Below are 70,067 nucleotides of genomic sequence, written 5' to 3' on the forward strand. Positions count from 1 at the left end.
ACAGAGCCTCAGAGGTGGGCTTGTTCAGAAAGGCTTTTCTTCAACAAGTGGCACTGGTGAACAATTTGTGGTCACATTGTCCAGGACAGTCCTGGAAGCCCTGGAAGTTGCTTGCTGAAATACTCAGCACCAAGAAATTAACAATACAGAGTGCAATACACATACTCCAACCACATGGCTCTGTCCCATCAGCTTCTCCGTGATTGCATGTGACATGGTTGGGGATTTCTGCTCTTTGGGCATTTCTTTCCTCTTCAGGTTCATTGGATTGAGGCAGTGACCTTTTCAAAGAAGGGGGACAAGCTCTCAGAACTGCCCTGACTCCATCCCTGTACAGCACTGAGAACTCACAGCAAGGAGATATCACTGCTGGGTGAGTCCAAGAGAGGCAAGAAAGGAACGTTGCACCAAGAGTGAGGAGCACAGGAATGTGTCCAAGTTGTAGTTCTCTCTGTTAATTAGCATTTGTTTTCTCTCTCTGGGCTCACAGACCCCTGCAGAGAAGAAAACAGAGGGATCTCCTGGACAGAGCCTCAGCAGTGGGGCATCTTCAGTCAAGTGAGCTCCAGACACCAAGGGACATTTGTGGCCTTGGCTCCAGGGAGCAGGAAAGAACTGTACAGCCCTCAAGATTCCTACCAATCCAGAGCTTTCAAGAGAAGCCAACTCCTTTGGGAGAGATACCATCAACACATGGTAAACCAAAATCAGGGGACAATTCCTAGCACAGGAATATTTCCACCATCCTGCAGAACAAAGGTGTGATGGTGTTCACAGGGGTCTTAGGATGAGGGAAGAGATGAGGATCTGACTCCATGGTTCAGCAGGCTTGATTTATTATTTTGTGATATATAATTTATTAAAACTACACTAAAAGAATAGAAGAAAGGTTTTCATCAGAAGGCTTGCTAAGAATAGAAGAGGAAGGAATGATAACAAAGGCTTCTGGCCTGGACTCTCTGTCTGAGCCAGCTGGGCTGTGATTGGCCATTAATTACCAACATCCAACATGGGCCAATCCAAGATCCACCTGTTGCATTCCACAGCAGCAGATAATCATTGTTTACATTTTGTTCCTGAGGCTTCTCAGCTTCTCAGGAGAAAAAATCCTAAGGAAAAGAGTTTTCATAAAAGATATCTGGGACACAAAGGTGCTGAGACATTTTCTTCTGGATGTGCTGCAGCAGATAACTTGCTTTGCTGTACACTGTGTCTGCAGGGCTGGATCCGTGCCCACACAGGAACTGAGAGAGAACAGCTGCTTTGGAATCTCTTCCAGCTGGGACCAGCCCTGTCTCACAGGGCTTTGGGCAGAGTTTGAGCTTCCCATCCCCAACATGCCCAGGTGCCCAAGAGCAGCTTGGTCTTGACACCAGCAGGGGGCTATTTACAAATCACAAATGGGACAGAGCTGCTGTGGAACTGCCCTGAGCTGTTTTATTTTCCAGCATCATTCTCATTACATGCATATGACAATGGGAAGATCCCAGCAGCTCACATCCCAGGCAGCAGACCAAGAACTTAATGTTACAACTTCCTTTATAAGTTTCTTGACCAATCACACAAAGCAAAAGCACATTGACAGTAGTTCTATCCAACCACTATAAGCACACGTACCTTTGGTTAAAACAATGCTTGCTTATTTTGAATACAATACCTGCTTGTAAGCCTTAAAGCACAATGCACAGAGCTCCATTATTAAGCCTTAACCCTCCTAATCTCTTGCTAGATAAACTTTTCTGTAGCTTAGAGAGTTATTCTAGACAAGCCTTAATACACAGACCGTTGTTCTATTTGTCCTTGCTTTTCTACTTTTTAAATAATTGTTCTGCTGACCTATCTCATGGCAGCTGCTTAGCTCTAATCACAGTTCTACTGTATCTGAGGCTTGTCTTTTGCAGCTTTCCCAAAACCCTCTAATTTTTTAGATTCCTACAATTCCCCCTCTCTTTTCGCCTAAAAAGAAACCTTCATAATTGTGTCATTTATTACTTGCGTTTCATAGCCTTACTAGAATATTTCTGCTTATTACCTACTTAAAGCATTTTCTTGCTTGCATTAAAGCAGGGGCAGGGAGAGCAGGGACACCAGGGCAGTTTGCAGCCTTAACACAGCCCAGTGGGTACTTACAGTGAAAGATGTCAGTCTTTCTCTGGACAAAAGACGAGGTGTCGAGGTCTTCTTTGGGAATGCAGAACCCATTTTGAAGGCAGGATCTCCCAGATGAGTGACAATGCCTCAACAAAACTGGAAGAAGCAACCATGGAACTCTGAAAATCCAGAACCCAATTCATGGCAGATTCAAGGCATATACTGGTGCTAAAACTTTTCTATGATTTGAAAGTAGCTAAGTGCTTGTTTGGTCTAAGTAGCTAGTATGTTAGGCCTCTAGTTGGACTTTATTTGAACTGTAGGGGTGCCTTGTGCAATTCAAAGATGGATCATACTGAAACCTGGAGCTAAAAATCTGAACATTAAGAATAGTTAGAACAGACAAAGCTGCAGTTTAAATATTACTTTAAAATAGCTAGAGTGGATATCCTCTTCTTTTGGCTAAAGCACCCCTGCTCTCTCAGCTGCTCCTCACAGGACTTGGGAGAGACTGGAATGTTATGGCTAATGGCTTAAAAATTGTTAGAAAGGACTTTCTGCCCATTGGGACAAAACTGTATAAAGAGGCTGTGACCACCCAAGCCCACCCTTCCCTGAAAATGCCTCTGGACTGGAACTTGGCACTGTGAGTTAAGCTGCCGAAGGGAACTTGAGACAAGACAAAGGTGACACTATTGTCCCAGTAGCTCAGGGCTGGGGAGAAGTAAACAAGGCTGCAGAGAAAAACCTATCCACAACAAAGCCAAACCCAGCAGCTGTCCTGAAAATCAGCTCTGTCTGCCTTCAAGGTGGGCAAGTCATAGCCACAGACTCGTCTGCTGAGGCCAGGTTTGCACACAAACCTCCCATCCAAGACCTCCACAGTGCCCCCAGACCCATTCCTGAGGCCTTGCACCAGACGACTGCAGGGCACGCAAAGTAACACAACAGATCTGAAAATCCAGAAGCCAATGGATGGCAGACTCAAAGGACAGACAGATGCTAAAGATTTTCTATTATTTGAAAGTAGCAATAGACAGAGTCCAACTTGCCCCACCCCAGGGAGGCACCAGGGAGGTCCCACCTTGCCCAAATCTGCATGAATCCATTGGAGTCTTACGTTTTGCAAGACCTCACCACAGAGAAGACCAGAAGAGGATTTTATGGTATGCCAATGGGATCAATGGAATGGTGATGTTTTTCACTTCATCTGTCTCTGTCACTCTCCTTCTTCCCCTTCTTCCCAACCCCCCATCCCCATCCCCCCCCCCCCTTCTTTTTTTTTTCCTTTCTCTCTCTCTTCCTCCTATTTACTGTTAAATAAAATCCAGACTATTGATTTTGGCATATGGTCTCAATTGCACCTCAATTCACAGGCCTCTCCCTAATAATTGTAATAACCAGATGATAACAACCCACTGAAACTTGATGAAACTTGAACAGACCTCATTCTCCTTTAAGCAGTTTAAACAACCACTAGACAGGAAAAAAAAATATAGACCAGTACATTTAGAAAATGTTGCATTCCTTCAGTGCAAAAAAAAAAAAAGCACAATCAGGAGAGCATATATTGTTCATCCACTCAGCTGTGCATTGTGGTGGTGTTCCCAGGGGTCTTAGGATGAGAGAAGAGATGAGGATCTGACTCTTGATTTATTATTTTATGATATATATTGTATTAAAATTATACTAAAAGAATAGAAGAAAGGATTTCATCAGAAGGCTAGCTAAGAATAGAAAAAGAAAGAATGAATAACAAAAGCTTGTGTCTCAGACAGAGAGTCCAAGCCAGCTGACTGTGAGTGGCCATTAATTAGAAACAAGCAGATAAGACCAATCACAGATGCACCTGTTGCATTCCACAGCAGCAGATAACCACTGTTTACATTTTGTTCCTGAGGTCTCTCAGCTTCTCAGGAGAGAAAACCCAAAGGAAAGGTTTTTTCATAAAACATGTCAGTGACAGTGCAGACCACTGAACTGCTGCACCAGAAGACGGGCATTATCCCATCCTGTATTTCCCTTTGGCATTCTCTCTCAGAGTGCAAATGAGACAAAACCAAAAAGTTCATCTTGAGTCAATCTTTACCTCCAAAGGAAATTCAGGAACTTTCTGCAGAGGCCAATGCTCTGCACGCTCAGGAACTTTGCAGAGGCCAATGCTCCGCGAACAATTCCCCTGGCGAATCGCCCAGTGAAGCCGCCTGCAGGAGCCCAGGCTGCGCACAAGCAGCCAGGGCCGCGTTCTCAGGCAACTGAGGCCACGCCGCTGTCACAGACGCTGCCACCGCCTTCGTGGTTTCCAGGCAGCCGCGGAACCCGGCAGCCGCCACCCTTTCCCGGATCCTGCCCCTCCCGGCCCCGCACGCCCCCCAAGATGCTGCCGGGGCTCGGGGGCTTTGTCTGCCTGGGCTGGGGCTCGGCCTCCCCTGCGGGACAAGGTGAGGGGGGGTCCCCGGGGGTCGTGTCCCCCCGGGAGCGTGTGTGAGTCCCCCATGTCCCCCCCAAGCCGGGGTCACCCCCTTTTCTCTGCCCAGAGCTCCTGAGCCAGCTCCTGCTGCCCCCTGGGAGGGGCTTTGGGGAGCCCCCCGGGGACCCCCTTGAATGCCCATTCCTGGGCACTGGGACCCTTCGCATCTCCTTCCCCAGCTGCAGGACCCCCTGCACCCCCTTATCCTGCCCCGACACCCCCTGCACCCCCTTTCACGGGTATCCTCCTCTCCCAGCCCCTGGATCCCCCGTTTCCATGAGCCCGGGGACCCCCGGACCCCATTCCCGGCCTGCCCGGGGCACCTCAGCCCCAGGCCTTCCTTTGCCCGGCGAGCGGTGACGTCACTGCAGACTCGGGCCGCCATTGGCGAGCAGCAAAGAGCGGCGCCAATGGCGGGGCCGGAGGCGGCTCAGGGGCCGTGAAGAGCCTTGAGCTGTGAGGGGCCCTGAGGGGCCATGAAGGGCCGTGAGGTGTCACTCTTGCGCCCAGAATGACACAGGAACAGGCAGGAGGCAGCATTGCAGAAAGACTAAAAGAAGGTTTAATTCAAGAGAACTGTGCGGTTTTTATAGAGTCATACGATATATTCTGTTTGATTGGCTCGTTAACAAAAACATTCTTTAGACACCGTCCTTGAGAAGAAGAGAAAGAGGAAGTAGAAGAACACCACCTGCAGATTGTTTATACTGAAGTTCTCACATTCTTACAACTTGCTAATAATTCTCACCAGCTGCTGTGAGAAACACTTGCTGTTTCTCTCTCTGTGCCATGGCATCCACAGTGAGGGGCTGTGAGGGCTCTTGGGCAACTGTGAGGGAGCCATGAGGGGCCTGTGAGGGACCATGGGGAACTGTGTGGTGTTATCTTTTCATACTAAAAACTACGTGTACACTATTGACAATAACTTCTCAATACTTATCACCTATGTTAGACAGTGAGTTTTTACTCTAATCCAAAAATGCCAACATCACTTAAAAGATGAAGGGAGGGAGGGAGGGAGGGAGGGAGGAAGGGAGGAAGGGAGGGAGGGAGGGAGGGAGGGAGGAAGGAAGGAAGGAAGGAAGGAAGGAAGGAAGGAAGGAAGGAAGGAAGGAAGGAAGGAAGGAAGGAAGGAAGGAAGGAAGGAAGGAAGGAAGGAAGGAAGGAAGGGTGATAAATGAATTCACTGGATTCAAGGATCATACAATTATAAATTTATTATTATTATTATTATGCAAGCAAGAATAAGCAAAGTTCAGCACTGGGCGGCCGGGAGTCTCCGCTCCTCTAGGCTCGCACCGTTCCTATCCCCAAAGTCCACCTTTTATTGCCTTTTTCTCCCGGTCCAGGGATGACATGGTCTGTCTTTTGCACTTGCTCGTTCAGTTGCTAGGGGGTCTTTTTCTGCCTTCTGGTGGTCGTGGGATGAAGGCTCCAAGTCTTCCTCTTTTAACCGCTGAATGAACTTTTCCTTCTAAGGCATACCTATACAGTGGAATTTTCAGAACACTATACGATTCCTGCAAGCCTAAGCAATTCTTGTGAGTTTAGGGATTGTTATTACAGCTCTCCTCTGTGACCTCTTAGGTGAACTTTTCTTTACCATGGAATTCCCAAAGCACTATACGATTCCTGCAAGCCAAGCAACCATATGTGAACCATATGTGGCTATACATTTAAAATCAAGTGGTTTTAGCTATTTAGTTATTGCTTTGATATTGTATAATTATTTAGCTATTGATTAAATTAATGAACAAACGTATTGCTACTTATTACACCAAGGTCTCAGCTCAAATGCTGTGTTTAATTCTAAGCTTTGCTGACAAGACCAAAGGTCTGAGATTTCCCTGCATTTGGGTTTCCAACAACACTGATGCTCTTAGTTGCAGAGTGCCTGGGATCCGTCTTGCCAGTCAGCTCTGGCAGGAGGAAGGCGGCTGCCAGGGGGCTGGTTGTGGCCTCTGACAGCCCCATTGCTCAGGGCTTGCCAGCGCCCCAGCCCCTCAGGCCCTGCCCCAGCCTGGCCAAGCTGCCCGGCAGCAGCGCCACAGCCCCACAGCAGCTCCAGAGCAGCCCCATCCAGAGGCACCCGGGAGCCCTCAGCAAGGCAGGCAGCAGCACACGGGCGGGAGGACACGGATGGCGCTTCCTGCCTGGCACAGGGCTTGTGGCCATCTCCAGGCACTGCTCTGGCAGGAATCCCCGCAGTTCTGGCCCCTGCCCAGCCGCTCTGTGGGCAGCACAAAGGCTTCAGCAGAACCACCAAAGGCCAAGGGGCTTCTGGCCATCTTCCCTGCAGCACTGCACGCCGGGGCAGCTGGCTGAGCACAAGCACCCTTTTCCCTCTCCTCCCCTATGCCCTGTGGACCCTGGGCAGCAAAAGAAAGATCTTGGGAGTCTGTGTATTACAACATAGTCTATATTTACATTGTAAAGGAAAAGGAAAAAAAAGAAAAGAAGATTCTTGAAAAAAAAGAAAATTCCTCCTGACTCAAGTGGCCCCAGCAAAAAGAGCTTCTGGGATCAGCTCTCCTCAGAGCTCCGGCAGGGCAGGCAGCCGAGCCGTGAGAGACGAGGCCGTGTCTTCCACGCCCTGCGCAGGTGATTTCGGAGCCACTGGAAGCTGGAGATGGGAGCCCGCTCTCCTGCCTTGAGGATGCACAGTGTTTGAATTGCCAGGCTTCCGACGGCGAGGCTGATGTCATTTGTTTTGTCTTCAAGGGCTGCAAGAGAGAGGAACAGCGGCATGGTCAGAAGCTGGAGTTGCAGGGAGCCGAGGAGAGCTGCCTGCCAGGGGCATCGCAGCTGGGTTTTGCCATGGCCAGGAGGGAGCAGGGAGCAAGGGGATCAGCCCGAAGCTGCTGGCCAAGAATGGCCCACGAGGCCCTGAAATCTCAGGGTGCTCTGCCCCAAGGAGCAGAGCCCTACGCAGCCGGGGCAGGGCTTGCAGCTGTCCCCGGCAGCCCCCGCTGTCAGCCCGCTGGCCTCACTCACCAGTGCAGATCAGCTGCAGCTCTTGCTGCTGCCCCCTCAGGCACCGCCCGGCCATGCCTGTGAACACAGAGCCTGTCAGGGCGCCAGCGGCACAGCTCCCTGCCGGCGGCGCTGCCGGCGCTGTGGCCACACGGGCTGCTGGCCCGGCAGGGCTCAGCCCGGGCCCTTGCCGCACGCTGCCGCTCCAGGGCGCGGCTGCCAGAGGGCGGCAGCAGCAATGCCCAGGCCGGGCGGGGCTCCACGGCGCCGGGCCCGGCCGGCGCTGCCGGGGCAGCAGGCGGGGCTGGGGCCGAGCTGCGGCGGGCCGGGCCGGGGAGGGAGCCCGGGCTCGTGGCTCACCCATGAACCTGATGGCCGCCTCTCGCAGGGGCTCCTGTGGGCTCCGCAGGTAGCGCAGGGCCCGGCGCAGGTGCTCGGCCGCTCTGCTCCTGTCCTCTGCCAGCTGCAGAGAGCGGCAGGAGGGAAGGGTTGGCGCGGGCTCCGCCCCTGGGCCGGGCGCTGCCTGCGCCCGGCCCCGGCCTCCCCTGGCCGCACAGGCCTGGGGCGCGGCCAGCAGCCGCTGGCCAAGGGCTCCCGAGGGCAGGGGGCAGAGGGCCGGCTGCTGCCCGGGGAGCTGTGGTCCCGCCCCGCAGCCCCGCCGAGCCGGGGCTCCATGGGCACCCGGCTGGGGCCCACGGGAGCCTGGAGAAGAGCTCGCACGGCCTCTGGCCGCAGCAGCGGGCGGGGCACAGCTGCTCGGCCCCGCACACTGAGCTACGCCCTCAGGGGCCTTCTCCAGGCTGAGCCTGTGGCTTCCAGGCCGTCCTTACCAGGCACTTGCTGAACTTCCACAGTTTCTGCTCCTTCAGCAGCTTTTTGAGATCCCTCCTCTTCATGAACTTGACTGCATAAAGCAGTGTTTCCCGAGAGGCCTGGAGAGCAGCAGAGACGTGGAGATGGCCCCACAGCCCAGGGCACGGGACCCGCCTCCCCGTGCCATGGCCTGCAGGAGGCTGCGGTCCAGCAGGCGCAGGGCAGGAGGCAGCCCAGCCCCCTGCCAGGGGGACAGCAGCAGCCCACGAGTCCTCACCTCTGCCACACGCTGATTCTCATCATTGCAGTGGAAGAAGAGTGGAAGCAGGCTCTGTTGCACAGGGCTTTCCAAAGGTTTTTCTCTCTCTTCCAAATACTCCATCATGTCTCGGAAGAGTTTGATGGAGAGCAGCTGTACCTGGCTATTATCCTGTATGAAAAAAAAGGAAAAAATACCTCAGCATTGGCTCCTCCAGGGCCCCCTGGGCACAGGGCTGGAAATGCACAGGGCACACAGTTTCCAAGCAGCAGCCAGTGGCTGTAGCTGGGGGCACAGAGCCTTACGTGGTCAAAGAGTGGCAGGAGCGCCTCAGCCAGCTGCAGGGCAATGGGGGTTGCCATCAGAATGTGTTTGTGCAGGAGTATAAAGCTGAGTGTGATGAGTGTCATCCCAGCTATCTCTGCATCATTGTCCCCCAGTAGGTCCATGAGGCTTTCGGTCAAGCTCCACATTCGTTCGGCCTGTGCAGAACACAAGTCTGTGAAAGGCCAGCCTGCTGCTGCAGGGCCCAGAGGCCAAAGGCCTGTCCCGAAGCACTGGGGCAGCTGAAGTGGGAGGCAGGAGAGCTGGGAGCAGCTGCCCCAGCGCCCCAAGCCCAGGCAAGGCCAAGCCACTACGTTCTCAGCACAGCTTCAGCCACCGCCCCCTTCTCACCATTGAGGGATCATCAATGAGCTCGAGAAGGGCCCTGAGCGCCAGGCGACGCCTCTCCCTGCACTCGCTCTGCAGGTACCGTGAAGAGACCTTCACAACACTGTCACCACATTCACTCGGGCCCAGGCACTCGAGGACCTGAAAGGCACAGGGCAGTGACAGGGAGCCGGCCGGCAGGAGCCCGGAGCCGCACAGGGCTGGGCCCAGGCAGCAGCAGCAGCAGCAGCAGCAGCAGCAGCAGCAGCAGCAGCAGCAGCAGCAGCAGAGGGCGCGGGCACCGTCCCAGGTGGCTGCGGCGACGAGAGGGCAGAGAGCTGGGAGGCAGCTCAGCCAGGTAGCGCTGGACACCCGGCTCACCTCCACAAGGAATGCCAGGGCGGGCAGATCCCAGTGTGGCTCCTGTGTGCTGAGCAGCCAGAGGAGGTGGAGTGCAATACTGGAACACAACCGAAGACAAGCATGGCGCATCTCCCTAGGAGGGCGAAAAAGGGACCAGGAAGCTGAGGAAATCTCTCCAAGGACAGGCTCACAGAGCCTGGTGGTCTTTCACCACCGTCCTGCAAAGGGCCCTGGGCCCTTAAGGAGGTGTCTCCTGCTGCGCTCTCTCTCCTCCAAACCTTTTCCAGTCTGCTTGGCCGTCCCTCAGTGTGTCCTTAGGCATCCCTCAGTGTGTCCCAGGGCCTCGGGGTATGTGTGGGACAGCTCGGGCACAAAGCACAAATGCCGGGAGCAATGGGGACAAGGGGAGTCTCACCTGGCCAGCAGACCCATGGCATAGTGGCGGGTGTCAGCACAGAGCAGCGTGTCCCAGCCACGTTTGCGTTCCACTGACACTACCACATCCTTGTACTGCTTTTGGCAGAGCAGGCACTTCAGGGTCTGCACTGCAAACCTGTGTGCACAGCAAAGGCCAGGTCACGCTGGCAGCACTGGCTCCTTGGCAGGCCACGTGGCAGGGACAGGAGGAGTGGGATGGAGCACCTGTTGGGGCTGATGGCAAGGCCGTGCTCTTCCAAGCATTCCTTCCAAAAGGTTTGCACCTCCTCTGGCATCTCCTCTGTGCTGAAGAACACTTGGAAGAGCAGATGCACAAATAGGCGGGGGAAATACGGCCTCACCACACGTGGGACAGGGGGCTCCTGGAGGATCTTCCACATCACCACGGTTGCCTGCAAAGAACAAAGCCCCCCGAGACAGCGCTCAGTGCCCAGGCGTCCGTGTGGCAGGGCCCGAGCGTGGCAGGGAGAGGCCCGGAGAGAGGCAGGGGGAGCACGGGGCCTGCTGGGCCTGAAGCTGCCCCTGGGCCAGGTTTCAGGCCAGCGCCTGAGGCAGGCAGATGCAGTGGGGGAAGGAGGATGGAGAGCTCTGGAGAGGCGGCCTTGGGGCCAGCAAAGGCCACTTGCAGAAACTCACAGCCAGGCCAAAGACACCCGTTTGGTCCCCATCGGAGGTGCACGTGCTGTACTCTGGCCAGCTCCCCAGCACATCCAGGAGGATCAGCTGCACTGGCTCTGCAGTCCTGGACGAGCACATGATGGTCTTCCACATGGCCGTGGCAGCTCTGCGGGGTCAGAGCTCTGTCTCAGGGGGGTCTCAGACACAGCACCGGGGGGAGCTGAGCTGGCTGCCAGTTCTGCCTCTGCCCACTGGCCCTGGCCAGCAGCAGCCAGGCAGCCCAGGCCTGTGGGGACAGAGCCCTGAGGGGCAGGGAGGGAGCATGGCAGCAGGCTCAGGGGCCGACGTGCCAGGGCTGGGAAAGGCAGCAGCCAGAGGGCCCTGGAAGTCTCTGTTGCTCAGACACCTGCGGCAGGCTGTACAGGGTGATGGGCTGGGGAGGCCTGAGCCCTCTGGGCAGGTGGGCCCCATACCTGTCACAGGACGGGGCCACACGCAGGAGCGTCACGACTGTGTCACCCGGGTGTGCTTTGGTGAGTTTCAGCAGGGCCTTGTCCAGCCTGTGCTCGGCAGAATCGTTGGCCAGGAGCCACTGGTGGATGAACCTCACCATGGCGGGCACCTGGAGAAGGCACGGGGAGACTTGGAAAGCTGCCAGAGGGAGCAATGTCCCCAGGGTCCCCAGAGAAGTACTTCCCTTCCCAGCGCACTGCCATGACCTCAAAGGCTCCCAGGGACCAGCAGGCGTGGCTGGGAAAGCCACGTGACTCATGGGGGAATGGAAGCCTGGCCCCAGGCTGCTTACTTGTTCTGGCCTGGCAACACCCTTCTCCAGGAGCAAATCCAGCAGGGCGGCACTGGTCTCATGATGGAGGAGCTCTGAGTGAGCTCTGGGCCCAGTGCCCATGGTGCTGGTCTCTTCCTGCTGAATGCTCCGGATGAAGTCGCAAACAAACTGTAGGAGAAGGGCAGGAAGCCGGGGATGTGTCATGGAGTGCTGCACACACGGTGCTGGGCTGAGCAGGGACAGCAGGCCCAGCCCAGCTGGGGGTGGCTGCAGGTACCTGCGCTGTTCTGCGGAAGAGGCCACGGCTGGATTCCTGCTCTTGTGTGCGCTCCAGGGCTGCATCTGGCAAAGAGCGAGCGCAGCCAGAGCTGAGGGGCTGCGGGAGAGGCCGGAGAACACAGCCCAGCCCTGCGCCCCCCAGGCTGGGAGAGCCCCGGGATGCCCCAGGGGATGGAGCACGGCCACTGCGGGGTGTCTGCCTGGGCCCTCTTCCGTCCTGTCCGTGGGCATTTCCCCAGGGGATTGCATGGGATGGGATGGGATGGGATGGGATGGCATGGGATGGGATGGGATGGGATGGGATGGGATGGGATGGGATGGGATGGGATGGCATGGCATGGCATGGCATGGGATGGGATGGGTGGGATGGCATGGGATGGCATGGGATGGGATGGGATGGGATGGCATGGCATGGCATGGGATGGCATGGGATGGCATGGGATGGCATGGCATGGGATGGCATGGGATGGCATGGGATGGCATGGGATGGGTGGGATGGCATGGGATGGGATGGGATGGGATGGGATGGGATGGGATGGGATGGGATGGCATGGCATGGGATGGCATGGCATGGGATGGCATGGGATGGCATGGGATGGCATGGGATGGGTGGGATGGGATGGGATGGGATGGGATGGGATGGGATGGGATGGGATGGGTGGGATGGGTGGGATGGGATGGGATGGGATGGCATTACATGGGGTCAAGCTGTCTGCAGGCTCCAGCCCTGCAGCCCAGCTCTGCCACTCACCCTCCTGGGGTGGATGGAATGGCACCACCTCCTCAGTCTCCTGTGCTGGGGCAGCTCCAGGGCCTTCTTCCTCCTCCTCCTCCTCCAGCCAGGCCATCTTGGGCACTCTCGGGGGTCTCTGCTCCATGTCTCTGACTGGAGCGACTTGCAGGAGAGGTGCCCTGGGAAAGCTCTGGGGCACCAAGTCCCACGCTCTGCCCTTGAGGGCAGCAGCTGCAGAATAGAAGCCTCGCAAGGCCACGGGTCACCGAGTCCTGTGCTCTGGCCTCGAGCTCAGCTGCAGGAACAAGGCTGCGGAAAAGCTCGGGCTCAGACGGGAACGAGCGTGCTGTGTGGGGGCTCCTCACGGCACCACTCTGTCCCGTTGTGCCCCGTTGCATGCTCCCAGCTCCCGGGCAAGCTTCTATTTCCCACGTGTCACAAAGGGCCCTTGGACACCGGGTTCCGTTCCATGGCACGGTGACCGTGCTGCAGCGTGCCAGCCAGGGCCCTTGCACACACTGCCGCCTGCCCTGGGGCCGCCCCCAGCCCAGCCAAAGTGGCCCAGGCTGGAAGGAATGCCTGGCCCCAGGTGTCTAAGGCAGCCCCACAGGATCTTTAGGAAGGGCTCAGAGCATCAGTTAACGCCACCCAGCTGTGCAGGCTCTCAGTCCTATCCCCATATCTTTCCCTGAGAGCATTTGAATTTCTAAATTAGAATCCTTTGAGGGCTGGGGATTTACATTTTCCCTTTCAGAGAAGGCTTCTGCCTTCCTTAGCAGACACCTCTCTCTTCAAACCAAGACAATTGTTCATTATCTTGCAGATGCGCAGTTGCTGGGCATCCCCCTTTTACACCAGGCACCTAGAGAACCATTCCCAGCAACTGGGAAAATCCTAGCTGCTCCATTCACCCATAGATGAGGTCTCCAAATTTGCCCCAAAAGTGGCTCCAGCTTTTATAGGCCAAAAAGAGCAAGTCCAAGTTACTTGATGATATTTTTAGCCCAGAAAGCCCTGCTGCTGATGGCACACGTCACAATCAGCAGGGGACACAGCTAGGCCAAAGCCCAGACCTCTGCTGGGAGCCTTTCTCCTCAAACACCCTTCAAACAAGCCTCCATGCAAGTCAGTTGGGAAAGTTTCTTCAAAGGAGACATTGCTGGCACATAACTACACAGGGTTATGGGAAAGATTCTAAAGCAGCCGCTCTGGAGTCAAAGAGCCAGCACTAAGAGTCCCTCTCATCTATTTGTAGCTAAATCACACTTTGGGCGAGTTGAAGGAGTTTGGAAGGAGCTAGAGAGCGGACCTCTGAATTTTTTAGATGATGCCATTGCTTTTTCTTCTCTTCTACATAGACAGGAAGGGTGAGTTTGGCTCCCATCTGCACCGCACGGCTCACAGGGCAGCAAGACTTGTAGTTCCAAGAGCTTTGAAGGATTTCTTGGCCAAGAAGACACGGCCAACAAGGATATTTCTGTTTTGGAGCCAATCCTTCAAGATTTCCTCTTAGGGACTCATGCTCTCGGGGTCTCTAGCTGCTCAGAGTGACCCCGAGATAAGTTAGAAAGTCTCTTTTCCCAGCCCGGCAGTGGAAGAAGGAGTCAGAGCTCTTCATTTCTCGGTCTCAAGGTTGTTTCTTGGGTCTTATCTATAAAATTCTTTCTCCTGTCCTGCTGAGGTCTGCTCAGCAAGACAGTCTAAGGCACTCTGCCTCCTCCAGGGCGGTGTTATCTTCTTCTACTGAAAACAACTCCCTGTACAATATTTACAATGACTTTCCAATACCTATCATCTACGTTAGACAGTGAGCTTCTACTCTAAAGCAATCGAAAAGTGCCAACATCACAGCAGAAGACGGAGGCCAAGAAGAAGAAGGAGAAAGGCTGGACATGCCCAGATTCCTCCATCTTGCCCCCTGAAGCCCCATTCTAAAAACCCCCCAAATCTATTTTTCCACTCTGTGCTAAATTCACTATCATTTTGTGGCTTGTCATTCTTCATACCTGGTTGGGAATTGTTTTTTCCAAGGGCTAAATCCAAGGCACTGGGGTCTTGGGCTCTGTGCCAAGGTCTCTGAGCCCTCTGACAGGGTCTCGAGTCCTGCAGGGCAGCCCAAGGAATTTCCTGGGTTCCCACATCTTGCTACAGTGGAAGCTTCCTTAGCCAATCATGCCATGACACAACAAACCTACAGCACTGCATCCCAAACTTCTCGTTTACCATTGGAACTACTTTGATTTTTCCTAGACCTTGAACTCCAAAACTCTAAACTTTCCTCCACTTCAACCTTCCTCCCCATGTCTCTGCTATAAACTAGAAATCCGCATTCTCGCTTCTAGCAGCTAAGTTTGGAAGCCTTTTCCAAGGTCTCAGCTCAAATGCTGTGTTAAATTCTAAGCTTTGCTGACAAGACCAAAGGTCGGAGATTTCCCTGCATTTGGGTTTCCACCAACATAGATGCTGCTAGTTGCAGAGTGCCCGGGATCCGTCTTGCCAGTCAACTCTGGCAGGAAGAATGGCCTGTGCGCAATTCTGACAGAGAATGGGGATTGACTGTGGACTATCGTGCCTTGAATGAAGCGACTCCACCACTGAGCGCGGCTGGGCCGGACATGCTGGAACTCCAGTACGAGCTGGAGCCCAAGGCAGCAAAGTGGTACGCCACTGTTGGCATTGCTAACGCGTTTCTCTCCATTCCTCTGGCAGCAGAATGCAGGCCTCAGTTTGCTTTCACCTGGAGGGGCGTGCAGTACACCTGGAACCGACTGCCCCAGGGGTGGAAGCACAGCCCCACCATGTGCATGGACCGATCCAGGCTGCACTGGAAAAGGGTGAGGCTCCAGAATATCTGCAGTACATGGATGACATCATTGTGTGGGGAAACATAGCAATGGAAGTATTTGAGAAAGGAGAGAAGATCATCCAGTTCTGCTGGAATCTGATTTCGCCATCAAGGAGAACAAAGTCAAGGGACCTGCCCGAGAGATCCAGTGCCTGGAAGTAAAGGGGCAAGATGGACGGCGTCAGATTCCCACTGAGGTCATTAACAAGATCACCGTTATGTCTCCACCAACCAGCAAGAAGAAACACCAGGTTTCCTAGGTGCCACAGTTTTTGGAGAATCCACATTCCCAAGTACAGCCAGAATGTGAGCCCTTTCTACCTGGTCATCTGCAAAAAGACGATTTCCACTGGGGCCCTGAGCAGCAACAAGCCTTTGTCCAGATCAAGCAGGAGATCGCTCATGCAGTGGCCCTTGGCTCAGTCAGGACAGGAGCAGAGGTGAAGAACGTGCTCTACTCTGCAGCTGGGTACAATGGCTTGTCCTAGAGCCTTTGGCAGAAGGTGCCTGGGGAGACTCGGGGCCGACCACTGGGATTCTGGAGCCGAAGGTACAGAGGGTCCAAAGCCAACTCCACTCCCACAGAGAAGGAAATCTTGGCCACCTATGAAGGAGTCCAGGCTGCCTCGGAGGTGGTTGGTACTGAAGCACAACTCCTCCTGGCAGCCCGGTGCTGGGGTGGATGTTCAAAGCAAAGGTTCCCTCTACGCACCATTCCACCAGTGCTACATGGAGCAAGTGGATTGCCCTCATCACACAGCGCACCTGTACTGGAAACCTGAATGGCCCTGGGATTCTGGAAATAATTACAAACTGGCTGGAAGGTGAGAACCTTGGTTTTGCTGATGAAGGGGAACAAGAAGTGACACGAGCTGAAGAAGCTCCACCATACAACCAACTGCCAGCAGAAGATACACGATAAGCTCTTTTCACTGATGGTTCTTGCCGCATTGTGGGAATAAAACTTAAGTGGAAAGCAGCCGTATGGAGCCCCACAGGACAGGTTGCAGAGGCCACTGAAGGAGAAGGTGGATCAAGCCAACTTGTTGAACTCAAAGCTGTTCAACTGGCCCTGGACATTGCTGAGAGAGAGAAGCTGCCAAAGCTCTACCTTTACACTGATCCATGGATGGTAGCCAATGCTCTGTGGGGATGGCTGGAGAGGTGGAAAGAGGCTAACTGGCAGCGCAGAGGAAAACCAATCTGGGCTACTGATGAGTGGAAAGACATTGCTACCAGGGTAGAGAAGCTACCTGTGAAAGTCCACCATGTAGATGCCCATGTCCCCAAGAGTCGGGCTAATAAAGAACACCAAAACAATGAGCAGGTATATCAGGCAGCAAAGACAGAGGCGTCAAAGATAGACTTAGATTGGCAACATAAAGGAGAGTTGTTCCTAGCTCAATGGGCCCATGATGCCTCAGGCCATCAGGGCAGAGATGCCACCTGTAAGTGGGCACGAGCCCCAGGGGTGGATTTAACCATGGACAGTATTTCTCAGGTTATCCATGACTGTGAGACGTGTGCTGCCATCAAGCAGGCCCAGCGGGTGAAGCCCCTGTGGTATGGTGGGCTGTGGTCCAAGTACAAGTATGGGCAGGCCTGGCAGATTGACTACATCCCACTGGCCCAAACACGCCAGGGCAAGCGCTACGTGCCCACAATGGTGGAAGCCACCACTGGATGGTTGGAAACCCACCCCGTGCCTCATGCTATGGCCCGGAACACCATGCTGGGCCTTGAAAAGCAAGTCCTGTTGAGACATGGTAGCCCTGAGAAAATTGAGTCAGACAATGGGACTCATTTCAAGAAGAGCCTTATCAACACCTGGGCCAGGGAACATGGCATTGAGTGGGTGTACCACATCCCCTACCATGCACCAGCTGCAGGCAAAGTGGAGAGGTACAACGGACTGTTAAAAACCACATTGAAAGCATGAGGTGGGGGATCGTTCAAAAACTGGGAGCAGCATCTGGCAAAAGCCACCTGGTTAGTTAACACCTGAAGCTCCACTAACCAAGTGGGCCCTGCCCAATCTGAGCCTTTGCATAGAGTAGATGGAGACAAAGTCCCAGTGGTGCATGTCAGAGGTTTGTTAGGGAAGACAGTTTGGATTAATTCTGCCTCGAATACAGACAAACTCATTTGTGGGGTTGTTTTTGCTCAAGGACCAGGTTGCACATGGTGGATAATGCAAAAAGATGGAAGAACACGATGTGTACCTCAGGGAGATCTGATTGTTGGGTGAGACCTATGTGTAAATATTACTGTTTACTGAATGCGATTACCATTGTCTGTGTATAGCTGTATATTGGATGTATAATGTATGTGTTTGTAGAGTTAGAATTTAAATTAGTTTTAGTAGTAAGCAGACGATATGGGGATAAGGGGTGGAATGTCCTGGGTTGACTATATGATGCTTTAAACCCCAGTCGTGTGTACCAAGGGACGCACTGAATTTTGTGCGCAAAAAATGCGGTGCTTGAAAGAGAGGATCGGTGTCTGCATGCTGAGGGCAGCACTTGTATTTTTGAAATGAGCCCAGTTACCCATGCACTATCACAGGTGTGTTATGTGGGAAGGGGCTGTGCCTGTGTGAGATCTGCTTGCACAACTATTCCAATAGAGTCTTTTAATGAAACTACTAATGGTACTAACTGCTCTATTTGTAATTTCACAACCAAAAGTGGATGCCACTTCAGCTGCACCACACAAGAACTTCTCTACAGATGCTGCAGAATGCACATGATGGGTATCACCAAGCGCCCAAATTCCAAACTGGACGGGACGCTAACGTTCTAAAGCAAATGCCGTACCAGCCTAATATAGAATGGCTAGTGGCAGGAGTCCAAAATGCATCTCACAGAGCCTGATGAACACTCAAATCCGGTATCAAAGTTGTTACCGAAATCATCACCAAAATAGAGAAAGAAAGAGAACATCATGAGTCAGATGGCTTCTTGTGATGGACAAATCTGGAACCACCAACAGCTCCTCAGATTTTTAGCTTCCTCAGCAAACCAGTTCTAATTTTAAAAAAATTGACCCTCCTCTTAAGCATCATAAACCTATGGATGTGGTAGAAAATTAAAACAGCAGCAGAACAGTACATATGTACTGTGGACTGTCCAGAGGATCTTGCAAAAGAATTTGCATCAGGATAAAGAGAAGGGGAGAATGAAACAAGGCCTTTGTTTGACATAAGCACAAGCAATTCCCATAAGTAAACAAGTACTTAGCACAGACCTACATAAGCACTTAGCACCAGTTAGCATAAGAAAAACCTGGCGGGCCTAACTTGACAGGAGAGGGACTTGACAAAAAGCTTTAGACACATTCTACCAGAAGAACTAAGGGCAAGTGTAAAATGAGCCCTGTGCAGGGAAGCCATGAGGAAGAAGTGCTGCTTTAGGGCATGGAGGCCGCTCCTGGCCAGCGCCTGGACATTAGCTTCAAGTACAGGAATCTGACAGAATGTATTTCTAACCCCCTGCCTATCGAATCACCTCAGCAGAGTCAAGATGGATGGTATTTTTGAGATACATTTCTGACATCATCCCACTGAAATTTACATGTGGCAGAGCAGCATTTTAGCAGCTGCAGATCCCTGCCCTCCTGCCAGCTCAATAAAAGGGCTTTTGGCGGACAATGCATTTGTCTGTGGATTTCTTTGAATGAGGGAGGCCCCTCAGGACTGCTGTTGGCCACCCCCTGTGTGGATCTGCAAAAGCTTCAAATCAGCTGCCTCAGCTTCCAGGGCCTCTCTTGGCCAGCATCCTGACGTGGGTGCAGGGCTGCTGCCAGGCACTGCTGGGACCCAGCGGGACAGGACCGGCTGTCTCATGTCCACGGAGCAGCCCTGACACAGCCAGGGCCATCCCGAAAGCAGACAAACGCTCCCGGCTCAGCAGAGAGGAGCAAGGAGCACTGGGCTGCGCTCAGGGTATCTCAGCATGGGGCTCCAGTGGGAAGGGCAGGCAGGCCTCCCACATTCAGGGCATCCCCTGCATCAAAAGGACGGGCATTTTGTCCTTTTCATCCCTCCAGCCCAGAACCAGGCCTGACATCTCCTCCTCTGGAGTGGAATTTTTCCAGTTACGAGGTCATCTCACGCTTGGCCAGTGCGTGAGATGAGGCTGCAGTGACCTGTGATACCACCTCCATGCCAACCACAGCTCCATTGTATATTGTTCCTCTTTCACAGGTTCACTTCCCATCGATTGACCAGTCCATTGTTTCCCTTAAGGGTTAAATTCCCACCAGTTAAACCATATGGTTTCCTTCATTCTCTGCTCTGCATTCTCTTGTTGACGTGGACAACAGGGGACCAAATATGGCAGGGCCTTAGACACAACTTTGGTCCCTGACACACACAGGCTCCTTGTCCCACTGCTGGCCTTCAGTGTGCTCAGCAAGATGTGGAACTGCACGGTGCTGTGGAACTGCACCTTCAGCACAGGGACCTTTCCAGCCTGACCTGCCCCCATTCCTCTGGGTCTGTGCACAAAACACGGCGTGGCAGAGAACGGCAGCAGAGGCCTGTGTGTCCCAGGGCCCCAGATTTGCTTCAGCTCCACAGGGATGCAGGCAAAGTGAAGAAGCCAAACTGTTTATTAATGGAAGGCAAAAAAAAGGGATGATATGGGAGGGAAAAAGGGAATGGGCAGGCAGGGTCTGAGAGCTTGAGAAATGGAGCTATCAAAAGGAAGAGTGGAAGGAAAACATAGGAATAGGCATGGTCTGAGGGCTGGTGAGATGACGCTGTCCAAAGGGAGAGAGGGTGGAGGGGCAAAAGTGGATGGACAGTGTCTGAGGGCTGGAGCGAGGGAGCTATCTACAGGCAGGGAGAGGGCTGAAGCCACGCAAGCTTCCCACAGGCTCAGCCGTACCAATCATCAACTATGTCTAGAGCTCCAGGGGCAATGGGAGATGGTGTCCTCTTCAGTGTCTCCTGGTGCTGTTCTTGGGACACCGGCTCACTGGATCCAGAAAAGGACCCTATTTCTTCAGGTCTTAGGCCTAATTTAGCATGACTTTCAATGTTAGAGCAGGATGGGCTGGCATTGTTCTTTGGGGATTCTAGGCCTGGAACTGAGGGAAAGAGAGCCATGGTCAGAGCCTGGATCTGCAGTGACCTGAGGAAAGCATCCAGCCAGGGCCACCCCACCCAACTCTTGCCATGGCCGAGAGAGCGAGAGAGAGGTGTTGCCAACAGGATCAGCAGCAAGCTGTAGGCCAGGAATTCCGCCCGTGTCCCTGAAATCTCTGTGTGCTCTGCCCACACCACCTCTTGTCAACACATGGAAGGAAGCCCACTGCAGCCGGGACAGGGAGTGCAGCTCCCTGCTCAGGCATTGCAGCTGGCTGGCCCAGGCCGCTGCCCTCACTCACCCTGACTGAGATCCTGGAGATCTTGCTGCTGCTCCCTCATCCTGGGAAACCCGGACATCTCTGAGAACAAAGAATTCATCTTGGCACCAGCGGCACAGCTCCCTGCCGGCGGCGTTGCCGGCGCTGTGGCCACACGGGCTGCTGGCCCGGCAGGGCTCAGCCCGGCCCTTGCCGCACGCTGCCGCCCCAGGGCACGGCTGCCAGAGGGCGGCAGCAGCAATGCCCAGGCCAGGCGGGGCTCCACGGCGCCGGGCCCGGCTGGCGCTGCCGGGGCAGCAGGCAGGGCTGGGGCCGAGCTGCGGCGGGCCGGGCCGGGGAGGGAGCCCGGGCTCGTGGCTCACCCATGAACCTGATGGCCGCCTCTCGCAGGGGCTCCTGTGGGCTCCGCAGGTAGCGCAGGGCCCGGCGCAGGTGCTCGGCCGCTCTGCTCCTGTCCTCTGCCAGCTGCAGAGAGCGGCAGGAGGGAAGGGTTGGCGCGGGCTCAGCCCCTGGGCCGGGCGCTGCCTGCGCCCAGCCCCGGCCTCCCCTGGCCGCACAGGCCTGAGGCGCGGCCAGCAGCCGCTGGCCAAGGGCTCCCGAGGGCAGAGGGCAGAGGGCCGGCTGCTGCCCGGGGAGCCGCGGTGCCGGCCCGCAGCCCCGCCGGGCCGGGGCTCCATGGGCACCCGGCTCGGGCTCACGGGAGCCTGGAGAAGAGCCCCCGTGGCCTCTGGCTGCAGCAGCGGGCAGGCCCCGCACCTGAGCACTGCCCTCAGGGGCCTTCTCCGGGCTGAGCCTGGGCCTTCCAGGCCCTCCTTACCAGGCACTCATCGACCCTCAAGGGTGGCTGCTTCTTCAACAGCTGTACGAGCTTCCTCCTCTTCAGGAACTCAGCCACACGAATCAGCGTTTCCCGAGAGGCCTGCAGAGCAGCAGAGACCCAGAGATGGCCCCACAACCCAGGGCACAGGACCCACATCCCTGTGCCAAGGCCTGGAGGAGGCGTCAGCCCGTGAGGCACCAGGGCAGGAGGCAGCTAAGCCCCTGACAGAGATCCACCAGCATCACAGGAAACCTCACCTTTGCCACGTCCCAGTTCTTATCATGACAGTAAATTAGGAGTGCATACAGGCTCTTGCTCACAATTGTCCTCAGGGTCTTTTTTCCCTCATCCACTACCAATTCTATCACCTTGCTGAAGAGTTGAATGGAGAGCACCTGCACATGGCTGTTGTCCTAGAGGAAACAAAAGACCTACATCAATTGCTCCAGTCCCAGCTGGTCAAAGGCCTGAAAATCCAGAGGGCACAAAGTTTCTGGGAAACACCTGATGCCTGTGGCTCAGGATGCAGAAGCTTACGTGGCCAAAGAGCAGCAGCAGTGCCTCAGCCAGCTTTGGGGCAGTGGTGCTGGATACCAGGATGCCTTTGTGCTGGAGCACATTCGTGAACACAGAGAGGGTCATGCTGACCACCTCTCCTTCTGCATCATCCAGCAGCTCCAGAAGGCTTGGAGACAGACAGCACATTCTCCTGGCCTGTGTGGAACACAAGGCTGTGCTGGGAAGCCAGGGACAGCTGCACCACCAACACCAGCCTGGCACTGCAAGGCCACCCTGCTGCTGCAGGGCCCACAGGCCAAAGGCCTGAGGCAAAGCACTGGGGCAGGTGAGGCAGGAGAGCTGGGAGCAGCTGCCTCAGCTCCTGAAGCCCTGCCAGCCCAAGGGGCTGCTTTCCACAGTGCAGCTTCAGCTGCTGCCCCCTTCTCACCATCAAGAGATCCTTGCTGAGCACCACGAGGCCTCTGAGTGCCAGGCGATGCCTTTCCCTGGACTTGCTGTGCAGGAACCTCAACAAGACCTTCAGGACACTGCCACCACATTTCCTCAAGTCCAGGCACTCGAGGACCTGCAAGGCACAGGGCAGTGACAGGGGAGCCGGCCAGCAGGAGCCCGGAACCGCACAGGGCTGGGCCCAGGCAGCAGCACAGGGCACGGGCACTGTCCCAGGCAGCTGTGGCTGTGAGAGGGCAGAGAGCTGGGAGGCAGCGCTGGCCTTGAGGCTCACCTCCATGAAGAATGCCAGGAAGGGGAAATCCCAGTATGGGTCCTGAGTGCTGAGCTGCCCGAGCAAGTGGAGTGCGATGCGAGAGCAAAAAGGGACCAAGGTACGGCGCATCTCCCTGGCAGGGGGAAAAAGGCACCAAGACCCTGAGGTGGCGAGGCAAACCTCTCCTAGGTTTGCTGGGACTCACAGAGGTCTGGTTTTTCCCCAGCATCCCTGGAGGGCATGTGGGTGCTCTGGGAGGTGGCCCCTTCTGGGCACCCTCCTCTCCCAGCCTTTTCCAGTCTCCTTGGCCGTCCCTCAGTGACGAGGCTCTCTGGCCCATGACCACAGGGACTGAGCGGGGCACAGGGCACAAATGCCGGGGGCAATGGGGACAAGGGGGTCTCACCTGGCCAGCAGACCCATGGCATAGTGCTGGGTGTGAGCACACAGCAGCGTGTCCCAGCCACACTTGCGCTCCATAGACATCACCTCTTTGTCACAGCGCAGTAGGTAGAGCAGAGCCTTCATTGCCTGCACTGCAAACCTGTGTGCAGAGCAAAGCCCAGGTCACACTGGGAGCACTGGCCCTGGCCACAAGGGCATGGGAAGGCCAGGAGGACTGGGACCTGTTAAGCTTGCTGGGAAGGCGGTGCTCCTGCTGGCATGCTCTCCAGAAGGTATCGACTTCCTCTGGTGGCATCTGCTGTGTGGTGATGGCAACATGGAAGAGCAGAGCCACAAACAGAGGGTAGAAAGAATGAATCGTTGCCTCATGGTACTGAGGCACCTGGACCATCACCCAGATCACCAGAGTTGCCTGCAAAAGAAGCAGCCCAAGACAGGACTCAGTGCCGAGGTGTCCGTGGGGCAGGGCCCTAGGGCAGATGCAGGAGGAGCAGTGGGCCTGGTGCCCCCTGAGCCTGCCCCTAGCCCAGGGTTCAGCCCAGCGCCTGAGGCATGGAGAGGATGGAGAGCTGCTGGGGAGGTGACCGAGGGGCAAGCAGAGCCCAGTTCCAGAAACTCACAGCCAGGGCAAAAACGTCCCTGTCGTCCCCATCAGAGGTGCGTCTGCTGTGCAGTGGCCAATCTGCCATCACGCAGAGCAGTGTTGGCAGCACTTTCTCCACTGCTGGTCCCGATGACCCTATGGTTCTCCACATCATTGCAGCAGCTCTGTGGGATCAGAGCTCTGTGTCAGGGGCATCTCAGTCCCAGTACCATGCCCTGTGCAGCTGTGGGGGCCCAGGTGACAGAGCCCCGGCGCCCTGAGGGGCAGGGAGGGAGCATTGGCAGCAGGCTCGGGAAACAGAGGGGCCCCAGGGTCCTGGACCTCTCTGCCTGTCTGGCAGAGCCCATAGCACAGGCTGTGCAGGGCCGTGGGCCCCAAAGGCTGGTGAGCCCTGAGCTGTGCAGGCACGTGGGCCCCGTACCTGTCACACGTTGGGGCACAGCGCAGGAGGGTCAGCACCACGTCAGCAGGGTGTTTTTCAGCCAGCCTCACAATGTCGCTTTTCAGCCTGGCAACCACAGTGCCATGGGACACCAGCCTCTGGTGGATGCTCCTTACAATGGCTGGCACCTGGAGGAGGCATGGGGAAGACTTGAAGCACTGTCCAAGGCAGCAACTTGCCCAGCTTCCCCCAAGAAGTGCTTCCCTTCCGGTCACACTGTGCTGGACTCAAAGGCTGAGGCGGCCCAGGGACCATGGCTTGAGGGGACACAATCCTGACAGGCCTCCAGGCCTGGCCCCAGTCTGCTTACCTGCTGCTGAGGAGAAATAGCACTCTCCTTGAAAAAATCCTCAGTGGGAGCATGAATCCCAGTGGGAGCTGGCCTGGTGCCAGTGTTTGTGATGCCCTGAGTCATTCTGGTGTCAGTGTTTCTGATGGCCATGTTCCCAGTCATTGCCATGTGAACAGCCTTCACCCTTTGATAATTCATTGCATTATTTCCTGAGTGTGCTGTCCATTCTGGGCCGGCATGAGGCTTTGCCTGGAACTGGCTCGGCCTGGAGTCAGGCTCAGCTCTGCCCTCAGCTGCTGAGGTGCCGGTCTCTCTGCGCTGAATGCGCAGGAATTTCCAGAACCTCTGCAGGAGAACAAAGGACAAGGAAGGCAGGGACGTTGCATGGCATGCTCCAAGCATGGTGCTCGGCTGAGCAGGGACAGCAGGCCCAGCCCAGCTGGGGGTGGCTGCAGGTACCTTCAGGGTTTTGCGGAAGCGGCCAGGGCTGGGTTCCTGCTCTTGTGTCTTGTCCAGGGCTGCATCTGGCAAAGAGTGAGCGCAGCCAGAGCTGAGGTTGCGGGAGAGGCCAGAGAACACAGCCCAGCCCTGCGCTCCCCAGGCAGGGAGAGCCCTGGGATGGCCCAGGGGATGGAGCGCGGCCACTGCGGGGTGTCTGCCCAAGCCCCTGTTCCATCCTGTCCATGGGTATGTCCCCAGGGATGGGATGGGATGGGATGGGGCCAAGCTGGCTGTAGCCATCAGCCCTGTGGCCCAGCTATGCTACTCACAGTCCTTCAGTGTCTGGATCTGCTCTGGATCTTCAGGCTGTTGTGCTTGGGCAGCTCCAGGGTCATTCTTTTTTTTCCCCCTGAACACTTTGAAAGGGCTGAGAAATCTGTCCGCCATTCCACCACCCGGCCTTGACGGCACCTTCTAGAAAGATGCCTCAGGATATCACCAAGTCAACAATTGCAGTTGTGCCTTCAAGGCACCTGTGACAGGGAAGCCTCAGGAAGGCTGCAGGACAAGAAGTCCTGCACTTTGGTCTTTAGGGCTCCTGCCACAATGACAGGAGACTCCTCATTAACAATTTAGGTGACCAGATCCCACAGTCTGGACTTGATGGCACTGACACTGAATGGGAGATGCCTTGGAAAAGTTCTGAGTCACCAAGTCCCGCAGTCTGGCCTCGCCGTCAGCTGCAGTAACAACGCCTTGGAAAAGCTCTGGGTGGGACACGAACGAGCGTGCTGTGTGGGGGCTCCTCACAGCACTGCTCTGTCCTGTCCCGTCACGTGCTCCGAGCACGCGGGCAAGCTTCTATTTCCCACGTGTCACAAAGGGCCCTTGGACACCGGGTTCCGTTCCATGTCACGGTGACCGTGCTGCAGCGTGTCACAAAGCGCCCTTGCACACACTGCCACCTGCCCTGGGGCCACCCCCAGCCCAGCCAAAGTGGCCCAGGCTGGAAGGAATGCCTGGCCCCAGGTGTCTAAGGCAGCCCCACAGGATCTTTAGGAAGGGCTCAGAGCATCAGCAAACGCTGCCCTGCTCTGCGGGCTCAGGGCAGCAGAAGGAGCCCCCAGGGCTGCCGACGCAGCCGCGCTGGGAAGGGCACGGGGCCTTCCAGGGAAGCTGGCACGGCCTCCTTGGCACACGTCCTGGCCCGTGGCCATCCTAAACCCGCAGGTGACATGCACAAGGAACGTGTGGGCCCGGGCACGAATGCTGCTCTGAGCCCTGGGGCCCAGGCAGCGCTGACAGCAGCAGCTGTGGCAGAGTCCCCGCCCAAGCAGAGCTGCCACCCCCCGAGCCCTGGCAGCGCTGGTGCCCGTCTCCTGCCCCAGAGACCTGTGCCCCCCGGGGGCTTCTGTGCTACAGGGAGCCAAAGCCCACCTGCACTGGGGGCTGATGGCCAGAGCACCTGGAGCAACTGCTGCCAACACTTGGTCTCTGTCCAAAGCTCTTACTCCGTGCTGGAATTATTTTCTCATTGAAGTCATTTGCCGCAGGACAAAAACATATCTACCTTGAAAACACAGAAGAATCTGGCATTACAGAATCCTCGCTTCAGGAAAGCTTTACCTCTCATTGCTCAACTCGCTCGAGTAGTTCAAAAAACCTGCACACTTCCCAAATTAATTGAGATGCCCTAAAAACATTGTGAGAAACAAGGCTCACTTTTAAAATTTCAAAGGTTTATTAAACCATAACAAAAATACAACAAAGAGCGATTAAGGAAAAATTACAAGACTGCGAGTCTCCATCAAAAGCCACGTGCTCATCTACAAAATGGATGCTCTGCCTTTTATACCCTTAGCCCCTCTCAAAGTTTGGTCAGTCAACTCTTTCCCTGCTATCCAATGGTGGAAGTCACTTTCTTACACCTTGACTGGAGGTCAGGTGTTGCCATGCTCTGCCTCCTGGTACCAAGCTCTTCCTCCCCTAAACGCGCCACTAGTGAAAGCAATAAGGCGGGAAGGGAAAGAGTACTATGGAGAGAACATGCAAAAATAACATAACTGTACAGCTATAAAAATTCTCTTACCGTACACATAATATTCATCTCTTAATTGTGAGAGCCAACTATCTCCTCATTCATTTATAACAACGTGAAAGGTTTTCAAGGTTGCTTCCAACTCAAAGCAGTAACTCATTTGCCTTAATGTCAACCACTGAGAGTTACTTTAGAAAACGTAACACAGAAGCAAAAAAAATGGCCATCCATTGGTTTGCAAATTTTTTTCTGTGAAGGGATGATAATACCATAATTCTAAAGGAATAAAAGCCCTCATGGAATGAAAGTCCAGTCAGTGTTACAAAAGGAAACTGAACAAATGAGTAGATTCCAAAAAGGTCAGTCCTCCCCCGGTAGAGATAACTTAGTGGCCAATAAAGTACAGCTCTGCCTTCTTGTTCCCTGCGGGAGAATCACGAACTGGGGGCCACGTTTGGACACTTTGGCAGGACAGGGACTGGCTGTGGTATAAGGTGTGTAATAAAGAGAGTGAGAAAAAGGAGGAAAGAAAATCCAGGAAATGCAGATTGTTGGTGGAAGATTAGGATTTTCTTTGAAGGATTTTGTTTGGTTCACTGGAAAGACGAATGGCTTTGAGCTGCAGAAAATGAGTACCCACTGGCACTATCAGGGAGGACTAGAGGAAGGGCAGAATATGTCCCTGGATGAACTGCTTAGAAAGAGACAGCAAGTGTATGTAAAAAGGGATGCTGAAAAGGAGAAAGCAAGGACAAAGGTGATGGCAGAATTTTTACAGCCCCCGAGGGCCCCAGGACCCAAGTGGTTCCCCATAATAGAAGGGACAGGGTCTGCTACAAGGAAGTGGCAGAAGCATTCCCTCCTCAGCAGGGGAGAGCCAACCCAAACAGCAGCTGGGAAAGAATCAGTGTGCTATCTGCTGGGCAGAGGGACACTGGGAGTGGGAATGTTCACAAAAACAGCTGGACCCTCAGGAGGAGGAAGTCCAGGGGATAATGGAGATGGATTATTAGATGTGTCAGGGGCTCCCATTGTAGCAGGGACACACCACACCAGAGCCCTTGTTAACTTTTAAAGTGGGTTCAGATGGAGAGGAGGTGTGTTTCCTAGTAAAGACAGGGGCCTCTCCATCCACCTCAAATTTTCTCCCTAAGGTGGGAGAATTGTCAAAAATATCTTCAATTATTCAAGGGGTTGTGGGAATTGTAGTTTATTCAGTAGGCTTGGAAGTTTGAAAGCATCTTTCTCTGAAGGAATTGTGGATATTGTGGTCGATGGGTTTAGGGATTTAATTCCTTTGTCAATGTGGGGTTTTGTGCAGAGCTGACAAGCTCCTGTTTGGAGGGGACCCATGCCCCTGTGCTTTTTGTGTTTTGTTGTTAAAAGCCAGAATTGGCAGGTTTCAGTCCTGAAACCAATTCTGCAACTCCACCAGTCTGTGGTTTGTTGTGGAGAACTAGAATTGGCAGTTTTAGTCCTGAGGCCAATTCTGTAGCGGCTGCCTTGTGGAGATGGTGTTGTCCCTATGCAAGCCTAGGTATTTATCATGCAGCTTCCTCTGTGGGGGCTATAGGAAAACTTCAGGGGAAAATATTTTGTTATTCTTCCTCGGTTAATTTAGTAGTCGCCTCCCTACACCTGGGGTGGACTTGATGAAAAAAAAAAAAAAAAAGGATAAGGGGAAATTGGCTACTGAAAAGATGATTGGTTGTTAAAAAAGTGATTGGTTGTTAAGAAAGGCTCTAGGCAGTGGCATTGCTTGCTGCAGAACTTGATCATGTCCAAAAGGCAAGTCAGTGGAATAAAAGGAGCAAGCTGCTAAGGTGAACTGCTCCAGGGTGAGAAGCAAAAGCCTGCTAAAACCCTGAAATAAAAGCAACTCAGATGCTTAATTCACGGACTGCAGCTCTTGCAAAACATTTTAAAAGTAGTCTCACTCCCTCCGCTGAACAATCTATTGGAGGAAACCCCACTGAACACCTGTGGGAAACAACAAAAGGTGGAGGAGGGTGGGGAAGAACACACGCTCATTCCTCTCCCCACTCCAGGCACGTTAACGTTACAAAAGCTAAACCTATAATAAATAACCCTGCATTTACTGCCAACTCTGAACCTGGAGATGTCTCGTTCACTGATACTTCAGCCAAAAACATTGATGGTAAAAGTATAGAGCTGTTACACCCCAGGTTGCAGCTTAGCTTATTGAGTTTCTTATCAGTTGACCGGAGTGTTTTGTTACTTTTGACGTGTAGGGGTCATGCCAGGTCTGGATGGTTTTGTTTAAGCCTCAGCTGGCACTGGGAACACTGTGTGGGCACTGGGCACTGAGAATACTGTTCCACATCTTTCAGGGCAATTGCCAGCCTCAGGTTTGTGCTGCAAAAAACAATTTCCATTGTGCCCTATTTCACAATGTAACCATTGATCAAATTGTGTGCTGTGGATGAATTTTTATCTTTCTGACTTTTGTCAGCTGCTCCACTTGATCATTCTATGATATTTGTAAAATCTGATAGTCCGCATGGGTTTTAACCAATCCTATATGGATTTGTTAGGACTGAGTTTGTAAAAACAACCATTCAAATCCTCCCTTTGCCAAACCTCTTTTCCATTCACTTGCCAATGAACATTTCCACTGACAAAATCACCGTGTGGCACCGACTGGGCCAGGGCTCCATGGGCACCCGGCTCGGGCCCACAGGAGCCTGGAGCAGAGCCCGCGTGGCCCAGGGAATAGAACGGCTTGGGTAGGGGCACAGCTTTTTATTGAGTGTAAGAAATGTTTCAGTCTGCTAAAACTTCAGGAATTGCAAGTTCAGTTTCTAAGGCTGCCTTCTCAGAATAGTTTACATTAGAAAGCTTACATTACTCTTTAGTATCATATATCCTTAAAGGAGACCAAAAAAAAAAAATAATCTGTGCAGAATGACTGAGGAATGACTGTTATTTTCTTAAGCTAATGTACAGTACCCAGTGCAAAGGGCTGCAAGTGTTGAAGGTCAGGATATTGCCAATACCTAGACATTAATAACTCATGTTAATATTAAGACTACAAGACAGCCATGTCTACCCCCAGCTACTACTTACAAGAGAGTGACATGTTTTTATAGGGGCAGGTGGGAGAGCACGATTGGGATTTCCTCGCTAACAAATTTTCAATCCAAAGTACTAAGACAAATTCAAGAGCCAGAAGCACATAGTCACATAAAAAATAGAGAGATACAATTAGGAGCAGCCACAGTCTTAATCTGCCATGAGGTATCTACTGCAGGCCCTAAATTCCAGTCAGGAAACTTATGTGAGTTGTGTTTTATATGATGGTTTCACTTCCTCATCTCGTACAGCAATAGAATTGTGTGCATTGTAACTTCCCAAGAGCAAAGAGAGTGCTCATAATGGTCTTTCTCAGCAGGAAATGTGGGCACGTATTTAAGAAAAAACTGATGTGAATGTGTAACAGACTATATCTATAGAGATGAAGTACCTACAGTTTGCAATTCCAGAAGAAAAAAAATTAAACACATCAGGAAAAATAAAAAGCAAGTCTAAAAGCAGAGTGCCTTTGAACTAAAAGCAACTATTAACTTACTTTTTCTATACAAGGCTTGACACCAGTCATGATAGATTCACCAAAAACTTTTCCATCTTTGCTTAAGGCTTTCCGGGCTTGAAGCTTAGACTGATATCGAATATGCATCCAGTTTCCTGTGTTGGACATCTGAATGAGATCAAGTGGAAATTGTGAAATGTAGTTTTTTAAATGCTTAATTCACAATGTTTTCTGACATAAGTGTCAAACTAAGACATACCACATGCTTGAATATGTTTCCATACTGAGCAAACTGTAGTAGAATATAGGAAGCTGATGCTTGAGGAAATCTGAAAGACAGAAAAAAGTACTCATAAAATTGAGTGGTTTAAGAATTCAGGTGCTAAGATACAACCCTATGAAGCATTTACAGAAATGCAGAAGAGAGCACTGTAATATCAGAAGCAGTGACTTGAGAAATACCACCTTCTAGGCACTTTAGCACACACCCCAACAGCAGAATGGTGCCTTTCTAACTAGAAAAAATCATGTGTAGCTCAATTTAAGATGGCTAACTGAAATGTATGTGTTTGCTTGCTTTAACCATAGCTGTACTTGCAGCACATACCAATGCCAGACAACATCAATGCCCCCAAGTATTTTTCTCGTATGCTCTAAAGACTTCCCCCAGGTTTTTCCAATACTTTGGAAATCAACTTACCCAAATACAGTTACCCATGTGTCATCAAGTTGATCTTCTGAAGGAAGGGAATCACCTTGAATATCAAAAGGATCCAGCTGAGCAGGAGATAGAGTAGTCTTCTTAGGCTGCCCAATACTTGCAGGGCTGAACATGCTTGAAGAAGCTCTTAAATTGAAATGATATTGCTGAACAGATTTCTTTTGCAAGGCAGAGGTTTATTAGAAAAGAATAAATTCAGTGTCAAGCATTTCACTTGGATGTGGAAGAGTTTGATGGGGATTTACTCACAGACAGAACAAGGAAGTCAATCCTAACTTCACATCTGCAAACACACTAGGAAGTTTTTAGGACTAGCAACCTAGTGTTCTCTTCGACTTCAAAACACCAATAGCTTAATACAGTTGCCAAATAGGAACAGGCCAACACAATAAAGCTTAGCAAGAAGCCACCAGTTGAAACACAAGATATCAAACCTTGTGAAGATGGAAGGCAATCCATCAATCTCAGCTTCTTCACTCAATTACAACCACCTCTGTGCTCAGTTCAACACCACATTTGGAACAGGGAACAAGAAAAGCTGCTTGAAACTCAGTCTCAGAAGAAATAATTATTTCCTACTCATAGCCACACACCTTTTGAAAAGCTAACAAATACACCACCTCTTCATAAACTAGCAAGGAACTGATGTAGCTTGAACAGGGATGATTTTTCTGTATTAAAGAAAGCAGTAAGAAAAGAGAACAGAAATTTTGACAGGACATCTACCTGCTCCTGGAGTTGATGGCAGAATTCCAGTGGATGGGCTCTGTGATAAAGTAAAGCTGGCCTGTATTAATATACAGAAAGTAACAAATTATTCTTATAGGTATACTGCTCAGATCAAGTGATTTAAACATTCAGGTAATAATATTAATTCTTTGCCTTAAGTTATTCTTAACTTTTTAGAGAACAGATATTTGCATGTATATTTAACCAAAGATTACCAAGAGCTATTAATGAAAAGTTATTTGACAGCATATTTGACATATGCTTGGTGAAACAAAGTAGCTTTAAGTATCAATAATCAAAACCTTCTTAGAATAGTTCAATGCACTACTGCTGCACTGTAATAATTCATACATTCATATGCATCCTGATGGGAAGGATATTAGTATCCTAATTTTATCAGCGTTTTCACTGCCTAAAGGGTTCAGAAATCATGGGAACATAACCTTCCCTTCTGTGGAGACTATTACTAGACTTACTTTCCTGCTCAACTATTTAGTGCATAGAAGGAAAGAATACTTTGAGTTTTAGATGGTAGCACTTGTTTTGGTTTTTTTTTTTTTAACATACGATTTCAACACTCAAAACAATTTTAGTCTACTTTAAGCCTGAATTATGGCATTTCTTAGATTCAAGACCAAACAGCCTGGAGATACCTGTAGACCTAGCAACATAGGTTCTCTGTCGCAGACATCTTTCATGAAAAATCCTTTCTTAGGATTTTTCCTTGTGAGAAGCTGCAGTTTCAGCAACCAAAAGTAAACAATGGTTATCTGCTGCTGTGGAATGCAACAGGTAGACCTGGATTGGTCTCCTGTGGATGTTTGGATTTACTGACCACTCATGGCAGAGCTGGCTCTTGCTCTCTGGCTGAGACACAGATCTTTGTTATTCATTCTTGTCTATTCTTAGCTTAGCTAGCTTCTGAAAAAACCTTTTCCTTTCTATTTTCTTTTTAGTATAGTCTTAATGTAACATATATCATAAAATAATAAATCAAGCCTTCTGATCATGGAGTCAACATTCTCATCTCTTCTTCATCCTGAAAACCCTTGTGAACGCGGTCACATGGAGTTGCTGGGACGCGGGAGCGCGACCGTCCCAGCGGCCGCAGCGCTGTCAGGCAGTGCCTGCACGCTGGGCGCGCTTCCGGCGGCTCTGGTCTCCCCAGAAGCGGGGAATCAGGCAGCCCCTGCCTCAGACCCAGTCAGAAACCCAACCAAGTGAGACCAGAGGCAGGGGCCCCTTCCCGTCCCTCTGGGGCACGGCTGCAAAACAGGCACTGTGTCTTCCTGCGCCTGTGTCTGGGCTGTGCTGAGCCCAGAGCCGGCCAGCTTGTGCTCTGCTGTGCCAAGAGCGTTCTGGGCAGGCAGGCAGGAAAAAGTGCTGCGTGCACAGTGGGGAAGGGGCTGACGAGAGCCTCCCGTGGGAACCGGGCTCCGCTCCCTGGCTGGGAACAGCCTGGTTTTGCTGCCGTGAGTGCAGGCAGGAGTTCAGGCACTTGAACAGGCAGCGGACACCTCTTGTTTCTAGGGAGCCTGGGGCTGCGCGCCACAAGGGACATGAGGAAACAGACTCGGGAGAAGGAAGATGAGCTTGATCTGCAGTGCCTGTGCTACAAGGTGCAGAAGTAATTCAGCCTTGCCAGGGTTTCCTAAGTGTGTGTTGGTGTTGGCCGGGAAATGGACATATTTGGGGAAATGGAGACATTTGGGGAAATGCCTTTGGAAGAGAGGGGCTTGCTTCTCAAGCAAAGTGCTTCCCCAGGAGCCCCCAGTGAGGTAGGTGCAGCTGTCTCCCTTTGGCTCCCTGCCCCCCTTTCATCCTTGAGGCCCCTTGCACTTGGCAGAGGGGCATGGGAAGGGAGAAGGCTGTGAGGAGCAGCTTTGGCATCTGCCTGGGTCTGCAGAGAGCAAGCCAAGCACCAGTGGCGGCAGGGTGTGTTCCCCCCTCTGTGCACAGGACAGAGAGGGATCATCTCTGTCCAGCCGAGAGCCTCAAATGCCTCTCAGAGAGCTGTGAATTCAAAGGCCTTTATGCACACATTGATGCCATCTTCCCTATCTGCTGTCTTTGAACTCTTGGCAAGAGGCGTTTGCCTCTTGCTTGCTGGAAGCTGCTCTGCTCCAGGGTCGGCACCGAGCTGGGCTGTGCGGGCACCGTGGAGAGTCCTTCCCCGAGCACTTGGCGGGTCGTGGTGTGTCCAGGGCTGTGTTAGACACTCGGGGCAATGGATTCCTTCCAAGCGGGGGCAGCTAGGGTGGGGAGGGGGTGGCCCTGGGGCACGTGGCAGCGTGTCCCTTTGTGACACGGTGCAGCGGGGTGACCATGGAACCGAAAGGGACAGCGTGTCTGAGCAGCCCTTTGTGACACGTGCTGACATAGGGGCTGGCACGGGGCAGCCACGCCACAGTGCTCGGTGCACGCGACGGGACAGGAGGTGACAGAGCAGTGCTGTGAGGTGTCCCCACACAGCCGGCTTGTTGGTTGCTGACCCGGAGCTCTTCCGAGGCATTCCTCCTGTGGCTGGCCTCACAGCCAGACCTCGGGATTCGGTGACTTGGAGCTCTTCTGAGTCATCTCCCATCCCTGCGGCCGGTGCCCTCGTGGCCAGGCCGTGGGACTTGGTGACCTCCATCGTTCACCAGGTGTCTCCTGTCATTGTGACAGGAGACCTCGAGTGCAGGACTTGCTGTCCTGTAGCCTTCCTGAGGCTCCTCTGTTGCAGGTGCCCGCAAGGCACAACTGCAGCATTCGCTGACTCTGGCCTTGGCCGAGGCATTTGAAAGTGCCCTTGAGGTCAGAGAGCGGGATGGCGGGCAGAGTGCTCAGCCTGTTCAAGGGGCTGCGGGGCAAGAAAAGCAAAGGCCCTGCAGCTGCCCCAGTGCAGCAGCCTGCAGAGCCGGAGCAGTTGCAGCCGCTGCAGGACGGTGAGTGGCAGAGCCGGGCCGCAGGGCCGGTGCCTGCAGCCGGCCTGGCCCCATCCCATTCCATGCCATGCCATGCCATGCCATGCCATGCCATGCCATGCCATGCCATCCCATCCCATCCCATCCCTGTCCTGTCCTGTCCATGGATAGGACAGAAGCTGGGCTGGAGCACCTGGCAGCCGTGCTCCATCCCCCGGGACATCCTGAGGCTCTCCCTGCCTGGGCGGTGCAGGGCTGGGCTGTGTTCTCTGGCCTCTCCCGCAGCCCCTCAGCTCTGGCTGCGCTTGCTCTTTGCCAGATGCAGCCAAGGACCCGACAGAGGAACAGGAAGCCGCCCGTGGCCGCTTCGGCAGAACGGCGCAGGTACCTGCAGCCATCCCCACCTGGGCTGGGCCTGCTGGCACTGCTCAGCCAAGCAGCAGGCTTGGAGCGCTCCATGGATTCTCCCTCCCTTGCTGCCCTTCTCCTGCGGACCCTCTGTGAATTCATCACGTGCCTTTGGCAGGAAGAGACCGCCGGTGCGGGCACGGGCATCTTGGAGAACCTTCCGTTCCTCGATGCCGAGACCGGTGCTGCCATGCTGGATTTGCTTGTGGAGAAGGGTGTCTCCAATCCAGCGCGAGTAAGCAGCCTGGGGCAAGGGCTCATTGGCCCCAGCAGTGGTGCGGCGCCTCGAGCCGGGTCTGCCGGCCTCCCTCGGCCTTTGAGGCCCGGCCCGATGCGTTTGGAAGGGGAGCACTTCTCAGGGGAAGTTGCTGCTCTGGCACCTCTTCCAGTCTGCCCGTGCCTTCTGCAGGTGCCCGCCATGGTGAGGTCCATCCACCAGTGGCTCACGGCCAATGAGGCTGCTGGGCACAGGCTGGACAAGGCCCTTCTGGAGCTGACCGAGGAATACCCCAGTGACGTGCTGATCACCCTCTTGCGCTGGGCCCCATCGTGTGACAGGTGGGGCAGCCCCACGTGCCTTGAGGGCTTGGGCTTCACCGGCCCGTCAGCCTGTAGAGCCTGTCCCTGCTGACTGCCAGACAGGCAGGGAGTTGCAGGATCCTCTGGCTCCTCTGTTTTCCAGTGCTGCCATGGCAGCTCCTGAGCCTGGTGCCATGCTCCCTCCCTGCCCCTCGGGGCCCCTGTACCCACGTGGGCTGGCTGGCCGCTGCCGGCCAGGGGCAGTGGGCAGAGGCAGGGCTCAGGGCCAGCGCGGGCCCCTGCAGCTGCCCAGGCCACGGCGCTGTGGCCAAGACAGCCCTGACACAGAGCTCTGACCCCACAGAGCTGCCGCCACCATGTGGGCAACCATCATGTCCTCGAGCAGGACTGCGGAGCCGGCGCTGCAGCTACTCCTCGATGTGCTGAGCGCCTGGCCAGTGAGCAGCGTGTCCACCTCTGATGGGGACGACGCAGGAGTCTTTGCCCTGGCTGTGAGTTTCTGGAGCTGGCCTTTGCCAGCCCCTAGGCCACCACTCCAGCAGCCAGCTCTCTGTCCTCCCGCCAGCTGCATCCTTCTGCCTCAGAGACCGTGCTGAATCCTGCCTTAGGGGCAGGCTTCAGGGGCACCAGGCCGGCTGTTTTCCCCCCTTGTCTCTCCCAGCCTCTCCCTCGCATGCTCGGGCCCTGCCACGTGCATGTCTTGGCCACTGAGCCTTGTCTCTGGCTCTTTTATTTCTTGCAGGCAACCGTGGCGCTGTGGAGAGTCTTCAATCTGGCCTGGCGCTCGCCTGTCGTGCTGGAGTATTTCCCCAGTCTCTTTCTGAGTCTGCTCTTCCAAGCGTACATCAGCATGCAGGAGATGCCAGAAGAGGTTGAGACCTTCTGGAAGGGATGCCAGGAGCAACACGGCCTCTCCGCCAAGCCCAACAGGTGCTCCATGCCAGTCCTCCCAGCCTCCCCATGCCTCCCATGCCCCCAGGGCAGGAGCCGGGGCTCCCAGCGTGACCTGGCCTTTGCTTTGCACACAGCTTTGCCCTGCAGACCCTGAAGGCCCTGCTCTGCCAAATGCGCTATGAGCACGCGGTGCTGTCCATGGAACGCAAGCGCGCCTGGGACACGCTGCTCTGTGCCGACACCCACCACTGCGCAGTGGGTCTGCTGGCCAGGTGAGACCTCGTTCTCCCCACCGCCCCTCTCCTTTGTGCCCGCAACGCCCCACACAGTCCCCGTGGTCATGGGCGGCAGGGCCTTGTCACCGAGGGAGGGATGAGCAGACTGGAAAAGGCTGGCACAGTAGGGTGCCTGGGAATGGCCGCCTCCCAAAGCCCCCGGGGTGCTCGGCAGGAGACCAGAGCTCTGCCAGTCAGAGCTCTGCCAGTCAGCCCTGGGAGAGCTTTGCCCGCCCGGCCCAGGAGCAATGGTGCCTTTTTCTCCCTGCCAGGGAGATGCACCATGTCTCCATCATCTGGTGTTGCGACATGGCATCCCACCTCTTTGACCTGCTCAGCCAAGGCATTTCAGACTGGGAACTGCCCGCCCTGGCCTTCCTGGTGGAGGTGAGCCCCGTGGCCAACGCTGCCTGGCTGAGCTGCCTCCCAGCCCTCTGCCCTCTCGTAGCCGCAGCTGCCTGGGACGCTGCACCAAGCCCTTTGCTGCTGCCTTGGCTCGGCCCTGTGCCCTTCTGAGCTCCTGCCAGCTGGGCACCTCTGTGCCTGCTCTGTGCCTTTCAGGTCCTGGACTGCCTGGACTTGAGCCAATGTGGTGAAAAAGTCCTGGAGATCTTGACAAGGCACCTGCAGAGCGAGTCCAGGCAGATGCGTCGCGTGGCGCTGCGAGGCCTCGTGGGGCTCACCTCGATGGTGAGAAGGAGGCAGCAGCTGAAGCTGTGCTGCCAGCGTGGGGCTGGGGCAAGCAGCCCCTTGGGCTTAGCTGGGCTTTGGCAGCTGTGCCAGCTGCTCCCAGCTCTCCAGGGTCGCTGTTCAGCTGCCTGAGTGCTTCGGGACAGGCCTTCGGCCTCTGAGCCCTGCAGCAGCAGCAGCATGGGGTTGCCCAGCCTTGTTTTGCACACAGGTTCCAAGCATGTACAGCCTGACTGAAAGCCTTGGGAAGCTACTGTGGGATAGAGATGAAGACATCGTTGAGATGAGCCTCGTTGTGCTCAGCTTCCTGCCGCTGCAAAAAGACCTGGCAATAGCCAGCCCCATGGCCCTGCAGCTGGCTGAGGCGCTCTGGCACCTCTTTGACAATGTGAGGCTCTGTGCCCCCAGCCACGGGCACTCGGGTGGCGCCTTGGGCCTGGGAACAAGGGGGCCTGGAGCAGCTGATGTGGAGGGCTTTTGCTTCCTTTCCAACAGGACAAGAGCCTTGTGCGGCTGCTCTCCATTGGCCTCTTCCAAGACGTGATCACGCTGGTAGTGGCAAAGGGAGAAAAGGCCCTGAAGAAGCACGTGAGCCAGAGCCTGCTCCCACTCTTCTTCCAGTGCCACGATGAGAACGGGCGTGTGGCACAGGTGAGGCCTCCTGGGTGTCCCCATGGGAGGGGGCTCAGCTGTCTCCCCAGCCCCTGGCACCTGAGGGGCTCCAGCCTCCTCCTGGCCTTGGCACAGAGATGCGGGTCCTGTGCCCTGGGCTGCGGTGCCATCTCTGGGTCTCTGCTGCTCTGCAGGCCTCTCGGGAAACACTGCTTTCTGCAGTTAGGTTCCTGAAGAGGAAGGACCTCAAGCAGCTGCTGAAGACGGATCAGATGTGGAGATTTGCCGAGTGCTTGGTAAGGACAGGCTGGAATGCCCAGCCCGATGCCTGGAGAAGCCGCCTGCCCCGGTGCCTGCGGCTGCTGGCCGGGCCTCAGGGCTCCGTGGGCGGGGGGCGAGCAGTGCCGGCCGTAAGGGGCGCCCGGCCCAGGGGCAGGGCCCGCATCAACCCTTTCCCTCCGTGCCCTGCCGCTCTCTGCAGCTGGCAGAGGACAGGAGCCGAGCGGCCGAGCACCTGCGCCAGGCCCTGCCGTACCTGCGGAGCGCACAGGAGCCCCTGCGAGAGGCGGCCGTCAGGTTCATGGGTGAGCCCCAAGCCCGGCTCCCGCCCCGCCCCGCGCCGCCGCAGCTCGGCCCCAGCCCCGCCTGCTGTCCCGGCAGCAGGATCCGGGCGCGGGCAAGTGCAGCCCCCGCTGGCCTGGGCATTGCTGCTGCCGCCCTCTGGCAGCCGTGCCCTCGGGCGGCAGCGTGCGCCAGGGGCCCGGGCTGAGCCCTGCCGGGCCAGCAGGGCCTGTGGCCTCAGGGCTGGCAGCGGCCGTGTGCGGCAGCTGTGGCTCTGAAGGCAGGACACGCTCTGTGTTCGCCAGGGATGGCCGGGCGCTACCTGACAGGGCAGCAGCCGGAGTTCCGCATCATCTGCAGGGGTGAGTGAGGCCCGCGGGCTCTCGCTGGGGGCTGCCGCTGGCACCTGCGTTCCCTGGCCCGCCCGCCCACGGCTCCGCTCCCTGCGCGCCCCAAGGGCAGCGTGGCCACAGCACAGACACCTTGCAGGGGCCTGCGGGACATTCCTGGCCAGCAGCTGCCAGCTCGTCCTTCTTGTCTCCTGCTTCCTCCAGGCTGCCTCCTCCAGGCTGTGGCATGGATGAGGCTGGAGGCTCTCCCCAGCTGTGCGCAGATCCAGCCTCTGACTGTGCCTCTGTTTCTCTCTCTGCAGCCCTTCAGGACATGACGGATGACTCCAGCCCAGCCATCTCATGCCTGGCGCTTCAAGCTCTGTACATCCTTTTAGCTGTACAGAGCGTTCCCTCCTGCCGACTGCAGAAGATGCGAGACCAACTGCGCCGCCTCTGGCAGTCGCGGCCTTTCCTGTGTGGCCGCGGCTGAGTGTCCTGCCGCGGCGCTGCGGAGAACTGATCCGGGAGGCTGCGTCTGCTGGGGCCACCTGAGCCTGCAGGGAACACCTCTCCTCTGCCAGCACTTCCTTTCCCTTCACCCACTAGAGGAACATTAAATTGCTGTTGTTGGATAGCTGGCTGTCCAGGAGCTTTCTCTCGGTGCAGAGTGTCTTCAGGCCAACCGGGAAGAGGGCAAAAAGGCTGCTTGCTCTCAGCCACTTGCCCAAGCGTGCGCTGTGGAAGGGAAAGTGGCCAAACAGCCCTTGGCCTTTGGTGGTAAGGCTGAATGACTTTAGGTCCTTTCAGGACAGGCACTCCAGCTCTAGCCCGTGTTCCCCCATGTGAGTTTCCAGGTGCAGGTTCAGAGGTGCAGCCCCAGGCCCTCCACAAACACAAGCTGCCCGCTGTCTCCTCACCTGCCTCAACTCCTACCTGCGCTCATGGCATCTAAACCAGGCTGTTCTCAGCCAGGGACCAGAGCCCTCTTCCTGCAGGATGCTCTTGCCAGCACCTTCCAGGTCTCTCTGCTGTGCACGCAGAGCTTTTCATGCCCGCTCCCAACAGGCTTTGGAATGCAGAGCACAGCTTGGCTGGCTCTTCCACCAGCACAGCCCAAACGCAGGCGGAAGAAGAAGCTGCAGGGGCTGTTTTGCGGCCATGTCCAAGAGAGACTGGAAGGATGCCCTCCCTCTGCTCTCCCTTGGTTGGCTTTCTGGCTGGCTCTGAGCCCGGGGCTGCCGTTCCTCACTTGTGGGGAGCAGAAGCACAGGCGGGATCCCGGCACTGCCTGGCAGCGCTGCGGGCACCGGCACGGCCGCGCGTCCGAGTCTCGGGCACCGTGCTGCTGCTTCATTTGCCCTCAGGCACAGCCAGAGCTCCCTGCTAAGCCCGGATGCTCTCTGCTGCTGCCCTCTTCCTCATCCTGTGCAGGGATGGAGCGCTGCTGTGCTTTCAGGAAGCTATTCTTGAAAGCTTCCAGCATTCCAAGCTCCTTTGCCCTCCGTGGATGCTTGCCATGGAAGCCCTCTCAGCTGGGTTCAGAGCATACTCAGGTTGGCTCTTCCAAAATTCAGGGGCTCCAAGGTGCTCAGCAAGATGTGGAACTGCACAGTGCTGTGGAACTGCACCTTCAGCACAGGGACCTTTCCAGCCTGACCTGCCCCAGTTCCTCTGGGCACAAAACACAGCGTGGCAGAGAACGGCAGCAGGGGCCTGTGTGTCCCAGGGCCCCGGATTTGCTTCAGCTCCACAGAGATGAAGGCAAAGTGAAAAAGCCAAACGGTTTATTAATGAAAAGCAAAGCAAAGGGATGAGCTGGGAGGTAAGAAAAGGGTATGGGCAGGGTATGAGGGCTGGAAGGAGGGAGCTGTCAACAGGCAGGGTGACGGCACGAGCTACGGGAGCTTCTCACAGGCTCAGCTGTGCCAGGCATCAGCTGTGCCTGGAGCTCCAGTGGCACTGGGAGATGGTTTGCTCTTCAGTGTCTCCTGGTGCTGTTCTTGGGAAACTGCTTCACCGGATCCTGAAGAGGCACCTAATTCTTCAGCTCTTCTGGCAAATCGGCTGTGAATATCCAGGTTACAGTGGGATGGACTAGTGTCTTTCCTTGGGACTTAAATGGCTGGAACAGAGAGGAAGAGAGCCACAGTCAGCACCCACAACTGCAGGAATCCTAGGAGAACGCTCCTGCCACTGTGTGCTGCTTTGTGCATCACGGACATGATGTTTTGGGAGAGGCTGCTGGCAGGTTCCTCCGTGTCCGATAGGAAACCAATCAAGGGTTGGTTTTGGGAACTGATAATCAGGAAAGCTGTACATGAAAGCCTCTGTGAAAAACACGTTACAAACAAAATAAACTTGGGAACTTTCTCTTTTCCCTTCTGGCCGACAAAGAGGTAACACAGCTGACCCAGCCTAGGCCTGGCTGAGGTCAGTGAAGAAGTCAAGTCCCAGATGGGAGGGATGAGGAGATGCCTTTAGTTTTAGGCTGAAATCCTCTTGTAAACATAGGGAGAAGGACACTTTTTTTCCCTATAAGACATGAAGGTATGATTCTAGGACAAGTTTGAACAGAGATGGAGAGAAGAGTGATGAAGATCCTGTGCCCCCAGGAACAGAAGAAGATCTCTCTTGCTAGAGATGGAAGATGATTTTAGAGATAGATAAAGAGAACCTTTGCCTTTGAACAGCTCATCTTTAGAACAGTACCCCAAGAGTTGACACGGCGCAGAAACACAGCTGCGGAAAAGCTTGTGGAAAATGGGAGCGATTTCAGAATTGCAGATTTCCCTGCAGTGTGGCTGCTGTTGATGGAAATTGAGAGCCACGAGAGAACTGCTTTCTTGTGGAAAATCTCCATAACATTAACAAGAGGGACATTTCTCCTTAAGTGAGCAGAAGAGAGACTATTCTAGAGGTAGTAAAGTGACTCAAAATTTTGGTTTTGTCCCTTTACATTGTCAGTGGGAAAGAAAAAGTTGTAGGGGGAGGAGAAATGTTCTGAAGGTTTTGTTCTGATTCTTATTACTCCTTCTTTCAGTTACTGTTAATAAATTTTTCTTCATACCCTTTTAAAGTTTGGAGCCTGCTTTGCCTTTCTCCTAATCCTATCTCACACAGAAAATGATGAACTACATTCTACTGGATGAACTGGTGATTAACCAGCACGGAACTTACCACACTAATTGGAACATTGGCCAGGAAATCATCAATTAGTGAACCAAAACCACTACATAGGGGTGTCCCACTCAGCTCTTGCATCGGCCAGAAGAGAGGGGGGGGCAAACGGGATCAGCTGCAAGACGCTGGCCACGAATCCCCCGGACCAGTGTCCCTGAAATCGCTCGCTGTGCTCTGCCCAGGCCACCCCTCATGCACCCAGGGAGCGAAGGCAATGCAGCTCTCCCGGGCAGGCCCCGCTGTCAGCCCGGTGTCCGCACTCACCCTGACTGTGGGCCCGGAGCTCTTCCCTCTTCCCCCTGCGGCACCGCCCGGCGCTGCCTGTGAACACAGAGCCTGTCACGGCCCCAGCGGCACAGCCGGCGCTGCCGGCGGCGCTGCCGGGGCAGCAGGCGGGGCTGGGGCCGAGCTGCGGCGGGCCGGGCCGGGGAGGGAGCCCGGGCCCGGGGCTCACCGATGATCCTGACGGCCGCCTCCCGTACGGACTCCTGTGGGCTATCCAGGAACCGCAGGGCCCACTGCATGTGCTGGGCCGCTCGGCTCCTGTCCTCTGCCAGCTGCAGAGAGCGGCAGGAGGGAAGGGTTGGCGCGGGCTCAGCCCCTGGGCCGGGCGCTGCCTGCGCCCAGCCCCGGCCTCCCGTGGCCGCACAGGCCTGAGGCGCGGCCAGCAGCCGCTGGCCAAGGGCTCCCGAGGGCAGGGGGCAGAGGGCCGGCTGCTGCCCGGGGAGCCGCGGTGCCGGCCCGCAGCCCTGCTGGGCCGGGGCTCCATGGGCACCCGGCTGGGGCCCACGGGAGCCTGGAGAAGAGCCCCCGCGGCCTCTGGCCGCAGCAGCGGGCAGGGGCACAGCTGCCCGGCCCCGCACACTGAGCGCCGCCCTCAGGGGCCTTCTCCAGGCTGAGGCTGGGGCTTGCAGGCCCTCCTTACCAGGCACTCATCAATTTTCAACGGCTGCTCCGTCTTCAGCACCCTCTGGAGATCCGTCTTCTCCAAGAACCTGGCCGCACAATGCAGCGTTTCCCGAGAGGCCTGGAGAGCAGCAGAGACCCAGAGATGGCCCCACAGCCCAGGGCACCGGAATCACATCCCTGTGCCAAGGCCTGGAGGAGGCTGCAGTCCATGAGGTGCCAGGGCAGGAGGCAGCCAAGCCCCCTGCCAGGGATCCAGCAGCATCACAGAAAACCTCACCTCTGCCACGTGTTGGTTCTCCTCATGGCAGTGCAAGAAGAGGGGGAGCAGGCTCTGGTTCACAATTGTCTTCAAGGGCTTTTTTCCCTCATCCACTACCAACTCCATCATCTTGCGGAAGAGGTAAATGGAGAGCGCCTGCACTTGGCTGTTGTCCTGGAGGAAAGGAGGAGGAAAATACTTAAGCATCAAACATCCTGTACTCCTGGGCAAACAGCTGAAAATCCAGAGAGCACAAAATTTCTGGTCAGCAGCAAGTGCCTATGGCTGGGGACACAGAGCCTTACATTGTCAAAGAGTGGCAGGAGCGCCTCAGCCAGCTTTGGGGCAGAAGTGCTAGATATCAGGAGATGTTTTTTCTGGAGCATCTTCTTGAACAGAGAGAGGGACATGCTGACCACCTCTCCATCTGCATCACCCAGAAGCTTCAGAAGGCTTCGAGACACGCTGCGTAGAGGTTTGGCCTGTGTGGAACACAAGGCTGTGCTGGGAAGCCATGGACGGCTGCACTGCCACCACCACCCTGGCACTGCAAGGCCACCGTGCTGCTGCAGGGCCCACAGGCCAAAGGCCTGAGCCAAAGCCCTGGGGCAGGTGAGGCAGGAGAGCTGGGAGCAGCTGCCTCAGCTCCTGAAGCCCTGCCAGCCCAAGGGGCTGCTTTCCCCAGCGCAGCTTCAGCCGCTGCCCCCTTCTCACCATCGAGGGATCCTTGCTGAGCACCACGAGGCCTCTGAGTGCCAGGCGACGCCTCTCCCTGCACTTGCTCTGCAGGCAACTTGACATGATCTTCACGACAGTGAGAGCACATTTCCTCAAGTCCAGGCACTCGAGGACCTGCAAGGCACAGGGCAGTGACAGGGGAGCCGGCCAGCAGGAGCTCAGAAGCGCACAGGGCTGGGCCCAGGCAGCAGCAGCAGCAGCAGCACAGGGCACGGGCACCGTCCCAGGCAGCTGTGGCTGTGAGAGGGCAGAGAGCTGGGAGGCAGCTCAGCCAGGCAGCGCTGGCCTTGAGGCTCACCTCCACAAGGAATGCCAGCAAGGGCAGATCCCACCTTGGCTTGTCACTGCTGAGCAGCAGGAGAAGGCGATATGCAACATGGGAACACAGGGGGGTCAAGGCATAACGCATCTCCCTGGCAGGGGAAAAAAGGCACCAAGACTCTGAGGTGGGGGGGCAAACCTCTCCCAGGACTGACTCACAGAGGTCTGGTCTTTCCCCAGCATCCCTGGAGGGCATGTGGGTGCTCTGGGAGGTGGCCCCTTCTGGGCACCCTCCTCTCCCAGCCTTTTCCAGTCTCCTTGGCCGTCCCTCAGTGACGAGGCTCTCTGGCCCATGACCACAGGGACTGAGCGGGGCACAGGGCACAAATGCCGGGGGCAATGGGGACAAGGGGGTCTCACCTGGCCAGCAGACCCATGGCATAGTGCTGGGTGTGAGCACACAGCAGCGTGTCCCAGCCACACTTGCGCTCCATAGACATCACCTCTTTGTCACAGCGCAGTAGGTAGAGCAGAGCCTTCATTGCCTGCACTGCAAACCTGTGTGCAGAGCAAAGCCCAGGTCACACTGGGAGCACTGGCCCTGGCCACAAGGGCATGGGAAGGCCAGGAGGACTGGGACCTGTTAAGCTTGCTGGGAAGGCGGTGCTCCTGCTGGCATGCTCTCCAGAAGGTATCGACTTCCTCTGGTGGCATCTGCTGTGTGGTGATGGCAACATGGAAGAGCAGAGCCACAAACAGAGGGTAGAAAGAATGAATCGTTGCCTCATGGTACTGAGGCACCTGGACCATCACCCAGATCACCAGAGTTGCCTGCAAAAGAAGCAGCCCAAGACAGGACTCAGTGCCGAGGTGTCCATGGGGCAGGGCCCAAGGGCAGATGCAGGAGGAGCAGCGGGCCTGGTGCCCCCTGAGCCTGCCCCTAGCCCAGGGTTCAGCCCAGCGCCTGAGGCATGGAGAGGATGGAGAGCTGCTGGGGAGGTGACCGAGGGGCAAGCAGAGGCCAGTTCCAGAAACTCACAGCCAGGGCAGAAACATTTGTGTCATCCCCATCAGAGGTGCATGCGCTGTGCAGTGGCCAATCCTCCATTACCCGGACCAGTGTTGGCAGCACTTTCTCCACTGTTACTCGTGATGAGCCAATGGCTCTCCATATCATTGTAGCAGCTCTGTGGGATCAGAGCTCTGTGTCAGGGGCATCTCAGTCCCAGTACCATGCCCTGTGCAGCTGTGGGGGCCCAGGTGACAGAGCCCCGGTGCCCTGAGGGGCAGGGAGGGAGCATTGGCAGCAGGCTCGGGAAACAGAGGGGCCCCAGGGTCCTGGACCTCTCTGCCTGTCTGGCAGAGCCCATAGCACAGGCTGTGCAGGGCCATGGGCCCCAAAGGCTGGTGAGCCCTGAGCTGTGCAGGCACGTGGGCCCCGTACCTGTCACACGTTGGGGCACAGCGCAGGAGGCTCAGCACCACGTCCGCAGGGTGTTCTTCAGCCAGCCTCACAATGTCACTTTGCAGCCTGGCATCCACAGTGACATGGGACACCAGCCTCTGGTGGATGCTCCTTACAATGGCTGGCACCTGGAGGAGGCATGGGGGAGATTTTGAGTGCTGTCCAAGGCAGCAACTTGCCCAGCTTCCCCCAAGAAGTGCTCGCCTTCCCAGCCCACTGGGATGGGGCTGAGGGGGCCCAGCGGACATGGCTTGAGGGGCCACGTGATCCTGAGAGGCCTTCAGCCCTGGCCCCAGGCTGCTGCAGAGAATAAAAACCCTTCTGGAAAAACTCCAGAGTGGCTCCAGGACTCACAGTGAGCGTGGGCATGGCCTCAGTCTCTGGGATGCCCTGGCTGATGGTGTTGCTGGTGGCCATGGCCTCCGTCAGGGCCATGTCAGCCTCCTCCCAGCCCTTGTTGGTTTCCCAGTCAGAGCTGGCAGCCAGGTCAGAGGACGCTGTGCTGGAAGCAGCCTCTGCCCGCAGCTCGCTGGGCCTGGGGTCGGGCTCGGCCGTGCCCTCGGGCGCGGGGCCGCTGGTCTTAGTGCGCCGAAGGCGCAGGAACCTCCGCAGTGTCTGCAACAGAAGGGAAGGGCGGGAAGAAGAGAGGGACGTTCCATGGTCTGCTCCAACGTGGGGCCCGGCCGAGCAGTGCCAGCAGGCCCGGCCCAGGTGGGGATGGCCGCAGGTACCTGCGCTGCTCTGCGGAAGCGGCCACGGGTGGGCTCCTGCTCTGGAGTCTGGTCCCTGGCTGCATCTGGCAAAGAGCGAGCGCAGCCAGAGCTGAGGAGCCTCCCCAGGCAAGGAGAGCCTCAGGATGGCCCAGGGGTTAGAGCATGGCCACTGAGGGGCGTCTGCCCAGCCCCTGTTCCATCCTATCCGTTGGCATGCCCTCAGGGATGGGATGGGATGGGATGGGGCCAAGCTGGCTGTAGCCATCAGCCCTGTGGCGCAGCTCTGCTACTCACCACCCTGCAGTGTCTGAATCTGCTCCAGATCTTCAGGCTGTTGTGCTGGAGCAGCTCCAGGGTCATTCTTTTTTTTCCCCCTGAACACTTTCAACAAGCTGGGGAATCTGCCTGCCATGCTAGAGCTCGGCCTCGAGGGCACCTTAAAGAGAGATGGCTCAGGATATCGCCAAGGCAACAATTGCGGTTGTGCCTTGAAGGCACCTGCGACAGGGAAGCTTCAAAAAGGCTGCAGGACAGCAAATCCTGCACTCTGGTCTTGAGGACTCCTGCCAAAATCACAGGAGACTCCTCGTTAATGATTCAGGTGACCAAATCCCACGGTCTGGACTTGATGGCACTGGCCACAGGAATGGGAGATGCCTCGGAAAAGCTCCGAGTCACCAAGTCCCACAGTCTGGCCACAAGGTCACCTGTAGGAACAAGGCTGCGGAAAAGCTCCGGGTGGGACACGAACGAGCGTGCTGTGCGGGGGCTCCTCACGGCACTGCTCTGTCCCGTTGTGCCCCGTTGCCTGCTCCCAGCACCCGGGCAAGCTTCTATTTCCCAGGTGTCACAAAGGGCCCTTGGACACCGGCTTCCATTCCATGGCACGGTGACCGTGCTGCAGCGTGCCACCCAGGGCCCTTGCACACACTGCCGCCTGCCCTGGGGCCGCCCCCAGCCCAGCCAAAGTGGCCCAGGCTGGAAGGAATGCCTGGCCCCAGGTGTCTAAGGCAGCCCCACAGGATCTTTAGGAAGGGCTCGAAACATCAGCAAATACTGCCCTGCACTGCGGGCTCAGGACATTTAAGTATCCTCACTTCAGGAAAGCTTTAATTCCCATTGCTCAGCTCAAGTAGTTCCAAAATTTGCAAACTTCTCAAATTAACAGCAATGCCCAGACAATGGCATTGGTTTTGAAGTTTGTTCCCATCTCAAAGCAGCAACACATATGCCTTAACATCATCCACTGGAAGTCCCTTTACAAAACATAACACTACAGAGAGGCCAAAAGGAAGGCCATTCTTTGGTTTGCAAATGGTTTTCCATGAAGGGATTATAATCTCCTAATTCTCTTAAGGAATAAAAGCTCTCAAGGAATGAAGACCCCTCAGTGTTACAACAGTAACCCAACTAAATGAGGAGATGGCAAAAGGGCCGATCCTCCCCCAGTACAGATCTCTAAGTGGCCAATAAAGTACAGCTCTCCCCTCTTGTTCCCTGCAGGAGAAACAGGACCAGTAAAAGAAATAGTCACAGATATTCTTTCTGCCGTCCAACACCAAAGCTGTGCCAAAGCACAGATGCTGCCTTCAAACTGACTCAAATTCCAGCCCAGACCTCTCACCTTCCAGACAACTCCATCCCCAACGCACCGCCCAACATCCACCCCCCCAAACACCCTCACAGAAGCCCGCAACAGCCCGCCAGGACCCCCAGCTGTGCCCGTCCCTCCGCAGAGCTTTCCCAGCCTCCAGCAGAGCCCCTGGTTCCCTGCACGTGCCGTGGGATGGCACTCAGGAGGGTCTGCTCCAAGGCCTTCCCTGGCAGCAAAGCCAGGCTGCCAGGCCTGTGGTTCCTGGATCATCCTTCCCAGCCAGCCTTCCTGGGCACGGCTGTTCCATGGGCACCTCTGCGCTCAGCTCGGACTGCTCCACTCAGCCAGGGCTGCTGGGAAAGGATCCAGAGCAGCCGGGCAAGCTCTTTCCCCAGCTCCCTCTTCACTCCTGGGGGAGGTAGAACATCCCACAGGAAAGCAACTGGTGCCACAAGGAGTGGGCAGCATCAGGCAGCTCTGGGGAGGCCCCTCAGGACTGCTGTATCCTGAGGGAACGCTGCTGGCCATCCCCTGTGTGTATCTGCAAAAGCTTCAAATCAGCTGCCTCAGCTTCCAGGGCCTCTCTTGGCCAGCATCCTGACGTGGGTGCAGGGCTGCTGCCAGGCACTGCTGGGACCCAGCGGGACAGGACCGGCTGTCTCGTGTCCACGGAGCAGCCCTGACACAGCCAGGGCCATCCCGAAAGCAGACAAACGCTCCCGGCTCAGCAGAGAGGAGCAAGGAGCACTGGGCTGCGCTCAGCGTATCTCAGCTGGGCTCACTCCACCACACGCCCCCATTTTAAGGCTGGCTGATGCCCAGCTGCCAGAAATGCCTGCCTTGTTCTCTCCAAGATGCACAGGGAGAGCCAATGAGCAGGACACCTTGGGAGGCCTTTGCTGAGGCCAGGGACGCACCAAGATCAGCCAAGGCTCTCCACGCTGCCTTGCCCACACAGCCCAGCTCTGTGCTGGCCCTGGGCCACAGCAGCTGCCACCAAGCAGCAGGCAAATGCATATTGCCAAGAGTTGAAACACAGCAGACAGGAAAGATGTGAAAAGTGTGTGTGCAAAGGCCTTTTAATTCACAGCTCTCACAAAGAGCTTTGGGGCTCATGGCTGGACACAGATGCTCCTGCCCACCCTCTCTCCAAAGGGGATTACACATCCTGCTGCAGGTGCTTGGGTTGGTTTCCACAGGTCCAGGCAGATGCCAAACCTGCTCTTCCCTGCCTTCTCCCTGCCCCACTGCCATGTGCAACAGGCCTCAAGGACTGAAAGGAGCACAGAGAGCCAAAGGGGGACACTCGCACCTGCCTCACTGGGAGCTCCCTGGGAAGCACTTTCCTTGAGAAGCAAGCCCCTTTCCTCCAAAGGTGTTTACCCAAATGTGCAGCTTTCCTGGGGAGCACCAAGACACCCTTAAGAAACGCTGGCAAGGCTGAATGACTTCAGGTCCTTTCAGGACAGCCACTCCAGCTCTAATTCCTATTGCCCCAAGTGAGTTTCCAGGTGCAGGTTCAGAGGTGCAGCCCCAGGCCCTCCAGAAACACAAGCTGCCCGCTGCCTCTTCACCTGCCTCAACTCCTGCCTGCGCTCACGGCACCAAAACCAGGCTGTTCCTGGCCAGGGACCAGCGCCCTGTTCCTGCAGGATGCTCTTGCCAGCACCTTCCAGGACTCTCTGCTGTGCACGCCGCGCTTTTCATGCCCGCTCCCAACAGGCTTTGGAACACAGAGCCCAACCTGGCTGGTTCTGCCACCAGCACAGCCCAAACGCAGGCGGAGGAAGAAGCAGCAGGCGCTGTTTTGCAGCCATGCCCAAGAGAGACTGGCAGGGTGCCCTCCCTCTGCTCTCCCTTGGCTGGCTTTCGGACTGGCTCTGAGCTTGGGGCTGCCGTTCCTCACTTGTGGGGAGCAGAAGCACAGGCGGGATCCCGGCACTGCCTGGCAGCGCTGCGGGCACCGGCACGGCCGCGCGTCCGAGTCTCGGGCACCGTGCTGCTGCTTCATTTGCCCTCAGGCACAGCCAGAGCTCCCTGCTAAGCCCGGATGCTCTCTGCTGCTGCCCTCTTCCTCATCCTGTGCAGGGATGGAGCGCTGCTGTGCTTTCAGGAAGCTATTCTTGAAAGCTTCCAGCATTCCAAGCTCCTTTGCCCTCCGTGGATGCTTGCCATGGAAGCCCTCTCAGCTGGGTTCAGAGCATACTCAGGTTGGCTCTTCCAAAATTCAGGGGCTCCAAGGTGCTCAGCAAGATGTGGAACTGCACAGTGCTGTGGAACTGCACCTTCAGCACAGGGACCTTTCCAGCCTGACCTGCCCCAGTTCCTCTGGGCACAAAACACAGCGTGGCAGAGAACGGCAGCAGGGGCCTGTGTGTCCCAGGGCCCCGGATTTGCTTCAGCTCCACAGAGATGAAGGCAAAGTGAAAAAGCCAAACGGTTTATTAATGAAAAGCAAAGCAAAGGGATGAGCTGGGAGGTAAGAAAAGGGTATGGGCAGGGTATGAGGGCTGGAAGGAGGGAGCTGTCAACAGGCAGGGTGACGGCACGAGCTACGGGAGCTTCTCACAGGCTCAGCTGTGCCAGGCATCAGCTGTGCCTGGAGCTCCAGTGGCACTGGGAGATGGTTTGCTCTTCAGTGTCTCCTGGTGCTGTTCTTGGGAAACTGCTTCACCGGATCCTGAAGAGGCACCTAATTCTTCAGCTCTTCTGGCAAATCGGCTGTGAATATCCAGGTTACAGTGGGATGGACTAGTGTCTTTCCTTGGGACTTAAATGGCTGGAACAGAGAGGAAGAGAGCCACAGTCAGCACCCACAACTGCAGGAATCCTAGGAGAACGCTCCTGCCACTGTGTGCTGCTTTGTGCATCACGGACATGATGTTTTGGGAGAGGCTGCTGGCAGGTTCCTCCGTGTCCGATAGGAAACCAATCAAGGGTTGGTTTTGGGAACTGATAATCAGGAAAGCTGTACATGAAAGCCTCTGTGAAAAACACGTTACAAACAAAATAAACTTGGGAACTTTCTCTTTTCCCTTCTGGCCGACAAAGAGGTAACACAGCTGACCCAGCCTAGGCCTGGCTGAGGTCAGTGAAGAAGTCAAGTCCCAGATGGGAGGGATGAGGAGATGCCTTTAGTTTTAGGCTGAAATCCTCTTGTAAACATAGGGAGAAGGACACTTTTTTTCCCTATAAGACATGAAGGTATGATTCTAGGACAAGTTTGAACAGAGATGGAGAGAAGAGTGATGAAGATCCTGTGCCCCCAGGAACAGAAGAAGATCTCTCTTGCTAGAGATGGAAGATGATTTTAGAGATAGATAAAGAGAACCTTTGCCTTTGAACAGCTCATCTTTAGAACGGTACCCCAAGAGTTGACACGGCGCAGAAACACAGCTGCGGAAAAGCTTGTGGAAAATGGGAGCGATTTCAGAATTGCAGATTTCCCTGCAGTGTGGCTGCTGTTGATGGAAATTGAGAGCCACGAGAGAACTGCTTTCTTGTGGAAAATCTCCATAACATTAACAAGAGGGACATTTCTCCTTAAGTGAGCAGAAGAGAGACTCTTCTAGAGGTAGTAAAGTGACTCAAAATTTTGGTTTTGTCCCTTTACATTGTCAGTGGGAAAGAAAAAGTTGTAGGGGGAGGAGAAATGTTCTGAAGGTTTTGTTCTGATTCTTATTACTCCTTCTTTCAGTTACTGTTAATAAATTTTTCTTCATACCCTTTTAAAGTTTGGAGCCTGCTTTGCCTTTCTCCTAATCCTATCTCACACAGAAAATGATGAACTACATTCTACTGGATGAACTGGTGATTAACCAGCACGGAACTTACCACACTAATTGGAACATTGGCCAGGAAATCATCAATTAGTGAACCAAAACCACTACATAGGGGTGTCCCACTCAGCTCTTGCATCGGCCAGAAGAGAGGGGGGGGCAAACGGGATCAGCTGCAAGACGCTGGCCACGAATCCCCCGGACCAGTGTCCCTGAAATCGCTCGCTGTGCTCTGCCCAGGCCACCCCTCATGCACCCAGGGAGCGAAGGCAATGCAGCTCTCCCGGGCAGGCCCCGCTGTCAGCCCGGTGTCCGCACTCACCCTGACTGTGGGCCCGGAGCTCTTCCCTCTTCCCCCTGCGGCACCGCCCGGCGCTGCCTGTGAACACAGAGCCTGTCACGGCCCCAGCGGCACAGCCGGCGCTGCCGGCGGCGCTGCCGGGGCAGCAGGCGGGGCTGGGGCCGAGCTGCGGCGGGCCGGGCCGGGGAGGGAGCCCGGGCCCGGGGCTCACCGATGATCCTGACGGCCGCCTCCCGTACGGACTCCTGTGGGCTATCCAGGAACCGCAGGGCCCACTGCATGTGCTGGGCCGCTTGGCTCCTGTCCTCTGCCAGCTGCAGAGAGCGGCAGGAGGGAAGGGTTGGCGCGGGCTCAGCCCCTGGGCCGGGCGCTGCCTGCGCCCAGCCCCGGCCTCCCGTGGCCGCACAGGCCTGAGGCGCGGCCAGCAGCCGCTGGCCAAGGGCTCCCGAGGGCAGGGGGCAGAGGGCCGGCTGCTGCCCGGGGAGCCGCGGTGCCGGCCCGCAGCCCTGCCGGGCCGGGGCTCCATGGGCACCCGGCTGGGGCCCACGGGAGCCTGGAGAAGAGCCCCCGCGGCCTCTGGCCGCAGCAGCGGGCAGGGGCACAGCTGCCCGGCCCCGCACACTGAGCGCCGCCCTCAGGGGCCTTCTCCAGGCTGAGGCTGGGGCTTGCAGGCCCTCCTTACCAGGCACTCATCAATTTTCAACGGCTGCTCCGTCTTCAGCACCCTCTGGAGATCCGTCTTCTCCAAGAACCTGGCCGCACAATGCAGCGTTTCCCGAGAGGCCTGGAGAGCAGCAGAGACCCAGAGATGGCCCCACAGCCCAGGGCACCGGAATCACATCCCTGTGCCAAGGCCTGGAGGAGGCTGCAGTCCATGAGGTGCCAGGGCAGGAGGCAGCCAAGCCCCCTGCCAGGGATCCAGCAGCATCACAGAAAACCTCACCTCTGCCACGTGTTGGTTCTCCTCATGGCAGTGCAAGAAGAGGGGGAGCAGGCTCTGGTTCACAATTGTCTTCAAGGGCTTTTTTCCCTCATCCACTACCAACTCCATCATCTTGCGGAAGAGGTAAATGGAGAGCGCCTGCACTTGGCTGTTGTCCTGGAGGAAAGGAGGAGGAAAATACTTAAGCATCAAACATCCTGTACTCCTGGGCAAACAGCTGAAAATCCAGAGAGCACAAAATTTCTGGTCAGCAGCAAGTGCCTATGGCTGGGGACACAGAGCCTTACATTGTCAAAGAGTGGCAGGAGCGCCTCAGCCAGCTTTGGGGCAGAAGTGCTAGATATCAGGAGATGTTTTTTCTGGAGCATCTTCTTGAACAGAGAGAGGGACATGCTGACCACCTCTCCATCTGCATCACCCAGAAGCTTCAGAAGGCTTCGAGACACGCTGCGTAGAGGTTTGGCCTGTGTGGAACACAAGGCTGTGCTGGGAAGCCATGGACGGCTGCACTGCCACCACCACCCTGGCACTGCAAGGCCACCGTGCTGCTGCAGGGCCCACAGGCCAAAGGCCTGAGCCAAAGCCCTGGGGCAGGTGAGGCAGGAGAGCTGGGAGCAGCTGCCTCAGCTCCTGAAGCCCTGCCAGCCCAAGGGGCTGCTTTCCCCAGCGCAGCTTCAGCCGCTGCCCCCTTCTCACCATCGAGGGATCCTTGCTGAGCACCACGAGGCCTCTGAGTGCCAGGCGACGCCTCTCCCTGCACTTGCTCTGCAGGCAACTTGACATGATCTTCACGACAGTGAGAGCACATTTCCTCAAGTCCAGGCACTCGAGGACCTGCAAGGCACAGGGCAGTGACAGGGGAGCCGGCCAGCAGGAGCTCAGAAGCGCACAGGGCTGGGCCCAGGCAGCAGCAGCAGCAGCAGCACAGGGCACGGGCACCGTCCCAGGCAGCTGTGGCTGTGAGAGGGCAGAGAGCTGGGAGGCAGCTCAGCCAGGCAGCGCTGGCCTTGAGGCTCACCTCCACAAGGAATGCCAGCAAGGGCAGATCCCACCTTGGCTTGTCACTGCTGAGCAGCAGGAGAAGGCGATATGCAACATGGGAACACAGGGGGGTCAAGGCATAACGCATCTCCCTGGCAGGGGAAAAAAGGCACCAAGACTCTGAGGTGGGGGGGCAAACCTCTCCCAGGACTGACTCACAGAGGTCTGGTCTTTCCCCAGCATCCCTGGAGGGCATGTGGGTGCTCTGGGAGGTGGCCCCTTCTGGGCACCCTCCTCTCCCAGCCTTTTCCAGTCTCCTTGGCCGTCCCTCAGTGACGAGGCTCTCTGGCCCATGACCACAGGGACTGAGCGGGGCACAGGGCACAAATGCCGGGGGCAATGGGGACAAGGGGGTCTCACCTGGCCAGCAGACCCATGGCATAGTGCTGGGTGTGAGCACACAGCAGCGTGTCCCAGCCACACTTGCGCTCCATAGACATCACCTCTTTGTCACAGCGCAGTAGGTAGAGCAGAGCCTTCATTGCCTGCACTGCAAACCTGTGTGCAGAGCAAAGCCCAGGTCACACTGGGAGCACTGGCCCTGGCCACAAGGGCATGGGAAGGCCAGGAGGACTGGGACCTGTTAAGCTTGCTGGGAAGGCGGTGCTCCTGCTGGCATGCTCTCCAGAAGGTATCGACTTCCTCTGGTGGCATCTGCTGTGTGGTGATGGCAACATGGAAGAGCAGAGCCACAAACAGAGGGTAGAAAGAATGAATCGTTGCCTCATGGTACTGAGGCACCTGGACCATCACCCAGATCACCAGAGTTGCCTGCAAAAGAAGCAGCCCAAGACAGGACTCAGTGCCGAGGTGTCCATGGGGCAGGGCCCAAGGGCAGATGCAGGAGGAGCAGCGGGCCTGGTGCCCCCTGAGCCTGCCCCTAGCCCAGGGTTCAGCCCAGCGCCTGAGGCATGGAGAGGATGGAGAGCTGCTGGGGAGGTGACCGAGGGGCAAGCAGAGGCCAGTTCCAGAAACTCACAGCCAGGGCAGAAACATTTGTGTCATCCCCATCAGAGGTGCATGCGCTGTGCAGTGGCCAATCCTCCATTACCCGGACCAGTGTTGGCAGCACTTTCTCCACTGTTACTCGTGACGAGCCAATGGCTCTCCATATCATTGTAGCAGCTCTGTGGGATCAGAGCTCTGTGTCAGGGGCATCTCAGTCCCAGTACCATGCCCTGTGCAGCTGTGGGGGCCCAGGTGACAGAGCCCCGGTGCCCTGAGGGGCAGGGAGGGAGCATTGGCAGCAGGCTCGGGAAACAGAGGGGCCCCAGGGTCCTGGACCTCTCTGCCTGTCTGGCAGAGCCCATAGCACAGGCTGTGCAGGGCCATGGGCCCCAAAGGCTGGTGAGCCCTGAGCTGTGCAGGCACGTGGGCCCCGTACCTGTCACACGTTGGGGCACAGCGCAGGAGGCTCAGCACCACGTCCGCAGGGTGTTCTTCAGCCAGCCTCACAATGTCACTTTGCAGCCTGGCATCCACAGTGACATGGGACACCAGCCTCTGGTGGATGCTCCTTACAATGGCTGGCACCTGGAGGAGGCATGGGGGAGATTTTGAGTGCTGTCCAAGGCAGCAACTTGCCCAGCTTCCCCCAAGAAGTGCTCGCCTTCCCAGCCCACTGGGATGGGGCTGAGGGGGCCCAGCGGACATGGCTTGAGGGGCCACGTGATCCTGAGAGGCCTTCAGCCCTGGCCCCAGGCTGCTGCAGAGAATAAAAACCCTTCTGGAAAAACTCCAGAGTGGCTCCAGGACTCACAGTGAGCGTGGGCATGGCCTCAGTCTCTGGGATGCCCTGGCTGATGGTGTTGCTGGTGGCCATGGCCTCCGTCAGGGCCATGTCAGCCTCCTCCCAGCCCTTGTTGGTTTCCCAGTCAGAGCTGGCAGCCAGGTCAGAGGACGCTGTGCTGGAAGCAGCCTCTGCCCGCAGCTCGCTGGGCCTGGGGTCGGGCTCGGCCGTGCCCTCGGGCGCGGGGCCGCTGGTCTTAGTGCGCCGAAGGCGCAGGAACCTCCGCAGTGTCTGCAACAGAAGGGAAGGGCGGGAAGAAGAGAGGGACGTTCCATGGTCTGCTCCAACGTGGGGCCCGGCCGAGCAGTGCCAGCAGGCCCGGCCCAGGTGGGGATGGCCGCAGGTACCTGCGCTGCTCTGCGGAAGCGGCCACGGGTGGGCTCCTGCTCTGGAGTCTGGTCCCTGGCTGCATCTGGCAAAGAGCGAGCGCAGCCAGAGCTGAGGAGCCTCCCCAGGCAAGGAGAGCCTCAGGATGGCCCAGGGGTTAGAGCATGGCCACTGAGGGGCGTCTGCCCAGCCCCTGTTCCATCCTATCCGTTGGCATGCCCTCAGGGATGGGATGGGATGGGATGGGGCCAAGCTGGCTGTAGCCATCAGCCCTGTGGCGCAGCTCTGCTACTCACCACCCTGCAGTGTCTGAATCTGCTCCAGATCTTCAGGCTGTTGTGCTGGAGCAGCTCCAGGGTCATTCTTTTTTTTCCCCCTGAACACTTTCAACAAGCTGGGGAATCTGCCTGCCATGCTAGAGCTCGGCCTCGAGGGCACCTTAAAGAGAGATGGCTCAGGATATCGCCAAGGCAACAATTGCGGTTGTGCCTTGAAGGCACCTGCGACAGGGAAGCTTCAAAAAGGCTGCAGGACAGCAAATCCTGCACTCTGGTCTTGAGGACTCCTGCCAAAATCACAGGAGACTCCTCGTTAATGATTCAGGTGACCAAATCCCACGGTCTGGACTTGATGGCACTGGCCACAGGAATGGGAGATGCCTCGGAAAAGCTCCGAGTCACCAAGTCCCACAGTCTGGCCACAAGGTCACCTGTAGGAACAAGGCTGCGGAAAAGCTCCGGGTGGGACACGAACGAGCGTGCTGTGCGGGGGCTCCTCACGGCACTGCTCTGTCCCGTTGTGCCCCGTTGCCTGCTCCCAGCACCCGGGCAAGCTTCTATTTCCCAGGTGTCACAAAGGGCCCTTGGACACCGGCTTCCATTCCATGGCACGGTGACCGTGCTGCAGCGTGCCACCCAGGGCCCTTGCACACACTGCCGCCTGCCCTGGGGCCGCCCCCAGCCCAGCCAAAGTGGCCCAGGCTGGAAGGAATGCCTGGCCCCAGGTGTCTAAGGCAGCCCCACAGGATCTTTAGGAAGGGCTCGAAACATCAGCAAATACTGCCCTGCACTGCGGGCTCAGGACATTTAAGTATCCTCACTTCAGGAAAGCTTTAATTCCCATTGCTCAGCTCAAGTAGTTCCAAAATTTGCAAACTTCTCAAATTAACAGCAATGCCCAGACAATGGCATTGGTTTTGAAGTTTGTTCCCATCTCAAAGCAGCAACACATATGCCTTAACATCATCCACTGGAAGTCCCTTTACAAAACATAACACTACAGAGAGGCCAAAAGGAAGGCCATTCTTTGGTTTGCAAATGGTTTTCCATGAAGGGATTATAATCTCCTAATTCTCTTAAGGAATAAAAGCTCTCAAGGAATGAAGACCCCTCAGTGTTACAACAGTAACCCAACTAAATGAGGAGATGGCAAAAGGGCCGATCCTCCCCCAGTACAGATCTCTAAGTGGCCAATAAAGTACAGCTCTCCCCTCTTGTTCCCTGCAGGAGAAACAGGACCAGTAAAAGAAATAGTCACAGATATTCTTTCTGCCGTCCAACACCAAAGCTGTGCCAAAGCACAGATGCTGCCTTCAAACTGACTCAAATTCCAGCCCAGACCTCTCACCTTCCAGACAACTCCATCCCCAACGCACCGCCCAACATCCACCCCCCCAAACACCCTCACAGAAGCCCGCAACAGCCCGCCAGGACCCCCAGCTGTGCCCGTCCCTCCGCAGAGCTTTCCCAGCCTCCAGCAGAGCCCCTGGTTCCCTGCACGTGCCGTGGGATGGCACTCAGGAGGGTCTGCTCCAAGGCCTTCCCTGGCAGCAAAGCCAGGCTGCCAGGCCTGTGGTTCCTGGATCATCCTTCCCAGCCAGCCTTCCTGGGCACGGCTGTTCCATGGGCACCTCTGCGCTCAGCTCGGACTGCTCCACTCAGCCAGGGCTGCTGGGAAAGGATCCAGAGCAGCCGGGCAAGCTCTTTCCCCAGCTCCCTCTTCACTCCTGGGGGAGGTAGAACATCCCACAGGAAAGCAACTGGTGCCACAAGGAGTGGGCAGCATCAGGCAGCTCTGGGGAGGCCCCTCAGGACTGCTGTATCCTGAGGGAACGCTGCTGGCCATCCCCTGTGTGTATCTGCAAAAGCTTCAAATCAGCTGCCTCAGCTTCCAGGGCCTCTCTTGGCCAGCATCCTGACGTGGGTGCAGGGCTGCTGCCAGGCACTGCTGGGACCCAGCGGGACAGGACCGGCTGTCTCGTGTCCACGGAGCAGCCCTGACACAGCCAGGGCCATCCCGAAAGCAGACAAACGCTCCCGGCTCAGCAGAGAGGAGCAAGGAGCACTGGGCTGCGCTCAGCGTATCTCAGCTGGGCTCACTCCACCACACGCCCCCATTTTAAGGCTGGCTGATGCCCAGCTGCCAGAAATGCCTGCCTTGTTCTCTCCAAGATGCACAGGGAGAGCCAATGAGCAGGACACCTTGGGAGGCCTTTGCTGAGGCCAGGGACGCACCAAGATCAGCCAAGGCTCTCCACGCTGCCTTGCCCACACAGCCCAGCTCTGTGCTGGCCCTGGGCCACAGCAGCTGCCACCAAGCAGCAGGCAAATGCATATTGCCAAGAGTTGAAACACAGCAGACAGGAAAGATGTGAAAAGTGTGTGTGCAAAGGCCTTTTAATTCACAGCTCTCACAAAGAGCTTTGGGGCTCATGGCTGGACACAGATGCTCCTGCCCACCCTCTCTCCAAAGGGGATTACACATCCTGCTGCAGGTGCTTGGGTTGGTTTCCACAGGTCCAGGCAGATGCCAAACCTGCTCTTCCCTGCCTTCTCCCTGCCCCACTGCCATGTGCAACAGGCCTCAAGGACTGAAAGGAGCACAGAGAGCCAAAGGGGGACACTCGCACCTGCCTCACTGGGAGCTCCCTGGGAAGCACTTTCCTTGAGAAGCAAGCCCCTTTCCTCCAAAGGTGTTTACCCAAATGTGCAGCTTTCCTGGGGAGCACCAAGACACCCTTAAGAAACGCTGGCAAGGCTGAATGACTTCAGGTCCTTTCAGGACAGCCACTCCAGCTCTAATTCCTATTGCCCCAAGTGAGTTTCCAGGTGCAGGTTCAGAGGTGCAGCCCCAGGCCCTCCAGAAACACAAGCTGCCCGCTGCCTCTTCACCTGCCTCAACTCCTGCCTGCGCTCACGGCACCAAAACCAGGCTGTTCCTGGCCAGGGACCAGCGCCCTGTTCCTGCAGGATGCTCTTGCCAGCACCTTCCAGGACTCTCTGCTGTGCACGCCGCGCTTTTCATGCCCGCTCCCAACAGGCTTTGGAACACAGAGCCCAACCTGGCTGGTTCTGCCACCAGCACAGCCCAAACGCAGGCGGAGGAAGAAGCAGCAGGCGCTGTTTTGCAGCCATGCCCAAGAGAGACTGGCAGGGTGCCCTCCCTCTGCTCTCCCTTGGCTGGCTTTCGGACTGGCTCTGAGCTTGGGGCTGCCGTTCCTCACTTGTGGGGAGCAGAAGCACAGGCGGGATCCCGGCACTGCCTGGCAGCGCTGCGGGCACCGGCACGGCCGCGCGTCCGAGTCTCGGGCACCGTGCTGCTGCTTCATTTGCCCTCAGGCACAGCCAGAGCTCCCTGCTAAGCCCGGATGCTCTCTGCTGCTGCCCTCTTCCTCATCCTGTGCAGGGATGGAGCGCTGCTGTGCTTTCAGGAAGCTATTCTTGAAAGCTTCCAGCATTCCAAGCTCCTTTGCCCTCCGTGGATGCTTGCCATGGAAGCCCTCTCAGCTGGGTTCAGAGCATACTCAGGTTGGCTCTTCCAAAATTCAGGGGCTCCAAGGTGCTCAGCAAGATGTGGAACTGCACAGTGCTGTGGAACTGCACCTTCAGCACAGGGACCTTTCCAGCCTGACCTGCCCCAGTTCCTCTGGGCACAAAACACAGCGTGGCAGAGAACGGCAGCAGGGGCCTGTGTGTCCCAGGGCCCCGGATTTGCTTCAGCTCCACAGAGATGAAGGCAAAGTGAAAAAGCCAAACGGTTTATTAATGAAAAGCAAAGCAAAGGGATGAGCTGGGAGGTAAGAAAAGGGTATGGGCAGGGTATGAGGGCTGGAAGGAGGGAGCTGTCAACAGGCAGGGTGACGGCACGAGCTACGGGAGCTTCTCACAGGCTCAGCTGTGCCAGGCATCAGCTGTGCCTGGAGCTCCAGTGGCACTGGGAGATGGTTTGCTCTTCAGTGTCTCCTGGTGCTGTTCTTGGGAAACTGCTTCACCGGATCCTGAAGAGGCACCTAATTCTTCAGCTCTTCTGGCAAATCGGCTGTGAATATCCAGGTTACAGTGGGATGGACTAGTGTCTTTCCTTGGGACTTAAATGGCTGGAACAGAGAGGAAGAGAGCCACAGTCAGCACCCACAACTGCAGGAATCCTAGGAGAACGCTCCTGCCACTGTGTGCTGCTTTGTGCATCACGGACATGATGTTTTGGGAGAGGCTGCTGGCAGGTTCCTCCGTGTCCGATAGGAAACCAATCAAGGGTTGGTTTTGGGAACTGATAATCAGGAAAGCTGTACATGAAAGCCTCTGTGAAAAACACGTTACAAACAAAATAAACTTGGGAACTTTCTCTTTTCCCTTCTGGCCGACAAAGAGGTAACACAGCTGACCCAGCCTAGGCCTGGCTGAGGTCAGTGAAGAAGTCAAGTCCCAGATGGGAGGGATGAGGAGATGCCTTTAGTTTTAGGCTGAAATCCTCTTGTAAACATAGGGAGAAGGACACTTTTTTTCCCTATAAGACATGAAGGTATGATTCTAGGACAAGTTTGAACAGAGATGGAGAGAAGAGTGATGAAGATCCTGTGCCCCCAGGAACAGAAGAAGATCTCTCTTGCTAGAGATGGAAGATGATTTTAGAGATAGATAAAGAGAACCTTTGCCTTTGAACAGCTCATCTTTAGAACGGTACCCCAAGAGTTGACACGGCGCAGAAACACAGCTGCGGAAAAGCTTGTGGAAAATGGGAGCGATTTCAGAATTGCAGATTTCCCTGCAGTGTGGCTGCTGTTGATGGAAATTGAGAGCCACGAGAGAACTGCTTTCTTGTGGAAAATCTCCATAACATTAACAAGAGGGACATTTCTCCTTAAGTGAGCAGAAGAGAGACTATTCTAGAGGTAGTAAAGTGACTCAAAATTTTGGTTTTGTCCCTTTACATTGTCAGTGGGAAAGAAAAAGTTGTAGGGGGAGGAGAAATGTTCTGAAGGTTTTGTTCTGATTCTTATTACTCCTTCTTTCAGTTACTGTTAATAAATTTTTCTTCATACCCTTTTAAAGTTTGGAGCCTGCTTTGCCTTTCTCCTAATCCTATCTCACACAGAAAATGATGAACTACATTCTACTGGATGAACTGGTGATTAACCAGCACGGAACTTACCACACTAATTGGAACATTGGCCAGGAAATCATCAATTAGTGAACCAAAACCACTACATAGGGGTGTCCCACTCAGCTCTTGCATCGGCCAGAAGAGAGGGGGGGGCAAACGGGATCAGCTGCAAGACGCTGGCCACGAATCCCCCGGACCAGTGTCCCTGAAATCGCTCGCTGTGCTCTGCCCAGGCCACCCCTCATGCACCCAGGGAGCGAAGGCAATGCAGCTCTCCCGGGCAGGCCCCGCTGTCAGCCCGGTGTCCGCACTCACCCTGACTGTGGGCCCGGAGCTCTTCCCTCTTCCCCCTGCGGCACCGCCCGGCGCTGCCTGTGAACACAGAGCCTGTCACGGCCCCAGCGGCACAGCCGGCGCTGCCGGCGGCGCTGCCGGGGCAGCAGGCGGGGCTGGGGCCGAGCTGCGGCGGGCCGGGCCGGGGAGGGAGCCCGGGCCCGGGGCTCACCGATGATCCTGACGGCCGCCTCCCGTACGGACTCCTGTGGGCTATCCAGGAACCGCAGGGCCCACTGCATGTGCTGGGCCGCTTGGCTCCTGTCCTCTGCCAGCTGCAGAGAGCGGCAGGAGGGAAGGGTTGGCGCGGGCTCAGCCCCTGGGCCGGGCGCTGCCTGCGCCCAGCCCCGGCCTCCCGTGGCCGCACAGGCCTGAGGCGCGGCCAGCAGCCGCTGGCCAAGGGCTCCCGAGGGCAGGGGGCAGAGGGCCGGCTGCTGCCCGGGGAGCCGCGGTGCCGGCCCGCAGCCCTGCCGGGCCGGGGCTCCATGGGCACCCGGCTGGGGCCCACGGGAGCCTGGAGAAGAGCCCCCGCGGCCTCTGGCCGCAGCAGCGGGCAGGGGCACAGCTGCCCGGCCCCGCACACTGAGCGCCGCCCTCAGGGGCCTTCTCCAGGCTGAGGCTGGGGCTTGCAGGCCCTCCTTACCAGGCACTCATCAATTTTCAACGGCTGCTCCGTCTTCAGCACCCTCTGGAGATCCGTCTTCTCCAAGAACCTGGCCGCACAATGCAGCGTTTCCCGAGAGGCCTGGAGAGCAGCAGAGACCCAGAGATGGCCCCACAGCCCAGGGCACCGGAATCACATCCCTGTGCCAAGGCCTGGAGGAGGCTGCAGTCCATGAGGTGCCAGGGCAGGAGGCAGCCAAGCCCCCTGCCAGGGATCCAGCAGCATCACAGAAAACCTCACCTCTGCCACGTGTTGGTTCTCCTCATGGCAGTGCAAGAAGAGGGGGAGCAGGCTCTGGTTCACAATTGTCTTCAAGGGCTTTTTTCCCTCATCCACTACCAACTCCATCATCTTGCGGAAGAGGTAAATGGAGAGCGCCTGCACTTGGCTGTTGTCCTGGAGGAAAGGAGGAGGAAAATACTTAAGCATCAAACATCCTGTACTCCTGGGCAAACAGCTGAAAATCCAGAGAGCACAAAATTTCTGGTCAGCAGCAAGTGCCTATGGCTGGGGACACAGAGCCTTACATTGTCAAAGAGTGGCAGGAGCGCCTCAGCCAGCTTTGGGGCAGAAGTGCTAGATATCAGGAGATGTTTTTTCTGGAGCATCTTCTTGAACAGAGAGAGGGACATGCTGACCACCTCTCCATCTGCATCACCCAGAAGCTTCAGAAGGCTTCGAGACACGCTGCGTAGAGGTTTGGCCTGTGTGGAACACAAGGCTGTGCTGGGAAGCCATGGACGGCTGCACTGCCACCACCACCCTGGCACTGCAAGGCCACCGTGCTGCTGCAGGGCCCACAGGCCAAAGGCCTGAGCCAAAGCCCTGGGGCAGGTGAGGCAGGAGAGCTGGGAGCAGCTGCCTCAGCTCCTGAAGCCCTGCCAGCCCAAGGGGCTGCTTTCCCCAGCGCAGCTTCAGCCGCTGCCCCCTTCTCACCATCGAGGGATCCTTGCTGAGCACCACGAGGCCTCTGAGTGCCAGGCGACGCCTCTCCCTGCACTTGCTCTGCAGGCAACTTGACATGATCTTCACGACAGTGAGAGCACATTTCCTCAAGTCCAGGCACTCGAGGACCTGCAAGGCACAGGGCAGTGACAGGGGAGCCGGCCAGCAGGAGCTCAGAAGCGCACAGGGCTGGGCCCAGGCAGCAGCAGCAGCAGCAGCACAGGGCACGGGCACCGTCCCAGGCAGCTGTGGCTGTGAGAGGGCAGAGAGCTGGGAGGCAGCTCAGCCAGGCAGCGCTGGCCTTGAGGCTCACCTCCACAAGGAATGCCAGCAAGGGCAGATCCCACCTTGGCTTGTCACTGCTGAGCAGCAGGAGAAGGCGATATGCAACATGGGAACACAGGGGGGTCAAGGCATAACGCATCTCCCTGGCAGGGGAAAAAAGGCACCAAGACTCTGAGGTGGGGGGGCAAACCTCTCCCAGGACTGACTCACAGAGGTCTGGTCTTTCCCCAGCATCCCTGGAGGGCATGTGGGTGCTCTGGGAGGTGGCCCCTTCTGGGCACCCTCCTCTCCCAGCCTTTTCCAGTCTCCTTGGCCGTCCCTCAGTGACGAGGCTCTCTGGCCCATGACCACAGGGACTGAGCGGGGCACAGGGCACAAATGCCGGGGGCAATGGGGACAAGGGGGTCTCACCTGGCCAGCAGACCCATGGCATAGTGCTGGGTGTGAGCACACAGCAGCGTGTCCCAGCCACACTTGCGCTCCATAGACATCACCTCTTTGTCACAGCGCAGTAGGTAGAGCAGAGCCTTCATTGCCTGCACTGCAAACCTGTGTGCAGAGCAAAGCCCAGGTCACACTGGGAGCACTGGCCCTGGCCACAAGGGCATGGGAAGGCCAGGAGGACTGGGACCTGTTAAGCTTGCTGGGAAGGCGGTGCTCCTGCTGGCATGCTCTCCAGAAGGTATCGACTTCCTCTGGTGGCATCTGCTGTGTGGTGATGGCAACATGGAAGAGCAGAGCCACAAACAGAGGGTAGAAAGAATGAATCGTTGCCTCATGGTACTGAGGCACCTGGACCATCACCCAGATCACCAGAGTTGCCTGCAAAAGAAGCAGCCCAAGACAGGACTCAGTGCCGAGGTGTCCATGGGGCAGGGCCCAAGGGCAGATGCAGGAGGAGCAGCGGGCCTGGTGCCCCCTGAGCCTGCCCCTAGCCCAGGGTTCAGCCCAGCGCCTGAGGCATGGAGAGGATGGAGAGCTGCTGGGGAGGTGACCGAGGGGCAAGCAGAGGCCAGTTCCAGAAACTCACAGCCAGGGCAGAAACATTTGTGTCATCCCCATCAGAGGTGCATGCGCTGTGCAGTGGCCAATCCTCCATTACCCGGACCAGTGTTGGCAGCACTTTCTCCACTGTTACTCGTGACGAGCCAATGGCTCTCCATATCATTGTAGCAGCTCTGTGGGATCAGAGCTCTGTGTCAGGGGCATCTCAGTCCCAGTACCATGCCCTGTGCAGCTGTGGGGGCCCAGGTGACAGAGCCCCGGTGCCCTGAGGGGCAGGGAGGGAGCATTGGCAGCAGGCTCGGGAAACAGAGGGGCCCCAGGGTCCTGGACCTCTCTGCCTGTCTGGCAGAGCCCATAGCACAGGCTGTGCAGGGCCATGGGCCCCAAAGGCTGGTGAGCCCTGAGCTGTGCAGGCACGTGGGCCCCGTACCTGTCACACGTTGGGGCACAGCGCAGGAGGCTCAGCACCACGTCCGCAGGGTGTTCTTCAGCCAGCCTCACAATGTCACTTTGCAGCCTGGCATCCACAGTGACATGGGACACCAGCCTCTGGTGGATGCTCCTTACAATGGCTGGCACCTGGAGGAGGCATGGGGGAGATTTTGAGTGCTGTCCAAGGCAGCAACTTGCCCAGCTTCCCCCAAGAAGTGCTCGCCTTCCCAGCCCACTGGGATGGGGCTGAGGGGGCCCAGCGGACATGGCTTGAGGGGCCACGTGATCCTGAGAGGCCTTCAGCCCTGGCCCCAGGCTGCTGCAGAGAATAAAAACCCTTCTGGAAAAACTCCAGAGTGGCTCCAGGACTCACAGTGAGCGTGGGCATGGCCTCAGTCTCTGGGATGCCCTGGCTGATGGTGTTGCTGGTGGCCATGGCCTCCGTCAGGGCCATGTCAGCCTCCTCCCAGCCCTTGTTGGTTTCCCAGTCAGAGCTGGCAGCCAGGTCAGAGGACGCTGTGCTGGAAGCAGCCTCTGCCCGCAGCTCGCTGGGCCTGGGGTCGGGCTCGGCCGTGCCCTCGGGCGCGGGGCCGCTGGTCTTAGTGCGCCGAAGGCGCAGGAACCTCCGCAGTGTCTGCAACAGAAGGGAAGGGCGGGAAGAAGAGAGGGACGTTCCATGGTCTGCTCCAACGTGGGGCCCGGCCGAGCAGTGCCAGCAGGCCCGGCCCAGGTGGGGATGGCCGCAGGTACCTGCGCTGCTCTGCGGAAGCGGCCACGGGTGGGCTCCTGCTCTGGAGTCTGGTCCCTGGCTGCATCTGGCAAAGAGCGAGCGCAGCCAGAGCTGAGGAGCCTCCCCAGGCAAGGAGAGCCTCAGGATGGCCCAGGGGTTAGAGCATGGCCACTGAGGGGCGTCTGCCCAGCCCCTGTTCCATCCTATCCGTTGGCATGCCCTCAGGGATGGGATGGGATGGGATGGGGCCAAGCTGGCTGTAGCCATCAGCCCTGTGGCGCAGCTCTGCTACTCACCACCCTGCAGTGTCTGAATCTGCTCCAGATCTTCAGGCTGTTGTGCTGGAGCAGCTCCAGGGTCATTCTTTTTTTTCCCCCTGAACACTTTCAACAAGCTGGGGAATCTGCCTGCCATGCTAGAGCTCGGCCTCGAGGGCACCTTAAAGAGAGATGGCTCAGGATATCGCCAAGGCAACAATTGCGGTTGTGCCTTGAAGGCACCTGCGACAGGGAAGCTTCAAAAAGGCTGCAGGACAGCAAATCCTGCACTCTGGTCTTGAGGACTCCTGCCAAAATCACAGGAGACTCCTCGTTAATGATTCAGGTGACCAAATCCCACGGTCTGGACTTGATGGCACTGGCCACAGGAATGGGAGATGCCTCGGAAAAGCTCCGAGTCACCAAGTCCCACAGTCTGGCCACAAGGTCACCTGTAGGAACAAGGCTGCGGAAAAGCTCCGGGTGGGACACGAACGAGCGTGCTGTGCGGGGGCTCCTCACGGCACTGCTCTGTCCCGTTGTGCCCCGTTGCCTGCTCCCAGCACCCGGGCAAGCTTCTATTTCCCAGGTGTCACAAAGGGCCCTTGGACACCGGCTTCCATTCCATGGCACGGTGACCGTGCTGCAGCGTGCCACCCAGGGCCCTTGCACACACTGCCGCCTGCCCTGGGGCCGCCCCCAGCCCAGCCAAAGTGGCCCAGGCTGGAAGGAATGCCTGGCCCCAGGTGTCTAAGGCAGCCCCACAGGATCTTTAGGAAGGGCTCGAAACATCAGCAAATACTGCCCTGCACTGCGGGCTCAGGACATTTAAGTATCCTCACTTCAGGAAAGCTTTAATTCCCATTGCTCAGCTCAAGTAGTTCCAAAATTTGCAAACTTCTCAAATTAACAGCAATGCCCAGACAATGGCATTGGTTTTGAAGTTTGTTCCCATCTCAAAGCAGCAACACATATGCCTTAACATCATCCACTGGAAGTCCCTTTACAAAACATAACACTACAGAGAGGCCAAAAGGAAGGCCATTCTTTGGTTTGCAAATGGTTTTCCATGAAGGGATTATAATCTCCTAATTCTCTTAAGGAATAAAAGCTCTCAAGGAATGAAGACCCCTCAGTGTTACAACAGTAACCCAACTAAATGAGGAGATGGCAAAAGGGCCGATCCTCCCCCAGTACAGATCTCTAAGTGGCCAATAAAGTACAGCTCTCCCCTCTTGTTCCCTGCAGGAGAAACAGGACCAGTAAAAGAAATAGTCACAGATATTCTTTCTGCCGTCCAACACCAAAGCTGTGCCAAAGCACAGATGCTGCCTTCAAACTGACTCAAATTCCAGCCCAGACCTCTCACCTTCCAGACAACTCCATCCCCAACGCACCGCCCAACATCCACCCCCCCAAACACCCTCACAGAAGCCCGCAACAGCCCGCCAGGACCCCCAGCTGTGCCCGTCCCTCCGCAGAGCTTTCCCAGCCTCCAGCAGAGCCCCTGGTTCCCTGCACGTGCCGTGGGATGGCACTCAGGAGGGTCTGCTCCAAGGCCTTCCCTGGCAGCAAAGCCAGGCTGCCAGGCCTGTGGTTCCTGGATCATCCTTCCCAGCCAGCCTTCCTGGGCACGGCTGTTCCATGGGCACCTCTGCGCTCAGCTCGGACTGCTCCACTCAGCCAGGGCTGCTGGGAAAGGATCCAGAGCAGCCGGGCAAGCTCTTTCCCCAGCTCCCTCTTCACTCCTGGGGGAGGTAGAACATCCCACAGGAAAGCAACTGGTGCCACAAGGAGTGGGCAGCATCAGGCAGCTCTGGGGAGGCCCCTCAGGACTGCTGTATCCTGAGGGAACGCTGCTGGCCATCCCCTGTGTGTATCTGCAAAAGCTTCAAATCAGCTGCCTCAGCTTCCAGGGCCTCTCTTGGCCAGCATCCTGACGTGGGTGCAGGGCTGCTGCCAGGCACTGCTGGGACCCAGCGGGACAGGACCGGCTGTCTCGTGTCCACGGAGCAGCCCTGACACAGCCAGGGCCATCCCGAAAGCAGACAAACGCTCCCGGCTCAGCAGAGAGGAGCAAGGAGCACTGGGCTGCGCTCAGCGTATCTCAGCTGGGCTCACTCCACCACACGCCCCCATTTTAAGGCTGGCTGATGCCCAGCTGCCAGAAATGCCTGCCTTGTTCTCTCCAAGATGCACAGGGAGAGCCAATGAGCAGGACACCTTGGGAGGCCTTTGCTGAGGCCAGGGACGCACCAAGATCAGCCAAGGCTCTCCACGCTGCCTTGCCCACACAGCCCAGCTCTGTGCTGGCCCTGGGCCACAGCAGCTGCCACCAAGCAGCAGGCAAATGCATATTGCCAAGAGTTGAAACACAGCAGACAGGAAAGATGTGAAAAGTGTGTGTGCAAAGGCCTTTTAATTCACAGCTCTCACAAAGAGCTTTGGGGCTCATGGCTGGACACAGATGCTCCTGCCCACCCTCTCTCCAAAGGGGATTACACATCCTGCTGCAGGTGCTTGGGTTGGTTTCCACAGGTCCAGGCAGATGCCAAACCTGCTCTTCCCTGCCTTCTCCCTGCCCCACTGCCATGTGCAACAGGCCTCAAGGACTGAAAGGAGCACAGAGAGCCAAAGGGGGACACTCGCACCTGCCTCACTGGGAGCTCCCTGGGAAGCACTTTCCTTGAGAAGCAAGCCCCTTTCCTCCAAAGGTGTTTACCCAAATGTGCAGCTTTCCTGGGGAGCACCAAGACACCCTTAAGAAACGCTGGCAAGGCTGAATGACTTCAGGTCCTTTCAGGACAGCCACTCCAGCTCTAATTCCTATTGCCCCAAGTGAGTTTCCAGGTGCAGGTTCAGAGGTGCAGCCCCAGGCCCTCCAGAAACACAAGCTGCCCGCTGCCTCTTCACCTGCCTCAACTCCTGCCTGCGCTCACGGCACCAAAACCAGGCTGTTCCTGGCCAGGGACCAGCGCCCTGTTCCTGCAGGATGCTCTTGCCAGCACCTTCCAGGACTCTCTGCTGTGCACGCCGCGCTTTTCATGCCCGCTCCCAACAGGCTTTGGAACACAGAGCCCAACCTGGCTGGTTCTGCCACCAGCACAGCCCAAACGCAGGCGGAGGAAGAAGCAGCAGGCGCTGTTTTGCAGCCATGCCCAAGAGAGACTGGCAGGGTGCCCTCCCTCTGCTCTCCCTTGGCTGGCTTTCGGACTGGCTCTGAGCTTGGGGCTGCCGTTCCTCACTTGTGGGGAGCAGAAGCACAGGCGGGATCCCGGCACTGCCTGGCAGCGCTGCGGGCACCGGCACGGCCGCGCGTCCGAGTCTCGGGCACCGTGCTGCTGCTTCATTTGCCCTCAGGCACAGCCAGAGCTCCCTGCTAAGCCCGGATGCTCTCTGCTGCTGCCCTCTTCCTCATCCTGTGCAGGGATGGAGCGCTGCTGTGCTTTCAGGAAGCTATTCTTGAAAGCTTCCAGCATTCCAAGCTCCTTTGCCCTCCGTGGATGCTTGCCATGGAAGCCCTCTCAGCTGGGTTCAGAGCATACTCAGGTTGGCTCTTC

The 70,067-nt window shown here is 56.4% G+C and overlaps 1 long non-coding RNA gene across 1 annotated transcript; it reads right to left on the reverse strand.

Annotated features, from left to right (window-relative positions):
- Nucleotides 1-30,219: 30,219 nt before the first annotated feature.
- Nucleotides 30,220-32,098, reverse strand: LOC139603492 (uncharacterized). Its single transcript, XR_011683697.1, has 3 exons — nucleotides 31,955-32,098; nucleotides 30,767-31,352; nucleotides 30,220-30,675 (listed from the first exon to the last, which is right to left on the reverse strand). It is a non-coding gene; the product is annotated as an uncharacterized lncRNA (long non-coding RNA).
- Nucleotides 32,099-70,067: the final 37,969 nt, after the last annotated feature.

The sequence above is a fragment of the Agelaius tricolor genome, unplaced genomic scaffold, assembly GCF_023055355.1.
Source record: "Agelaius tricolor isolate 1412-34295 unplaced genomic scaffold, bAgeTri1.0.p SCAF_39, whole genome shotgun sequence".
NCBI classification, from domain to species: Eukaryota; Metazoa; Chordata; class Aves; order Passeriformes; family Icteridae; genus Agelaius; species Agelaius tricolor.